Below are 72,089 nucleotides of genomic sequence, written 5' to 3' on the forward strand. Positions count from 1 at the left end.
TAATTCTATTTTTAGAACGGGAATTTGGAATCCTCTGAAAAGTACTTGTACGATTAGATGTACTTTTATGGTTTTCATAAAATTGAATGAAGATATTTCTACTAGTACTACAAGGGGATATCACCACCAGAACGTCACTTTTAGTGATTTTCTGGTGTCGATATCCCCTTAGCCTTAATGTGGCTTAACACTACCTTGTAAATAAGGCCCCTTTTCATGCTTCACTTATGGGTGTTACAGTGGGCATTCTGCCGCAACACCCACTGCTTTTTTGCACTGCTCCAGATTTACAATACAGCATAAAAAACTAATTTCTCCTCGTATTTTGGTATTTCCATGTGTGTTGCAATCACCTTTGAAGAGCAGGAAGGTGTCCCCTCCTGCACATAAACAATAGCCCACGCAGTGCAGGCACACCTGCAACATGGTACAAGGGTGCATGTGCTGAATCTAGGCAGCTTAATTAGCACCAGCGATGGGGGAAACACATGGGTGTGCCGTATTTTTGTAAATAGGGCGTATCCTGCATTTAAAACATGTTGGAGCGTGGCGTTACCAATTTTGGAGTAATACAGTGCTACAACATTTTTTGTAAATATGACCCTCAGTGCCTAGGATGGCGGAATGTATACAGGTAAAAGAATATTGGAGCACCATTTTCAGTGAATTTACATCAGCAATAAAAAACCTAAAGATAGTCAAATGAACAATAATACATATTAGCACCCGAAATTTAATGTTAGGAGCTTTTCAACTAATCAGATTGTTTTCTGTATGGCTATAGCTACCCTTGTAGGCCTGCACCAGGAATATTCCACCTCTGCTAACTTTCCACCTGCCAAGATTTTTCATAACCACACTCTGCTAAGTTACTTTTTAGAAATCTGCCTTAGTAGAGGGGGCACTTGGATCCTCTCCACCACTACAGCATACCAACTCTCGTTTTATCAGAGCTACTCTCTTTGTTGCCCTCTGCTGGCATATCACCACTACTTTTACATTAGTGGAATGTAGGCCCTTAAAACCATTGACAGTAGAAAAAAATTAACAGACTGATATGTTACTTTATATTTTTCCTACTAGCAGTGCTGTAACGTGCCCCCACAGCCCCTGTGGTGATGGGGGGCCCGTGTTCCAGAAGGCCCCTCCTCAGCAAAAGTGGTATGTGGCGAGCCAGCGAGGGGGGACCCCTCCGTGTACTTTGCAGGGGGCCCCCTCAAGTTTCATTACGCAGCTGACTACTAGGCATTTCAGCTTATATTCCACTTTAAAAATGTAAAGAACAAACCTGCACAGCAGAGTAGAGAGAGGAGTTTCTAATAAAGACAGCTAGGGCTGCACGGTTGCAGTGATGCAGGTCTGCTGTTGCAGTGGTACAGAGAAGCTGTTAAATCCCAGATCTAAGCTGACCTGAATTCACGCCTGCAGGGCAATAAGGTCTGTTAACTACCCTCCTCTCATTCTGGGCCCTTGCATGGGGTCCGAGCCCCTTATTGTGGGGAGTAACCGCTATAGCCATTCATGCAGCAAAATGCATTTATGTTAAGGAAGACTTAGTTGTGTAAACATGATTGACCAATGTCGCAAGAACATAGACAATTTTGGGTTTGCTGTGGAAATATATTCCTGAAACATGATAAAAGAGGAAGGGTACAATAGAGATATCATCATTAATTTAATATCAATTCTGCTTAGTTAAAGTAAAAAGAACCTTTTAAGAGTTGTCACATTTCTGGTTACATATTTTGGAAAGCCCACTTGGTAAAATCTGCAGGAAGATACTGGTGAGGGCAGGAGCTGCTAACAGTGGTACAGCCAGACCCCTTCATAATATCTCCAAGTATAAACTTTAATTAAGTGAGCCTCTGATCCGCCAATCCACACTTGTAGGACCTATGCATTTGCAGCAGTCAATAGCTCTATATATTTGGCTAGAACCCGCAGAAATAATTATAAGGCAATTCATGATAGCCTAAGACCAACAAGGCAAATTAAGCTAACCACTTTATTTGTAATTGATGTTTTTTTAATGGGTTATGACAACCATTATTTTATGTTATTGTTAGTCTTTTTTTGCCAAAAGATGTTCTCTTGTATTTAGGTCTGGTCTCAGTAAGATGATGTAACACTTTGGGACAAAAATACAAAGAACAATTCCTGCACTGGAAGAGATAATACTAAGGGCCTCCACAGCCACCATGTACTTCCCTTGTGTGCTCAGATAGCCTGGAACAAAGGACGTCCAGACACTAATAAACACAAGCATGCTGAATGTGATCCACTTGGCCTCGTTGAAACTGTCAGGCAACTTCCGGGCTAGGAAGGCAACCAGGAAGCTAACACCAGCCAAGAGCCCCATGTATCCCAGCATGCACCAGAGCGCAGTCTCTGAACATTCATTGCACACCAAAGAGATAGTCCCAGTCTTCAGTTTCATATCCCTTTCTGGGAATGGAGGGCAAGAAATGAGCCAGGCAGCACAAATGAGGACTTGAAGAAAGGTGGTGGTAAAGACTATAACCATAGGTACTCGTGGACCTAGCCATCGCCTCATATTACTGCCAGGCTTCGTGGCAGAGAAGGCGATGACCACCATGATGGTTTTGGCTAAAACACAAGAGATGCAGAGCACAAAGGTGATGCCAAAGGCAGGCTGGCGAAGTAGGCAGGGTACTTTCTGAGGTTCACCAATAAAGAGCAGAGGGCAGAGAAAGCTCAGTCCAAGAGCCCCTAAAAGAAGACAGGTGAGTTCACGGTTATTCGCCTTGACAATTGCAGAATCTCGGTACTTGTAGAATAAGTGTAAGATTAGTAGAGTCAAAAGGAAACAAAGCATTCCAGAAGCAGCCAGAAGCCCTCCCAAGACCTCTTGATAGGACAGAAATTCAATTCTCTTCGGAACACACTCATTTCTTCTCGCACTGGGCCACAAGTTGGGTAGACATGGCCAGCAATTGGAAGAATCTAAAAAAGAATTTAGAGTTTTATGCAAGGACAATAGTCTGTAAGTTTATACTGAATGTTTCCACAGTATGAAAGTTCTGCAGAAACAGTTCCTGATTACAAGTGGCCCAAGTCGGAGGCGATATTTATTTCATCCAATACAAATCTGACATCAAGGTGTTCCTAATTCATTGAATACAATAATGCTTGCATAGCCTCAGTTTTTGGGGAATAAGATGAGTATTTCGGTGCATACTGCACCAAAATCAGCTTGTTACAGTAAATATAGTACACTTCCACCTTTTTAAATGCTGGTGGGTTTGACCTGCTGGAAGGTCATTAAGTTATAAAGGTGAGGTCTTTATTGCACCCAGTAATTACAGCGGTGTCCTAAAAATTGCACAATTCAGAATTCTAACTGCTGCAGAAACAAGGATTTGCACACGATTTGGAAAACTCAAAACTGCTCATAATGAGGGTCATAGAGGAGAAAAATCTGAGATTGCCATATTGGAAAAGGCTTTTGACCTGTATTACAGTATTAGAGTTCAGAGTTTTGGCTATGTTATTAAGAGGAAAATCAAATCCATATTATGTTTTGTTATGTTATGTTATTTTATGTTATGTTTTGCTATTTTAGCTGTTTCTGTATAGAGCAACATTCTCCAATTCCATGCCCAATTGGTACTGTTAGTTTCTTGGAGCAAACTAATGTCTGCAATTTATATGTATATATATATATATATATATATATATATATATATATATATATATATATATATATATATATATATATATATGAACTCCAAACCGTTGCCGGCGGCAGCCGTCAGCCAGCATACACGTACACAGACTCCTTAAATGATCACCGCAAGCCAGGCTTCTTTGCAAAAAGATTTATTTCCAACAAATGGTGAAGGTGGCGCCAGTCATCAGACGCGTTTCGGACTTACGTCCTTGCTCACTGATGAGCGAGTGAAGTGGAGGTCACACATATATACAAAATAAGTGCACATTTGAATTTCGCGCCCAAACCAAGAACTAAACATCGATGGTGGACTCACATGGAAAGTCACATACCAAACCCGATATGTGGGCGTCATTTTGTAGTGGTGTAAGGTGGAATACAAATGTGTACTTTAACCAACTCACAAATAAATCAATTCTGTTGCATCAAGTGGAATCAAATCGAAACGTATCACAACACAAATAATATTGTTATGTTTGTAAAGAAAGAACGTTAAGGCACACTTGACAATCAAACATAAATATATCGTTTGAAACATTGTACATATACATACAAATTTTGGAAATGTTTGCACAATATATTGATTAAATGCGTAAATGCACAGCGCGCTAGTGTTGTATGTTTCATTGCGATATGAACACAAAAAATGGACATAATTTCATTTTCATGTTATCAATCGACTAGATGCAATCTATATATAAAGCAAGATGTTATTGCATATAAACGTATGGTGAGAGGGCAAATGTCTGTACAAATACGTTTGGAAACACAAAACAAAATACATTTTCATTCCTCAATAGAAAACCAATTGGGTAGAATAATTGGGGAATTTCAGAACAGAAAATATAATTAATCGTCATTCGAGTTATAATTCCATAGTTATACTGTACTCCTTGGTACCTAGTATGGGATGTTTGTAGAAAATAACTCCAACCCGATTATGTCACGTGGGATGGTTGTGGTAATGTGGCCAAGAGTATGGAAATTAGCCAACCATTTTGCTCCACAGTGATCTACCAATCGTGTGTTTTCCAAGTAAAAAGCCCAACTCAACATTTAAGAAAAACGTGGATGGTCAAGTATTAGTGATGGGACACTCCAATTAAAAAGTGAAGGCTTAAAAATGGAACTTCTCATATAAATGCCATGAGAGCCGTAAAACTGTGCGTTTAAAGACAATAAAGTGCTTAAATGTGAATGTGTAATATACATGTTTCAAAAAGATCTGTATGCCCAAGTTATTTCTTTTAACTCTTTACATTCTGATATTTATTGTACTCAGGCTACACTGGACAGTACTAAAACAACTGACAAAAAAGAAATAGGGAATTATGTGGACAAATCCATTTGAAAACCATGTACTCTAGTTTATACATATCGGTAGGTGTCAGCCTACCGTGCAGAATTCCAGTTAACCATATTGATTAACGTTCACCACTTACGCTGAAGCCCTAGATCAGATACATGTCAATGGGTAAGCTGAACATATAATGGCAACTATAAGAAATTGCGCAAGTCTTCCCCTATGTTCAAACCCCCGGGGTGCTTACTGTTAAGCATGACAATATATTTTGACTCCAGTTGACGTAGACGTTTTTCGTTATCTCCTCCCTTCTTATTGGGGATTATGGCATCAATCACAAAGTATTTTAGATGGTTTAGGTTTTGATTGTGAACAGATTGAAAATGCCTAGCAACTGGGTAGGCGGAATCCGCATTTACTATGGCCCGTAAATGCTGGAGAATTCGTAAATAAACCGCCCCTTTAGTACTCCCTACGTATATGAAGTTACAGCTGCATTGTAATATATAAACCGCTAACTCAGTGCGGCAAGTGTAATGGGATTTGAGCATGATGGGTTGGGTGTCAAACGGTGTTGGGAAAGATTTTGTATTAACACCGAATTTACATGCTCTACAGCTAATGCAGCGAAAGAATCCTTTACGTGGAGATAGCCAATTGTCAGCGGATGTTTCTGGGCTATTTTTAACTAAGTTGTTATGCATTGAGTATGCCCTTCTGAAGGTGACAGTAGGGGATTGTGGCATAATGTCTCTAAGAATGTTATCAGTCAGGACAATTGGCCATTCGCGCTTAATAAGTTTAGTTATTGCTTTGGCCTGGCGGCTGTACCCCGTTATATATATATATTTATTTTTTTCGAGAGCTTGAGTTGTCGAGTTTTTAATTTAGCTTGCATTGGTAAAATTGAGTTATATGATCTGTAGGGTAAGTTAAAAATATCAGGAGACAAAAATCCGAAAGTAAATATCATGAGACACATATATTGTGATGTACAAATATCTTTGAAAAGAATATCATTTGTTGACGTAAGGAATATAGTTTAAATAATACTAAATGCATTTAATATAATTTTTAATAATGTAGAGGTTAACCAAAAGATTGTTTAATTGTTTCAATGGGTTTTAGTTAATATATTAATTTTAAATGTTACTATTGTTTGTATAAATGCTATTACTTTTTAGAAATATATGCCCACATGCATCAAGGTAAATTGCATTCGCAAACAGTGCTAATCGCAAAATTCGGCGGTTTGCGAATGCAATTTCCTTTTTTGGGATGCATCATGGTTTTTTTTATTTCGCAATTTAAGGAATCGCAATTATGTTGCGATTTCTTAAATTGCGATTGCATTTAAGAAATGTTAATTGTGATTTCTTAAATGAAATGCATGAATATTTTTTTTTTTGCGAATTCGCAAATAGGAAGAGGTAATTTACCATGAAGTTGAACTTCATGGTAATTTTCTAAAACTTTCAAAAATGCACAAAAGTGCATTTTTGAAAGTTTCATTTTACACACACACATGCCCTTGTGGCAAGTGTGTGTGAAAAATGTTCTTAAAATTAAATTTCAGAGGTGCAGGGGGGTTCCTTGGGACCCCCCCTACACCCTTGAAATGGCATTCTCATTTTGCGATTCCTTAATTGCAAATCGCAAAATGAGAATGGCTTCCCATTCATTCCTATGGGCCTCTAGGCCCTTATGAATCAATGGGAAAGGATTTCTTAATTGCGATTCGCAAATTGTGAATCACAATTAAGGAAAATTAAGGAATTGCAAAAAATATTGCGATTTCTTAATGCATAGCATTTTGCGATTTCTTAATTGCGATTCCTTAATTTTCGCAATTAAGAAATCGCAAAATGTAACAATGATGCATGTGGGGGAAAGCTTCTAATTCTAAGTGATTTAAAAAAAAAATCAATGTTTAATAGTAATTTTAATGTTATAGCAGGTTGTTGGGTTTATGGGGGATAAGTTGGGAAGTCAATACGGTAACAAATATTTATGATGTTTTAATACAATTTATTTCATTATATGATTGATATTTAATATTTAAATTACGTAATACTGACTTATTTTGTTATGTGTTATTTGCATAATGTTCAGTTTGTATGGGTATACTTGGGAAGTTAATTCAATAAGAATTATATAACTAGTAAGTATATATTGTTTATCAATTATTTAATTGATTTTTAATTATGTAATTTTTAGAATATTTTTTTATTTTACTTATATTTCAGTTGCAGGCTGCAACTTTTTTAGCGGTGTAGGGTGGGAATTATGCAATAACTAATTAACAATGTATTACTTATTTTTATTTAATTATTTAATTGATTTTTTTTGTGTTGAATCTGCTGATTTGTTTTACTCAAATTTTTGTTATGGGATTCTAGGTATGTATGGGTGTAGGGTGGGAAGTTAACCACATGGCTGCTGGGCGTTTTCCCCCCCCTGTGCTGGAAAATGCCATTTTAGTGGCACCATGACGAGCTCAGCTCGTCATCAGCACACGACACCCGTGGGTGATGACGAGCTGAGCTCGTCATCAGCATTGAAAGGGTTAATTAATGAATTAATAATATTTGCAAATTAATTATTTACATTTATTTTAAATATGTAAATTATGTCACAGATTTTGTATTTTTATTATATTTTAGTTGCGAGCTGCTAGGTTTCCAGGGGTCTAGGCTGGTAAGTTAAGTAATAATTAGGTAACAAATAATTAGGAATTGGTAATTCATTTTTAGATTGATTTAATATATTTAAATTATGTTATACATATTTTTTTGTTACATTTGAGATGCAGGCTGCTAGGTTTGTAGGGGCATTGGGTGCAAGTTTAATTAATTATTAATTGAAATACAACTGTTCATTCATTGATAATTAATTATTTTATTGAATAGTAATTTTGTAAATTGGTTGTTTTTTGTTAATTTCATTACAAGGGAAGAAACTGTCATTGTAATTCATAATTGCTTATATTAAGAGTGAAAAAAATATATATTCGTGATGTTATTTATATATGTAAGGTGCTTGAAGTGAAGTACTTTCCCAACTTTTGTTTAGAATGCAGTAGGAATATAAAATTACCCTCTTTGAAGTTCGGCATTTTCCCAACTGTTGCGTTGTTTGGAGTGGGAATAATCAGTGTACCAGTGTACAGTAGAGTCACCTGCCTGACCCCAAGATGGCTTCCATAGTGGTCCCCTACACGTTGTTTTACTTCCCTGGGACAAAAATTGGACATTGACCAGACCTTGAACCTATCCCTTAACCTGCCTACACATCAGGACTTGGAACCTGCAGAACTTACCCCAGACTGTGGAGACCTAGCGATTTGGCTGATGCCCAGTGGAACTACCATATATCTAAAGAGGAGATGGGTTGTGGACTCCCACTTTCTGCCCTCAGCTACCCAGCCGGACCGTGGGCAGATTTTCCCCTCGTCTCTACGTCCTATCTTCCTCCTACCCCTTTACCCTATCCCCTTACCCTTCCTTGCTCCATTCACCTTGTCCCCTATGTTCTTTAAATGCCTTTCTTGATACTTATGTAACTTTTAACTGATGTAAATTGCAACATTGTTTTCCCTCATGTAAAGCGCACTGATTCCATAGGGTCTAGCCAGCGCTATATAATAATTCATTAATTACATTTGTTCCCATCTAGTACTCTTTCTCTCTTTGTCTACCTCCCTAGCTCCTAGCTCCTATCCACTCTCCCCTGAATCTCTCACCTTGCCTGCTCGTCTGCCTAGCCCCCTGTCCTTTATGCCTTTGACTAAGCACTCCTTCTTCCCTTGTAGGAGAAAGATCCAATAGTTATACTCTGGAGTCTCAGCATACCCTCTGAGAGAGTCCACTGCGCCCAGGGAGCCACTCACAGCTGAGGTACGGTATGGCACCCCTTGCCAAAACACTTCCTTTTTGGGGAAGGATTCAGTATGTAGGCCTTGGAGTCTCAGAGACCTCTCTGAGAGAGTCCACTGCATAAAGGGAGCCTCTCGCAACAGAGATAGGGAATTGATACCACTTCCCCTGGGATCACAGCTTTCTGGACTTTGGACGTTGCTTTGACTCGTCTACAGGTTTGTATCCCCGTCGCCCTTCCCCGCCTCTTTCCATGCGGTGTCCATCACCCTCCCCTCCTCTTTCCTGCCTTCATTACCTGTCTACTTACCCAGCTCCTTCCCCGTCCCCTGAATCTTTCCCCTTGCCTGCTTTTCCCCTTATGTATTTGTGCTTATTGTTTATCTTGACCTTACAAGTAAATATGTTGCCCTGCTCTAATAACTGTGTAACCTTTGTAAGGATGTAACCTGTAACTATGATCTGATGCTCATGTAAAGCACTCTGATACCTCTGGGTCTAGCCAGCGCTATATAAAACCTTTAAAATAAAATAAAATAAAATAAATAAATAAATAAAGTCCAACACTTTCCCTACTTTCGTGTTGTTCGGAGAGAGAATAATGAATGTTACCCCTCTAAAATCCAACGCTTTCCCTACTGTTGGGCTGTTTGGAGTAGGAATAGTAAATGTAACCCTATATATATATATATATGTATATATGTATATATATATATATATATATATATACGTATATATATATATATGACTACACTCCGTCTCACAATTCGACACGCTCTCAGACATCCAATAAACGCCAGAGATCAGCAGAGTCCAAGGGTGTTTATTGACACCTTACTACATGTTTCGGCTTGCGGGAAGCCTTGATCACGGCTTCCCGCAAGCCGAAACATGTAGTAAGGTGTCAATAAACACGTCCCCAAGTGCATAATGAGTTTGCACCCACCTTTCCTGGAACTCACTTAGAGTCACAAATGAACTTTTGAATTGAACCTATAGACTCGAACTACTCACTGCATGGCAGACTACATGCCCCACAACACCCCGCGATTTCCAGCAACCTCATGACAATGTAGGCGGGGTGAGGTGAATAAAAACAAGCAATTACCTCATGCAGGCTTGGAGTTCGTTTTGTTCACGCCCAAGATGAAGGGGCAGCAAGCCCCGAAACGCGTCGGCGAAAGAAAATAATGCCGGGGAAGATGGATGCGAAGGAGCACATCTAGCCTGGAAGGCGGGAGGTGACGTGTGCCTTCTCAATGCTTAGGGCAATTGGTATTGAGTTTAACGACACGGTGGCCCGGCCGTGGAGAAGAGCACTGCCGGCAGCAGAGGAAAACGCCCTCCATCTGCTGCAAGGAGCTGAGCTTGGAACTGGTCCGAACTACAAACAGCGTCACGTCCCCAAGTGCATAATGAGTTTGCACCCACCTTTCCTGGAACTCACTTAGAGTCACAAATGAACTTTTGAATTGAACCTATAGACTCGAACTACTCACTGCATGGCAGACTACATGCCCCACAACACCCCGCGATTTCCAGCAACCTCATGACAATGTAGGCGGGGTGAGGTGAATAAAAACAAGCAATTACCTCATGCAGGCTTGGAGTTCGTTTTGTTCACGCCCAAGATGAAGGGGCAGCAAGCCCCGAAACGCGTCGGCGAAAGAAAATAATGCCGGGGAAGATGGATGCGAAGGAGCACATCTAGCCTGGAAGGCGGGGTGTGACGTGTGCCTTCTCAATGCTTAGGGCAATTGGTATTGAGTTTAACGACACGGCGGCCCGGCCGTGGAGAAGAGCACCGCCGGCAGCAGAGGAAAACGCCCTCCATCTGCTGCAAGGAGCTGAGCTTGGAACTGGTCCGAACTACAAACAGCGTCACGTCCCCAAGTGCATAATGAGTTTGCACTCACCTTTCCTGGAACTCACTTAGAGTCACAAATGAACTTTTGAATTGAACCTATAGACTCGAACTACTCACTGCATGGCAGACTACATGCCCCACAATACCCCGCGATTTCCAGCAACCTCATGACAATGTAGGCGGGGTGAGGTGAATAAAAACAAGCAATTACCTCATGCAGGCTTGGAGTTCGTTTTGTTCACGCCCAAGATGAAGGGGCAGGAAGCCCCGAAACGCGTCGGCGAAAGAAAATAATGCCGGGGAAGATGGATGCGAAGGAGCACATCTAGCCTGGAAGGCGGGAGGTGACGTGTGCCTTCTCAATGCTTAGGGCAATTGGTATTGAGTTTAACGACACGGCGGCCCGGCCGTGGAGAAGAGCACCGCCGGCAGCAGAGGAAAACGCCCTCCATCTGCTGCAAGGAGCTGAGCTTGGAACTGGTCCGAACTACAAACAGCGTCACGTCCCCAAGTGCATAATGAGTTTGCACCCACCTTTCCTGGAACTCACTTAGAGTCACAAATGAACTTTTGAATTGAACCTATAGACTCGAACTACTCAGTGCATGGCAGACTACATGCCCCACAACACCCCGCGATTTCCAGCAACCTCATGACAATGTAGGCGGGGTGAGGTGAATAAAAACAAGCAATTACCTCATGCAGGCTTGGAGTTCGTTTTGTTCACGCCCAAGATGAAGGGGCAGCAAGCCCCGAAACGCGTCGGCGAAAGAAAATAATGCCGGGGAAGATGGATGCGAAGGAGCACATCTAGCCTGGAAGGCGGGAGGTGACGTGTGCCTTCTCAATGCTTAGGGCAATTGGTATTGAGTTTAACGACACGGCGGCCCGGCCGTGGAGAAGAGCACCGCCGGCAGCAGAGGAAAACGCCCTCCATCTGCTGCAAGGAGCTGAGCTTGGAACTGGTCCGAACTACAAACAGCGTCACGTCCCCAAGTGCATAATGAGTTTGCACCCACCTTTCCTGGAACTCACTTAGAGTCACAAATGAACTTTTGAATTGAACCTATAGACTCGAACTACTCACTGCATGGCAGACTACATGCCCCACAACACCCCGCGATTTCCAGCAACCTCATGACAATGTAGGCGGGGTGAGGTGAATAAAAACAAGCAATTACCTCATGCAGGCTTGGAGTTCGTTTTGTTCACGCCCAAGATTAAGGGGCAGCAAGCCCCGAAACGCGTCGGCGAAAGAAAATAATGCCGGGGAAGATGGATGCGAAGGAGCACATCTAGCCTGGAAGGCGGGAGGTGACGTGTGCCTTCTCAATGCTTAGGGCAATTGGTATTGAGTTTAACGACACGGCGGCCCGGCCGTGGAGAAGAGCACCGCCGGCAGCAGAGGAAAACGCCCTCCATCTGCTGCAAGGAGCTGAGCTTGGAACTGGTCCGAACTACAAACAGCGTCACGTCCCCAAGTGCATAATGAGTTTGCACCCACCTTTCCTGGAACTCACTTAGAGTCACAAATGAACTTTTGAATTGAACCTATAGACTCAAACTACTCACTGCATGGCAGACTACATGCCCCACATCACCCCGCGATTTCCAGCAATCTCATGACAATGTAGGCGGGGTGAGGTGAATAAAAACAAGCAATTACCTCATGCAGGCTTGGAGTTCGTTTTGTTCATGCCCAAGATGAAGGGGCAGCAAGCCCCGAAACGCGTCGGCGAAAGAAAATAATGCCGGGGAAGATGGATGCGAAGGAGCACATCTAGCCTGGAAGGCGGGAGGTGACGTGTGCCTTCTCAATGCTTAGGGCAATTGGTATTGAGTTTAACGACACGGCGGCCCGGCCGTGGAGAAGAGCACCGCTGGCAGCAGAGGAAAACGCCCTCCATCTGCTGCAAGGAGCTGAGCTTGGAACTGGTCCGAACTACAAACAGCGTCACGTCCCCAAGTGCAAAATGAGTTTGCACCCACCTTTCCTGGAACTCACTTAGAGTCACAAATGAACTTTTGAATTGAACCTATAGACTCGAACTACTCACTGCATGGCAGACTACATGCCCCACAACACCCCGCGATTTCCAGCAACCTCATGACAATGTAGGCGGGGTGAGGTGAATAAAAACAAGCAATTACCTCATGCAGGCTTGGAGTTCGTTTTGTTCACGCCCAAGATGAAGGGGCAGCAAGCCCCGAAACGCGTCGGCGAAAGAAAATAATGCCGGGGAAGATGGATGCGAAGGAGCACATCTAGCCTGGAAGGCGGGAGGTGACGTGTGCCTTCTCAATGCTTAGGGCAATTGGTATTGAGTTTAACGACACGGTGGCCCGGCCGTGAAGAAGAGCACTGCCGGCAGCAGAGGAAAACGCCCTCCATCTGCTGCAAGGAGCTGAGCTTGGAACTGGTCCGAACTACAAACAGCGTCACGTCCCCAAGTGCATAATGAGTTTGCACCCACCTTTCCTGGAACTCACTTAGAGTCACAAATGAACTTTTGAATTGAACCTATAGACTCGAACTACTCACTGCATGGCAGACTACATGCCCCACAACACCCCGCGATTTCCAGCAACCTCATGACAATGTAGGCGGGGTGAGGTGAATAAAAACAAGCAATTACCTCATGCAGGCTTGGAGTTCGTTTTGTTCACGCCCAAGATGAAGGGGCAGCAAGCCCCGAAACGCGTCGGCGAAAGAAAATAATGCCGGGGAAGATGGATGCGAAGGAGCACATCTAGCCTGGAAGGCGGGGTGTGACGTGTGCCTTCTCAATGCTTAGGGCAATTGGTATTGAGTTTAACGACACGGCGGCCCGGCCGTGGAGAAGAGCACCGCCGGCAGCAGAGGAAAACGCCCTCCATCTGCTGCAAGGAGCTGAGCTTGGAACTGGTCCGAACTACAAACAGCGTCACGTCCCCAAGTGCATAATGAGTTTGCACCCACCTTTCCTGGAACTCACTTAGAGTCACAAATGAACTTTTGAATTGAACCTATAGACTCGAACTACTCAGTGCATGGCAGACTACATGCCCCACAACACCCCGCGATTTCCAGCAACCTCATGACAATGTAGGCGGGGTGAGGTGAATAAAAACAAGCAATTACCTCATGCAGGCTTGGAGTTCGTTTTGTTCACGCCCAAGATGAAGGGGCAGCAAGCCCCGAAACGCGTCGGCGAAAGAAAATAATGCCGGGGAAGATGGATGCGAAGGAGCACATCTAGCCTGGAAGGCGGGAGGTGACGTGTGCCTTCTCAATGCTTAGGGCAATTGGTATTGAGTTTAACGACACGGCGGCCCGGCCGTGGAGAAGAGCACCGCCGGCAGCAGAGGAAAACGCCCTCCATCTGCTGCAAGGAGCTGAGCTTGGAACTGGTCCGAACTACAAACAGCGTCACGTCCCCAAGTGCATAATGAGTTTGCACCCACCTTTCCTGGAACTCACTTAGAGTCACAAATGAACTTTTGAATTGAACCTATAGACTCGAACTACTCACTGCATGGCAGACTACATGCCCCACAACACCCCGCGATTTCCAGCAACCTCATGACAATGTAGGCGGGGTGAGGTGAATAAAAACAAGCAATTACCTCATGCAGGCTTGGAGTTCGTTTTGTTCACGCCCAAGATGAAGGGGCAGCAAGCCCCGAAACGCATCGGCGAAAGAAAATAATGCTGGGGAAGACGGATGCGAAGGAGCACATCTAGCCTGGAAGGCGGGAGGTGACGTGTGCCTTCTCAATGCTTAGGGCAATTGGTATTGAGTTTAACGACACGGCGGCCCGGCCGTGGAGAAGAGCACCGCCGGCAGCAGAGGAAAACGCCCTCCATCTGCTGCAAGGAGCTGAGCTTGGAACTGGTCCGAACTACAAACAGCGTCACGTCCCCAAGTGCATAATGAGTTTGCACCCACCTTTCCTGGAACTCACTTAGAGTCACAAATGAACTTTTGAATTGAACCTATAGACTCAAACTACTCACTGCATGGCAGACTACATGCCCCACATCACCCCGCGATTTCCAGCAATCTCATGACAATGTAGGCGGGGTGAGGTGAATAAAAACAAGCAATTACCTCATGCAGGCTTGGAGTTCGTTTTGTTCACGCCCAAGATGAAGGGGCAGCAAGCCCCGAAACGCGTCGGCGAAAGAAAATAATGCCGGGGAAGATGGATGCGAAGGAGCACATCTAGCCTGGAAGGCGGGAGGTGACGTGTGCCTTCTCAATGCTTAGGGCAATTGGTATTGAGTTTAACGACACGGCGGCCCGGCCGTGGAGAAGAGCACCGCCGGCAGCAGAGGAAAACGCCCTCCATCTGCTGCAAGGAGCTGAGCTTGGAACTGGTCCGAACTACAAACAGCGTCACGTCCCCAAGTGCATAGTGAGTTTGCACCCACCTTTCCTGGAACTCACTTAGAGTCACAAATGAACTTTTGAATTGAACCTATAGACTCGGACTACTCAGTGCATGGCAGACTACATGCCCCACAACACCCCGCGATTTCCAGCAACCTCATGACAATGTAGGTGGGGTGAGGTGAATAAAAACAAGCAATTACCTCATGCAGGCTTGGAGTTCGTTTTGTTCACGCCCAAGATGAAGGGGCAGCAAGCCCCGAAACGCGTCGGCGAAAGAAAATAATGCCGGGGAAGATGGATGCGAAGGAGCACATCTAGCCTGGAAGGCGGGAGGTGACGTGTGCCTTCTCAATGCTTAGGGCAATTGGTATTGAATATATATATATATATATATATATATATATATATTCACTGAAAAAACCATAGGTTTCAGGTCTTATATAGTTAGGAATTAGCTTTAAAAAAACCTTTGAAATTCACTCTTAAAAAGTTTTAGGGGTGTTATAGTTTGCTGGACATTTCACTCATACAAAACCATTGAAATTGCTCCTATATAGTTAGTTGGACTAACTATATTTCACGCACCCGCAATGCACTGCTGATGATGTCACATATTAGATCATTCATGACATGGTCAGTGACATCACTGATTACATCTCAAATGACATCACTGATAACATCACTGATGACATTATCCAGTGAATTTGGTTTGCTTCTTTATTTAAATATGCATTATATATATAGCAATTTGCATTGAAGAATGAGTGGATATAAATAAATAAATATTTGGATGGAGGATTTAGTAGCAGTGTAATTGACTGTTTACTTGACCAATTTATAGTGTCTCACTAAATATAGTGGATAGGGACTAAACTGTGCGAATATCTGTATCACTTTGTCAGTTGTTGTGTAAACTGGTTCTCCAGTTACTTACTAGCTATGTGAAAGTCTATATTAGTTATTGATTAGATAACTGAGTATTTGTATGGGAGAGTGAAAGTGTGTGTGGTTCGTTGGGGGTGTGTGACTGTCCAAAGATGTGTGAATAGTTGATTTAGTAGATATATGAAGTTAAAATTACATGTTCTAACAGTTTGGGTGAGTGAATCCCTTTAAGGGTGTGGTGATGAGCAAATATATTTCTCAATGGTACATGTCCAAAAAACTAGAAAAATAAAAAGCAGTGTATGTGTCAGTTGTTGTATATAAATAAGTATCCATAAGACTCAATGATTGTGTGAGTGACTGTATGGATAACTATATACTTGTAATAATGATTTTATAATTCACTAAGTATGTATTTTTATTTTTATTTTGTGTTCTTATATAGCGCCGGAATCGACCCCAAGAGGTATCTCCGCGCTTTTAAGGTCTTCCAAGATGTCAGATCCGTATCATAGTCATAAAAAGCCCTAGATCTTACACAACCGGAAACAAATAGGTCTTCAAGGATTTCTTAAAGGCATGTAGATTAGTAGTTTGTCTTAAAGTAAGGGGCAGAGTGTTCCAGAGAGTGGGTCCCTTATAAGACAATGCACGGCCCCCTTGTTTTGCCTTCTTAATCCGCAGAATCTGCAGCAATAATAAGTTGCTAGATCGCAAAGAACGGGTGAGGATATATGGCTGAAATAATTCAGCCAGATATTTAGGGCCAGATCCATAAAGGCATCTGTGAATTACACAACACACTTTAAACTCAATTTTCTGGCGGATAGGCAGCCAGTGGAGCTTATGCAAAAGAGGGCGAGACGGGGACCTAGAAGGAGCGTCAAGGACTAATCTGGCCGCAGTATTCTGGACTACCTGCAAACGGCTCAGTTGCTCCTCGTTGGCTGAAAGGAGCAGTCCATTGCAGTAGTCCAATCTACTGACAACCAATGTCTGAACCAGTGTTTTCCTATAGCAATCATCCAGGAACGGGAACACACGCCTCAGGAGCCCATGGTCCTGAAACAGGTTCCCGCCACTAGACTCACGTGTTCCTTTAGTAATAACGCCTGGTCAAGCCGCACCCCCAAATTTTTCACTATCTGCTAAGTATGACTTACTATCTAAAGGAATAGATGAAGTGGTGTTTGTATAAGTTTGTAGCTAAGTAAATATGTAAGTATGATCCATTGTTTGCCTAAGTGAGTAGGATGACTTCATATGTGAATAAGATGTGTGCTGATGTGTAATGTTGATATAGGTGTATAAGTATTTTTGATAGTGTTCTATTGTTCATTGACAGCATGTATGAGTGAATCTACAGGTAAGTGATTAGATGTGTGCATACATCTATGAATCACTGAGTGGGTATTTAGATACTTGTATTGCTGTGACAATTGATTCAAATATAATACTCTGTATTTTACATAGAGTGATGAAAGATTTTACTAGTGTATGAAAAGGTGTATGTGATTGTCACGTGGATGATGTCATCAGTGATGTCATCACTGATGTCATTTGAGATGTCATCAGTGATGCCACTGATCATGTCATGAATGATCTAATATGTGACATCATCAGCAGTGCATTGCGGGTGCGCGAAATATAGTTAGTCCAACTAACTATATAGGAGCAATTTCAATGGTTTTGTATGAGTGAAATGTCCAGCAAACTATAACACCCCTAAAACTTTTTACGAGTGAATTTCAAAGGTTTTTTTAAGCTAATTCCTAACTATATAAGGCCTGCAACCTATGTTTTTTTCTGTGAATTTCAAAGGTTTTTTTTAATGCTAATTCCTAACTATATAAGGCCTGAAACCTATGGTTTTTATGTGAATTTGCAAGGTTTTTTAAATGCTAATTCCTAACTATATAAGGCCTGAAACCTAGTCAAGTCAAGTCAAGTCAGAGAATTTATATAGCGCACTACATACCCAGAGGGTCTCAAGGCGCTAAGGAGGGGGAGGAGGATTACTTGTCAAATATCCACGTTTTAAGTTGCTTTCTGAAAGCTAGGTGGTTCTGGGTAAGGCGAAGGTGAGTGGGGAGTGAGTTCCATGTTTTAGCAGCCAGGTAAGAGAAGGATCTGCCTCCCATGGTGGTCTTGTTGATGCGAGGTACAGTGGCGAGGGCTTGGCTGGAGGAGCGTAGTTGGCGGGAGGGGGTGTAGAAGGACAGTCTTGAGTTGAGGCATTCTGGTCCGATGTCGTAGAGTGATTTGTGTGCGTGGGTTAGCAGTCGGAAAGTGATTCTCTTATTGACGGGTAGCCAGTGGAGGTCTTTCAAGTGACCAGAGATGTGTTCGTTGCGTGGGTTGTCTAATATGATTCTGGCTGAGGCGTTTTGGATTCGTTGGAGTTTCTTTTGGAGTTTAGCGGTAGTGCCTGCGTAGAGGGTGTTTCCGTAGTCCAGTCGGCTCGTGACCAGAGCATGGGTGACTGTTTTCCTGGTTTCGGAGGGGATCCAGCGAAATGTTTTTTTGAGCATGCGAAGAATGTTGAAGCAGGATGAGGATACGGCGCTGACTTGTCTGTTCATTGAAAGTGAAGAATCCAGGATAACGCCTAGGTTCCGTGCGTGGTCTGTCGGGATGGGTGCTTTTTCAAGGGCTTCCGGCCACCAAGAGTCGTCCCATGCAGAGGGGGATGTACCTAGGATGAGGACTTCTGTTTTATCTGAGTTCAGTTTCAGACGGCTGTGTTTCATCCATTCAGCAACTTCTTTCATTCCTTCGTGTAGGTTAGTTTTGGCGGTGCTGGGGTCCTTGGTGAGAGAAAGTATCAGTTGAGTGTCATCCGCGTAAGAGATGATGTTGAGGTTGTGTTGGCGGGCGATGGTCGCGAGGGGGCTCATGTATACGTTGAAGAGGGTGGGGCTGAGAGAGGATCCTTGTGGTACGCCGCAGATGACTTCAGTGGCCTCTGACTTGAATGGTGGAAGGCGGACTCTCTGGGTTCTTCCGGTGAGGAACGAGGTGATCCATTCTAGTGCTTTTCCTTGGATTCCGATGTTATTGAGGCGTTGTAACAGGGTGCTATGACAGACTGTGTCGAAGGCTGCAGAGAGGTCGAGGAGGATGAGGGCGACTGTGTCTCCATTGTCCAGTAGAGTTCGAATGTCGTCTGTTGCTGCGATGAGGGCGTCTCAGTGCTGTGTTTTGCTCGGAAGCCAGATTGTGAGGAGTCGAGGGATTTGTTGGTTTCGAGGAAAGCGGCGAGCTGGTTGTTGACAGCTTTCTCGATTACTTTGGCCGGGAATGGAAGGAGCGAGATGGGTCGGTAATTTTTGAGTTCGGTGGGGTCCGCAGTGGGTTTTTTCAGAAGGGCGGTGAGTTCAGCGTGTTTCCAGTTTTCCGGAAAGGAGGCGGAGTTGAAGGAGCAGTTGATGACGTCTCGGAGGTGCGGTGCTATGACGGAGTCTGCTTTGTTGAAGATGTGGTGAGGGCATGGGTCTGTGGGGGATCCTGAGTGGATGGAGTTCATCAGGCGGATGGTGTCCTCAGTGGAGATTGGGTTCCAGTCGTTAAGGGTGTTCGCGGGGGGAGGGGGTTCAGCATGTGGTTGGGTGGGTTGGGCTCCGGGTTGGTTGTCGAAGCTGTTGTGGATGTCTGCAATCTTGTTGTGGAAGAATGAGGCTAGGGAGTCGCAGAGGGCTTGAGAGGGGGTGATGTCGTTGGAGTTGGCCGAGGGATTGGAAAACTCCTTGACGATGTTGAAAAGTTCCTTGCTGTTGTGGGCGTTGTTGTCAAGTCGATCCTTGAATGCTGTTTTCTTGGCCTTTCGGATTAGTTGGTGGTGAGTGCGGGTGGCGTTTTTGAAGGCGTCCTTGGTGCTGGTGGTTGGGTCTTTTTTCCACGCTTTTTCAAGGGTGCGGCAGAGTTTCTTGGACTTCTTAAGATCATCGTTGAACCATGAGTAAGTCAATTTACAAGGTTTTTTAAAGGCTAATTCCTAACTATATAAGGCCTGAAACCTATGGTTTTTAAGTGAATTTGCAAGGTTTTTTAAATGCTAATTCCTAACTATATAAGGCCTGAAACCTATGGTTTGTTCAGTGAATTTGCAAGGTTTTTTTAATGCTAATTCCGAACTATATCAGGCGTGAAACCTATATTTTTTTTCAATAAATTTCAACGGTTTTGTAAATGCTAATTCTATTAGCAGATACCGTTTATATATGTTATTATCCTTCTGGAACCACCTGAGCAGCCATCTTGTTTCTCAGGAGAAGTGAGGCACAAGAGAGCACAAAACAAGAGTGGAAAATGCGGAAAGGGGGGCAGGGTAGAGACCCCCTGACCCCCTAGCCCTTCTCAGGTTGTCCCAGAAGGACCCCCAAGGGCAAAATTATTATTTCTTTTTTTTAATAAAATTGCGTAAGGCCTGAAACCTATGGTTTTTTAAGTGAATTTGCAAGGTTTTTTAAATGCTAATTCCTGACTATATAAGGCCTGAAACCTATAGTTTTTTAAGTGAATTTGCAAGGTTTTTTAAGTGCTAATTCCTAACTATATATGGCCTGAAACCTTTTTTCAAAAAACTTCAAAGGTTTTGTAAATGCAAATTCTATTAGCGAATAACGTTTTTACATGTTAATATCCTTCTGGTACCACCTGAGCAACCATCTCATTTCTCAGTAGAACTGAGGCACAAGAGAGCACAAAACAAGAGTGGATAACGCAAAAAGGGGGCAGGATAGAGACCCCCTGACCCCTAGCCCTTCTCAGGCAAGGGCAAAAAAAAATATATATATATATATTTTTTTTTTTAATGAAATAATGGGGTGCGGGCACGATATGCGTACATACGCGGACCTGTCCGTGTACCGTGCGCGCACCCCGTGATTTTTTTTTGCCCTTGGGGGTCTTTCTGGGACCCCCTGAGAAGGGCTAGAGGGTTAGGGGGTCTCTACCCTGCCCCATTTTCGTGTTTCCACTCTTGTTTTGGGCTCTCTTGTGCCTCAGTTCTCCTGAGAAACAAGATGGTGACCAACTCTTCCTGGTTTGGACAGTTTGGAATGTTGACAGTCGACTGCCAGCCAATCAGGATCGCGCTCGTGCACGTAAGGGTACGCGCACGGTACTCGTACGGTACGCGTACGGTGCGCGGACCCGTAAGCGCATATAGATATATATGTGTCTTTGAACCTAATTTTCATAAAAACCACTGGAGCAATTTTCACCAAACATAGCAAAGGCACATCTGCGTACCAGTCCCTACAATTTTGCCAAGTTTGGCGTAATTCCATACAGCGGTTCGGGCTGTAAACTTGTCAGACCGTCCTATGGAAATTAACATGGGGAAAACACGTTTTGGGACCCCCCTTTTTTCTCAGCTCCCACTTCACGAATCCCCCCGAAACTTTCAGGGAAGGAGCGGAGCGCAGCAATACCATTTTAAGGAAAATTACAGGCAGATCCCTCAATCGGCGCCAAAGTTATTCCCAATAGAATGTTCGGATTTACCTATGGTAGCCAATCCCAACTATATATACCAACTGGCTATCGCCAGTAGGTAATATATATATATATATATATATATATATATATATATATATATATATATATATATATATATATATATATATATATATATATATATATATATATATATATATATATATATATATATATATTTTTTTTTTTCCGCAAAATTGAAACGCTGCACTCGGGAATTGTAAGTAGCTAGTGTTTATTCAGCAAACTCCACCATAAGTCTGTCACAGAAATCCAAACTACGCCAACTGGAATCAAAATATATCATCCGAATGAAAAGCAAGATCCTGAGGGGGATGAATTTGGATGAGGAACTCTTTGTACATATGTGAAAGAGGACAAACATACAAACATTCCTGGAACTGTACAATGAGCAGAACAAACATCATTGAATAAACTGTGGGTAAAAGAGGGTCAAGACTCAGTAACACAAAGGACACTCTTAGGTACTATACCTATAATCTCAGACTGTGATCTATACATGCTGAGTAATCAGAAACACATACTGTAAGCATAACTACCAAACAACTTAGGATACACAAATGGTACTATACCTAGAATGTAACCAAAAAGGTCCTCACCTGCCTTGGTTTTCTTAATTTTTATTTGGTTTGCCTAAGTATTGTGTTAATGTGTCATGTAAATATTTTGAAATAATCAAAACACTGTCACTTAAGGTGTTTTCCGTTGCTACCTTAAAAAACTACCAATCCCAGAATTCTATGGGGGAAGGTCAAAATGCATAGCCTTAAAAACTGTGGAAAGAGTAATGTCACCTACCGTGAGAAAGGGCGCATGCCCGAAACGCGTAAAAGGTGTGACAGACTTATGGTGGAGTTTGCTGAATAAACACTAGCTACTTACAATTCCCGAGTGCAGCGTTTCAATTTTGCAGAAAAAAGATTCCTGGACCTGTGGTTGGTCCCTCGCTTGCACCCGCTGCAGAGCGCTCCAGCTGTAACCACCCTTGCTTTGCCATATATATATATATATATATATTACCTACTGGCGGTCGCCAGTAGGTAGTTATAGTTAGGATAATTTTCAATGTTAAATCTCAACATTCTATTTTGAATAACTTTGGCGCCGGTTGACGAATCTGCCTGAAATTTTCAGGAAAATGGTCTCATGGCGGTCCGGTCCTTCCCTGAAAGTTTGGGGGGGATTCGTCAAGCGGGGGCCGAGATAAAAGGGGGGTCCCAAAACGCGTTTTCCCCATGTTAATTTCCATAGGGCGGTCGATTTCACTTTTAGCCCGAACGGCTGAATGGATTTCCACCAAACTTGGCAAAATTGTAGGGACTGGTAGCCCGATGTGCCTTTGCTATGTCTCAAGATATGTGCTCCAGTGGATTTTGAGTAATTAAGGTTCAAAAAAATATATATATCTATAGCAGCGCTCCGGTAAGCGCACCGGTACGCGCACCGGGCGCGTCACGCGACTTGCGCGGAGAAAGCTGATTGGCTCTGGGGTGTCTGTAAACATTCTAAACAGTCCGGAGCGGCCGCCATCTTGTGTCTCGGTAGGATCGAGACACAAGAGGTGGCCAAAACAAAGGGGGAAATGACCATAAGGGGGCAGAGTAGACCCCCCTTGACCCCCTAGGTTTGATGTGGGGGCCATAAAAGGGCCCCACGGGGCAAAAAAAAAAAAAAAAATTTTTTTTATTTTCGCGGGGTGAGCGCCCGGTACGCGCACCGGTAAGCGTACCGGGGAGTGTACCATGGGGAAAAAGAATGACAGTTTTAAAAGTAGCTGATTAGAAAAAAAAATGTTTAGTTGTTTTTTTATATATACACATACATATATATAAATGCATATGCACATATATATATGCATATATGTCTATATGTGTGCGTGTAGAGAGAGGTAGAGAGGTAGAGGTGTAGAGGTAGAGAGGAAGAGAGGTAGAGAGTAGAGAGTGAGTAATAGAGAGTAGAGAGTGAGTAGTAGAGAGTAGTAGAGAGCAGTAGAGAGAGTAGCAGAGTGAGTAGTAGAGAGTAGTAGAGTGAATAGTAGAGTGAGTAGTAGAGAGTAGTAGAGAGTGAGTAGTAGAGACTGAGTAGTAGAGAGTAGTAGAGAGTAAGTAGTAGAGTGAGTAGTAGAGAGCAGTAGAGAGTGAGTAGTAGAGAGTGGGAGAGAGTAAGTAGTAGAGAGTAGTGGAGAATATTCCAAAGTTTGGCACAGCACCACTTTCACAATGAGTCCAATCAAATCATATCACTTAGAGTACTTATTGAAGCGCTGAATCTTGGTGTATATTCAAATGCTTTTATTTTCCTTAAGTTTATGTACCACAGCCAGCCGAAACGTTTCGTTCTGTACAACAGAACTTCTTCAGGGCGTTCTTATTTCCTTCAAGTTATGTCGGTATCCCGTTGTCATATAACTAGATATTTCTTCCAAATGTTAGACGAGACATAAGTATATTCTTATTAAAAGTGACTAGGTATCAATTTTACCCACACAATTCGGGCAGACTTGAGTAATTTATAGCATCCTCAAAGTCAGTCTTTCAAAAATTCCAAAGTATAGGACATGATAATCCAAATCCAAATGTTTCTCAAGAAAAGTCATTTACAATCGTTCGGAATATCGGTGTTTGGGCAGATATGATCCAGGGACCCCCAGTATGCAAGGGGAATTAGTCCCCCCTCTGCAAAGGCGCCAGTGGCCTGCATTGCAGAGAGGTGTAACAAGGGTGTGGCCTCATTACACTTCTCTGCAATGCAGCTCCCTCGTGCATACTGGAGGCTCCTGGTGGACTAGTTGACCCCAGGGACCCCCAGTATGCAAGGGGAATTAGTTCCCCCTCTGCAAACGCGGCAGTGGGCTGCGTTGCAGAGAGGTGTAACAAGGGGCATAGTCTCATTACACCTCTGCAATGCAGCCCCAGGCGCATACTGGAGGTTCCAGGTGGGCTAATAGGCCCCCAGGGGCCCCCAGTATGCAAGGGGAATTAGTTTCCCCTCTTCAAACATGCACGGGGGCTGCGTTGCAGAGAGGTGTAAAAAGGGTTGTGGCTTCATTACACCTCTCTGCAATGCAGTCCCCTGGCGCATACTGGAGATTCCTGGTGGGCTTTCAGGTCTTATATAGTTAGGAATTAGCATTAAAAAAACCTTTGAAATTCACTGAAAAAACCACAGGTTTCACACCAGTTATAGTTAGGAATTAGCATTTAAAAAACCTTTGAAATTCACTGAAAAAACCATAGGTTTCACACCAGTTATAGTTAGGAATTAGCATTTAAAAAACCTATTAAATTCACTGACAAAACCAGTTATAGTTAGCTGGAAATTTTACTGATATAAAACCAATGAAATTCCACGTTATAGTTAGTTGGACTCACTATAACTTGCGCGTGCAATGCACTGCTGATGACGTCACATATTACATCACTCATGACATGGTCAGTGACATCACTCATGACATCACTGATGACACCATCCTTGTGACATAGTGACAGACCTCCTTTCACTGTAATGTAACCATTGAAACACATATTCAAAAATAGAAACTGAAATTTAAAAAAAAATGGAGATACCCATATCAGTTACAACAAGCAATTCAGTAATTCCACCATCTATATGCACATCCAGTCATTCACCAACAGTTCTATATAGTCACTCATACATATACTCACTTATCATATGAAGTGATACACCTATACATCCTGTTACACACCGACAGTCATCCAAAAGTTACTCACACACATACTCACACGTGCAAATAAACTATTGAACATCCATTTATTTGAATATAGAGTTATACACACACTTCCACCTTACTTGTATTGAAAATTACACATATTTATTCTCTTAAACAATCACTTATAGAAACACATACTTATTTAAACAGGAACTCTTACAATCTCTTACTCTCACATATACTCACTTATATACATCAATATTCACATATACTAGATTAAAACATATGTAGTTACTGATAAAGACACTAGTGAGACAGTCATTCACTCACTAACAAACACATATACACACTCATCCATCCATACAGTCCTGCACATATGCTGTCTTCAAAACACATACAAACAGCGAGTCAGTCACTCATGCATCTATGTGCTAAGTAATACCCCCACCAAACCATATAGACACTCATACTGATACTAAGAGAAACATCTAATAACCCATATACATACGCATGTAGCTACTTACCAACACATGTAGCCACTTATACACAAAGTGAAACAATAATATATATATTTAAATATTTAAACATTACTCACTAATATTTATTTTTCAGAAAGACACATATTCACTGGATGGTGTCATCAGTGATGTCATGAGTGATGTCACTGACCATGTCATGAGTGATGTAATATGTGACGTCATCAGCAGTGCATTGCACGCGCAAGTTATAGTGAGTCCAACTAACTATAACGTGGAATTTCATTGGTTTTATATCAGTAAAATTTCCAGCTAACTATAACTGGTTTTGTCAGTGAATTTAATAGGTTTTTTAAATGCTAATTCCTAACTATAACTGGTGTGAAACCTATGGTTTTTTCAGTGAATATATATATATATATATATATATATATATATATATATATATATATATATATATATATATATATATATATATATATATATATATTCACTGAAAGAAAACATAGGTTTCAGGGGCTTTATAGTTAGTTGGACATTTCACTCGTACAAAACCAATGAAATTCCCCCAATTAGTTAGTTCAGCTAACTATAACTTGCACCCCCGTAATGCACTGCTGATGATGTCTCATATTGCATCACTTATGACATGGTCAGTGACATCACTGATGACATCTCAAATGAACCAAACCAGAAAGTGTGGGCAGCCATTTTGTGCCACTGTAGAACCGAGGCACAAGAGATCACTCAAAAAAGTGTGCAAAACGCAAAAAGGGGCAGGGTAGAAATACCCTGACTCCTTAGGCCTGCTTAGGGGGTCCCACAAGGATGTACAAATATACAGGGCCAAAAAAAAGGTGGGCTAGGCCATGCCCCTTTTTACATCTCTCTGCAACGCATCTCTGTGGCGCTTACTGGAGGTACCTAGTGGGCTAGTTGGACCCTAGGGACCCTCAGGAATCAAGGGGACTTAATCTCCCAACTTAAAATGGCCACAGAGCGTGTTTGCACAGTGGTGAAGGAAGGGGAAGGAGCCTGAGGTGAAATGTGTGCAAACAAACCCTGTGGTGCATTTTAAGAGGTAGTTTTAATCCCCCTGCCCTATTATATACTAGGGGCTTACATAAGAGGTCATGCTAATCACAGGGAGACCCCAACGCATAGTGTTCCCTAGTGTATGTAGGTGTTTTCACTGTATTCTAAGTGTCTTTTAATATAGCACTGGCTCTAGGACTGGTTAGTCGGACTCAGTTACCACCAGTATCCGTCTGAAAAAGTTGAGGGTACAGGATGATTTTGCAACTAGGCTTCTTTCTGCTCCTCTGTTAGTTCTGTCTGCACGTTTTCCTTCTTCCTGCACTTCTCTTCGTCTTTGAGGACTTCTGTTGCTTCTTTCTGCAGTTCTTTTTTTACTTTCTGTGCGTTTTCTCTTCTTTCTTCACATGTCCTATCTCTGTAGGCATAGTTAGAAATTAGCATTTAAAAAACCTTTGAAATTCATGGAAAAAAGCATAGGTTTCAGGCACGTTATAGTTAGAAATTAGCATTTAAAAAACCTTAGAAATTCACTGAAAAAAACATAGGTTTCAGGGGCGTTATAGTTAGCTGGACATTTCACTTGTCCAAAACCATGGAAATTCCCCCATTATAGTTAGTTCAGCTAACTATAACTCGCGTGCGCTCAATGCACTGCTGATGACGTCACATAATACATCACTCATGACATGGTCAGTGACATCACTCATGACATCACTGATGACATCACAAATGATATCACTGATGACATGGAATGTCATCAGTGATATCAGGAATACCAGCTAGCTGTGTGAAAAGACTGAAATTTATGTTGAGGACTCACTGCAATGTTGTGAAATGGACGCTATATTGCAATGAGACTGAGCCTACTAAAAGTAATACTGAGAGCAAGACATATTAAAGGATTTTATTTCTCGAATTTCCAACGAAGGCCCAAAGCGCTCCATAAGTGGAGATTGGCGTATCCATTTGAAGTGTTGATGAACATCAAAAACATAACTTGTTGCAATAATTATTCTCAACAATGCAACTTGTGTGCATGAATAAACACAGACTGTGCCCTTGTCTTTAGAGTTATGAACTACGAGGCAACAATTAATAAAGTGGATTTAGGGTCAAGGGTTATTGCAGAAACTATTCAATATAAAACAATTGGTACATCAATAGTTAAATCAAAATTATATTATGGAACATGGTAGACCAGGACCCACCCATCATCCATGGCTGACAGGTTATGTGATGCAGTTGTGTAAAGGTTGATGGCATAGCCTTTCAAAAATGTTACCTTTGGATACTATTATAGTAAAAAACTGTTAGTGTGACAAGACTGAACGTTGTAGCCATGAGAAGGCTGGTGTAGATTAGATCTCTGTTGTTAAATTCTCCAAGTGAGGTAAGCAGCTAAAATGTGGTCGGGGAGGATGCATTATTTGGGACTTGGTGTCATGTCCCACTTCTCCTCCAGAGATATTTTTACAAAATGTTGTGTAGCCTCTTTCGTGAGGGTCACACTTTTTAGGGCAGGCTGCCCTGGCCCCAGTCCATAGATTCAATTGCAGGAAAGCTCCACACAGCTCCATCTCCAATGCAACTGCTTTTTGTATTTGCTGCAGTAAGCCAACACTCTATGGCTAAAGGGTCCTGAAACTCCTGAGGCACAAGGGAGGTATTTCGTAGTCACAGACTGAAGAACTGACCTCTCTCCTGTTTTCCTTCAAGGCTATCTATTCTTTCACTGTCACAGCACTCTCCAGCTTTAGAAGGGAAGCATGCTCTGCTGTTAGACCATGAACCACTATGTCTCCAGGGTTAACAAGATGTCATCTCTCCTAACACTTGGATTGTCTGGTATCCAAGACTGAGCCAAAGGCAAATATCTGAACACAAGCCTCAATTTAGCAGACATTCTACCAGCAGCAGTCATACATTCTTATATTGTTCTTATGAGCCATGTAGTTCTCTATCCTCAGAATGGGTGAGTCTGGAACCAGTGTGCTGTAACCTAGCAAACTCTGCAGGGTAACCCAAACATTTTGAATCTGCACATTTTACCACTGCTAACCAGATCTAAAGTGCATGCACTCTCTCCTTAAAACATGTTACATTGACTGTAACCAAGCGGCATATATAATTTACCTGTAATTTCCTTGTAGATTGATATAACATGTACCCAGGGCATGTACATTAAATGTTACCAGAGGGCTTGCAACACCCATTGTGCCACCCACTTAAGCAGCACCTTAAAACATATCCCAGGCCTACCACTGCAGCCTGAATGCTGTTCTAAACTGACATGTCCTCTTTGCATTTAAGCACTTTCAGCACTACCCTATAGGTCCAACTCACTGAGCCTTTCTAATAAAAAAAACATTTGAACTGGTTAGCAGGAGTAAAGTGTGCCGAGTCCTAAAAGCCAACCGAAAAAGGTTCAGCAAAGTTAAAATCTGGTATGACCCAGCAGAAAGGTCCAGGAACAACAGTCATGGTAGACTGTGTTGTAGGCAGCTGAGAAATTGAGCAATGTGAAGGCTGATATATTTTCCTCTTCCAAGGAGAGCAGGAGTACTTTCCTGCTGTTAGCCATGATGAGTTCAATACCTGATATAGGCCTTAAACCAGATTGAGCTTTTCTTTATAGAATCCCCATGTGGAACTGGGAGTTTTAAATGATCCCAATGGCCATGTGGGATTCGAAGTCTCTTCACTATGAAATCATATTTTTGAAAGACAAAACATGGCTCTTTTTACGATAAGTCTCAGATATATTTGAGGTTGGAAAGGAGTGCAATTTAATCCCAAAATATGAATGAGACTTGAAGTGTAGAAAGTGAATATTTAGCAAAAAGAACATTATGTTTCTGGCAACAAGTCACAAATAAAAATGTCATGTACCTGTGTAAATGTTCTGTGGTCATATGGCTAAAGTTTCAAATATTTACCTGTTTGATTGGAAATCTCTCCTTCAGAACAAAGAATGCAATCAAAGCAGCAGAAGGGCTGTCCTTTTCTAGGGGCTTTTCTGTACCCAGGGGCACAGCTCTCACTGCACACTGAATGGGGTACCTGAAAAGGCCAAGCAAGTGAGAACATTTCAAATGTGGGTTGGGGACATTAGGTACAGATTTGACTAGATGTGCATTTAGTTTACTGAGCAATAAGACCTTAGGCTGCAACAAAGAAAGAGACCTTAGGTCAGTTCTGTTTCCCCTAAAGGCACAGTGACCTAGTCGTTTAGTCTGGACTCATTCTTTTAGAGTATGATCAATATTAATTTGCATGTGGTTGGTCCTTTCCTGAAAAGTTACAGGCAAGCAAAACATTATAGATGGAATGATACCCAGAAAAAATACTCTGGCTAAAATGAATTCATGGATTTTCACCCATCAATTTTTATTTGGTCTTGGAGTAGCTGAATTTAAGCTCCACCCTTTCTTTGTCACAAATTGCAATTAAATACTCACAGCTGACATTGTATTCACTGCATGTCTTAACCTCTTTAACATGTGTGAAGCATTTACATGAGTTAATGAAATGTAATCCTTGTAGGGAATAGAGGTTTATACTTGAGTGCACTAATGTTCAGCTGAATCATGTTAATCATGCCTTCTTTTATTCATGTTTTGCACTTATTATTAAAGTTATACTTACATATGTGTAACCATGTATTTGAAGTTCATATTGACTGCTGAGCTAATATAGACTGACTGCATGCCTTAACTGAAATGCATTGAGCTTTGCCAGTATATTTTTTCTTCTTTTGGAAGGTGCATTATCATACTTCTTGTTAGTTAGAGAAAGGTGAATTATTTGCATTAGACTGCCCGAAGAGGCACAAAGGGAGTAAATTGACAGTGAACATGGAGAACTAATGGTTAGAAGATGCCTTCTGTTCGTCATGTATGGCTGCATGTTCAATGTTGCTATTTACAGTCGATGTTGTGATGCAATAGGAATCTTAAGGGAGGTTGCAGATGATCCTCTTGAGTAACAATTTTGTTGGTTCCTTGTGGTGTGAAAAGAGATAAGGATGTTTCTAAATCTCCTGTTAGTTAAATTGGTGTTTCCACAGGTGGAGAGCCAGTCTCCTTTTAGACTTTGAGAAGGATGAATTTCTCTGCTTACCTTTTCCTGTAAGTGTGACGCATTAGGCTAAACACGTATTTCCTTCTCTAAGACTTCTACTGAAGTCTATATCATGCCCACACCTTCTAATCTCTCTAAATAGAAATACTGGATAGATGGCCTTGTAGACGATCTATATTGAGAAGAGAGAAGGGAAGTTTCTTTATGAAACACCTGTTTACTCTAAATTGCTTCATTATTGTTGTGGGGTTCACTCTTCTGTGTCTCATTTTATTAGGGCTCAATCTACTGAGATTTGTCAGCTGACCTGCTTGTTGTATCTCTTGAACTTATTTTTCTCCTGCTTTTGTACTGGATTGATTGGTATCCTAAAATAAAATCTATTTACCCATATTTGGCAATTCCTGGTTCTTAATATGGAGTCACAGTGGCTTCCCAAGCCAGAAATGTATTGTTGATGTCTTCTCCCTTACAGTGCTTCAAATCAACCAACAAAGGCCCATATGACCAACTGGGAAAAATCTACAACAATCTTACAAAAAGTTTGCAGTGTAAGTACCAGTGCGCTTTAGTTTCACCTCTATTAAGAAGAAATTGTATGTAAACCTTAAAATAGTTTCTTTAAAGCAGCCATCAAAGTTAGCATCCAACAGGCAATACATGTTTTAAACAATACATTCAATAGGCCCTGATTACTTACATAAAAATTCTGTAGCCCATTCGCAGAGTTTAGATTTTCTGAATGATGCTGAAAACTATTTTGGAATACATTTTCAGTACTCGTTGCAGGTCAGCTACAGGCAATTCTGAGGATGAGTCACATGCAGAAGGTTAGGACAGAGTGTTCAATCAAATTGTTCATGTCCCACATTTTTGTCTGGCTCAAAACGTAGTGTATTATAAAGCAGTACTGCCTTAAACCATATGAATATCTAGGAGAGATTCTCAACATCTTTCATTGGTGCCTGATGTGGGAAAATATTTCCTCTATTAAGTGGCACATAGTTTATTGACTGATGGCGCTCACATACCTGCCTTGCGTTGCTCTTTAAATTATGCCCATTTATTATGGACTGCATGATATATTTCCTACTTTTTGTGCTCCATTTGATACTAACTAGTAAGTACTATAGTTATATGTAAACAAAATATATTTTTTTGCATCTTTTGATATATCGTGACCTTCTATTTCATTCCAATATGCCTCACCTTAAGAATATTCATAAGGGTAATCTCATGTTTTCATCTTCCCCCAACAATACTGTGAATAGTTTTGCAAGATCCCGCTGATGTTGGCTGTTGACCTTGTAGCAGGCTCATCGGTCTTGTAACAGAACTATTCACCTGACTGAAGGGGGAAGAAATCCACACAAGGACATTTTTAAACTCAACAGAGAATATCAATTAGGGTCAAAGTTACGAAGAGGTCATTTGATCAATTTAACCTAAATAGCTGGGCAAGGGATCAACACCCGGATCCCTAATTTTCCTTAGTCTAGAGCTAAGCTCAATAGGTATGTTGTTTCTATTGTCTATTCCTCAGTCAGTACCTTGTTCTCCTGCAGGTTCCATTGCATGGCACTACTATTGATATACAGCTGTTTCCCTGGGGATTCTCTGGAATCAAAGCTTCCAACCTTGACATAGATGATCTCTCCATTTGTTTGCAGTTGCCAGTTGACAATGTCATACACAGCTGGGGGGTTGCCATTATGGTCAAAGAACATCTCCTCTCCAGCCTTGTTCTTAAAATGCACGTTCTTCATGTAATGCAGAAGCTGCGAAAGCAAAGAAAAGAAGAGTACCATTAGATCACTGGGTTAATGCGCATATGTTGAAGGTGTCCAACAGTACCTACAAGGAAGTAATACAGTACTTCCAGGTTTAATCTGAGACACTGAGACTTGGAGAGACACTCTGTTTCTCAAATAACATGGTATCTGTGCAAATAGATATCAGAGGACAAACAGTAAATAATTAGGTCATGGAGGAACCCCAGTGGATCATATGTGTGTTTGGCATGATGCTGAATGATTTACGATTTTCATCATTTAGATTAACTACTAAATATAAAACATAAGTGGCCTTTACTAAGGTAGCTAATTCAACATCTGGACACTCAGATAGAATCCCTCTACAGATGGGATGGAAAGCAAAATTGATCAGGCATGTCCATGTCCCCTTTTTTATGAGATAGTACATTATTTTATAACCCAGCACCCAAAATCCTGACTCTGGATATTTTGCATGCCTTACATCATGCTCGTTCTTCAGTAGGAGTGGGCGAAATGTTGATTATGCTGGAGTGATTGGAGTAATTTTAGAAAACACCCATTACTCTTGTGATGCAAAAGTGCCGAAATTAGACGATTACACGAGCATGAATATTTAAGAGAAATTTGAGGTACAAATCCTACTGCAGGCACACAGGGTCAACGAGCAAGCGACTACAGGCCCCTGCTGTTCTTGTCCTGTAGCATTTAGTGTTCTTAGTTCAAAATGCATCCTCTGGCCCTTGGACACGAGGAGGAATTTTGCACTAAGAAAAATAGTGCTACATGCTGAGTTGTGCTTCTCATGTAATTAAGTATAATTACAAATAATACCAAGAGAGAATTACAACAGTTATGCCCACCCAAATTTTTCAGTCACACAGTTGATGGGGCAATCAATTGCAGGCAAAGAAGGGAGAGTAAGAATGGAAATCAACTCACAAGAGAGCCTGAATATTGGAAACAAGTGGAACACTAAAGATCAGTTTCAGCAGTTATTCAACACAATGACTCCCTTCAGAAAGGTTGCTTGAAAGAGCAATCTACCCAATTCAGGTAAGGAAATGTACTCTCTTTAGAAATTATGTATGGAATTGTGGAAAGAAAACAACGTTGCTTCTTACACAGCAGGTGTGAAGAAAAGAGAACCTAGGGCCGAATTCACAGAATTAACTTAAGACAAAATCCTAAACTTACTACTTTTGGTATTCACAGAAGTTGGATTTTGTCTTAAGACAGACTTAAGTTAGGATTATGTCTTAAGTCTGCCTTAAGTTTGTCTTAAGACAAAATCCTAACTTCTGTGAATACCAAAAGTAGTAAGTTTAGGATTTTGTCTTAGGTTAGTTCTGTGAATCGGGCCCCGTAACTCTATCCAGTACTTAAGTGAGTCAGCCCACATAATTAAAACTAAACAATCTACAGGTAAAATTACAAGTTCAATAGGAAGACCAGAAATTCTAAAATAAGACAGCAGAAGCACAGTAGAGCAATGTATAATGTATGCCTTGGATGTGACATAGGCATAGCTGGTTAATTCACCCTTTCTCTTGCACAATTAGATGGTTTAGACTTCTTCTTGGCCTATCTAACAGTGAATGGCCAAAGACTTGTAGAAATGTTGCACCTGGTGCAAACTCACCATGAATATTCTTATTCTTTTATACCGCCAGGGAGACAGCGCACTGCACAGCACCTTCTTCAGAGTTTCCAGTTGCTTCCAAATTCCTGCATCAGGCTTGCAATTACCTGAAATAATTGGTAATCATTCCATTATCATTAAAACCTGCATGCAATTCAATGAAATCCTGGGAAATTACCTGCCATGGTCTGATGTTTGTGATGTTCCCACATGCCTTACTGATGAATGGTCCATTCCCAGGCAAGCAAGATCGCAGGTCTTGTAAGGCATGTGCCACTGCATAAACAGCATTGTATATGTTATAGCTTATTCTCGGGTCATATTCATCAGAATTCTGACTTTTGAACTGTTGAAGTTTTTCTAATCCAGTGCAGATGTTTGTAGATTCGTTAAGTTCCATATGGCCCAGGGTCAGGCTGTCTTTTGTGGGGGCCCATTGGCAACCAAAGGCCTGCTCCCAAAAAGGTTTTACAAAATGGTCACCAGGAGATGTAGAAGGATTAAGCCCAAAAAGGAACTCTTTAAGACCAGGCATAGTTCCCTCCTTAACAGTCAAGCCAATGGTGCCCCTCAACATCTGTTGAAGTTCCTTTTTGTTTGAAATACTAGGGGAGGTGGACCAGGCCTCAGTAGCAATCCACACTTTACCGGTGACATTCTGTCTTGAGAGCTCTTCCATTACTGGTAGTAGAAAATGATCAGGGGAGAGGACAAGAATGATGCTGGCAGAGGAACTCTTGACCACATCTAGGCTGAAACCCATTTTCATGGTCAGAGGGACGATGGGGAAGGCTTTGTGGAAAGCAATGCAAACTCCAAGCTTAAGAAGCTCCTCTTTCAACAGCTGGGATCCCAGTGTTCCATAGTCATCCTCGCTGGACACTATCCCTACCCAGGTCCAGCCAAAGTGCGCTACCAGCTGAGCAAGTCCAAGGGCCTGGACTATATCACTCGGAATGGTTCGGAAGAAGGATGGGAACTGGAGCTTGTCACTTAGCAGAGGACTCGATGAAAAGTAACTCACCTAATAGAAAAGAGTACTTTGGTGAGATGAAATATGAAAACCTATAAAACACATGGCAACCAAAGATGGTTTACCTTACCTCATCATGGAAATGTAAGGCAATATCAAAACACTTCATACTATGCTACCTGATGTTTGGGGCTAAGATTTGAAAATCTTCAGAGAAGCATGCCATCACTTGCAAATCAGTCATCCACACCCCAAAATAAAAATTCTTGCCAAAAGCAGGTATACATTGCCAGGCAAAGGCCACTAAGTAAATGATGACTCTAGACATAGCCAAATAAGGGGTCTCTATATGCACACATTCTTGGGGCTTCAGGGAAAGTAACAGAGAAATGTGATGGGAATGTTCTTCTTTCTCTCCTTCACCTACTAGAAGTAGAATTCTTTCTTTTTATAGCCCGTGCATGCATTTTAAAAAAGAGGATGCAGCTCTATTCAAATTCATCTGAATACTCCCCATTAGAAATAATTAGCTCCAAACTTCTACTCTGAAACTCAACAGTTCTCATAATATCAAACAGAGTGGGAAGATCGTTTGAACACCCCTATTGTTACGTGATTCAGCCTCAAGAAGTAAGCACCCTTCTGATTGTACTTTAGGTACACAATATAGGAAGAGCCGATTAACTCAGGTCACTACTGTCTGTTGAGTGTGGACAGTTTTGAAGAAGATTGAAACAGTACTGGTGATTTATTGCCATTGTTTACTTCAATTCCCCACCTTTGTTTAATAGCTTAATGTAATTCTATCTTGTCAGATGTATGTAACATACAATCTTTTATAATGAGTACATTGGTAAAGATATTAAAAGCATAATTGGCTGAAAGAATGTGTGCAGTTCTTTGATGCCTTTCCACACAGTCCACTTTCAGCCATATATTACCTGAGGATATCGGTATAGCCCCAGGAGTCTAGCTATCGACAAAGATGCAGTGGAACGTGATTCTCCAATGATCCCTGTCAGGGGCGATTGTTTCCCACACTGGTAGTTAAGGATTGGCTTCTCCTTGCCTGTCAGCATCCGGATGGTGCCCTGCAGAGTTCTCATCAGCGACTGACATGTGTCATAGATGAGGAAGCCCAGGGTGATATTGGGGAGAAGCCTTTGCTCTTGATTGATTTCGTTGATAGTGAACATCAGGGCAAGGACCCAACCATAGGCTCGGACACTTAATCTGAATGGAATAGAAAGATAGGATGTTTCAGAAAACACTTTTATCAAGATTAATAAATGGTGCTGTTAAATACAAGAAACAACCACAACCTAATAGGTATAGTATAACTTGTAGCAAGAGCGTTGTTGAAAATCAAACATCCAGGAAGTAATTCCCCATATCTTTGCCTTTACCTCCACTTTTTGCTGAATTTGTTTTTGTTGACCTTAGGGCTGTATGCACTTTATAGCTGCTAACCAGTGCTAGGGTGCTTGTGCTCTCCTTAAAACATGGAAGAATTGGCTTACTCCCAATTGGCATATTTGATTTACTTTCAAGTCCGTAGTAAAGTGCACTACATTTGCCCAGGGCCTGTAAATTGAATGCTACAAGTGGACCTGCTGCACACATTGTGCCAATTGTTTAAAGTAGTCAGTTAAACTTATTTCAGGCCAGCCACTGCAGAGCCTGTGTGTGGAGTTTGAACTACAATTTCGACCTGGCAAGATAAATATTTTTCCAGGCCCAATCCTTCTTTTTTGATAGATATATGTCAACCTTAGGTTAGACCATAGGTTAGACCTTAGGTTAGGAAAGCCCAGGGGCCAGGGGGCAATATATCTAAAAAGCGGTACATGTACATTTAACGTTTAAGTGTCCTGATAGTGGAAAAATCTTAAAATCGTTTTCACTACTGCAAGGCCCATCTCTCCCATAGACAACATTGGAATTGTTTTCTTTTATTTTTAAGTATAATTTCCAAATGGAAAGAGATGACCCCTTCAAGTTTGGTGTCTTTGGAATTACTATTTAATCCTAACTTATGCCGAAGTTGGATTTTGAATTGCAATTCTGAAAATGACACTTTTAGGTGGTTGCCATTTGCTTGCTTTAGCAATTTGGAGCCTGCAGCCTGTCTCTTGTCATATGACTGGGTGTAGTTGGCAGGTGGGCTTTGTATATTGCCTCTGCACAGCCACCCACAATGGGAGCTTAGGTGTGACTAAATGGGCCATCACTGACAGGATGGGAGGGAGGTAGGAGCTAAACCCAGCCTCACTTACACCTGAATGAGCTGTGTTATGTCCCCAGACAAACGGTGGCATACCCCTCATCCCCAAAAACCAGATGTTTCACAAGGAGCGGGATCAGCCTCCTCGCTTTGCCCAGCCTGGCTCATTTGAGTACGAGTATGCCATGCGGTGGAAAGCACTAATTGAAATGGAAAAGCTGCAGCAAGAGCAGGTGGACAGGAACATCAAGGAAGCACGAGAGAAGATGGAGATAGAAATGGAGGCTCCGCGTCACGAACACCAAGTCATGCTGATCCGTCAAGATCTGATGAGGCGTGAGGAGAAACTACGGCGAATGGAAGAGCATCACAATGCAGAAATGCAGAAGCGCAAACAGTATGAGCTTAGAATTGAGGAAGAGCGCAGACGACGCAAAGACGAAGCTAGGAGACAGCAAGAGGAAATGATCAGGTGTCAGCAAGAAGGTTTCAAGGCTAGTTTCGCTAACTCGGAGTCTGGCTATGCGCCCTAGTAGGTGGCAGCATGCATTCAATGCAAGGCCATGCACTTGGCCCAGATATCCCTAGAAGCAGTTCAGGATGGGAGAGGGAGCAAGAGATGAGAATGGGACAGATGGCAATGGGAGGTGCAATGGGGATGAACAACCATGGCTCGATGGGAAGTGCTCCAAGTGTTCCACCGAGTGCAGCAGCAGGGACAGTGACACCCACTGCAGCCGCAACTCAAGCACTAATGCCCGAGGGATCTGCTATGGGAATGACGCCACCCCCTGCAGAACGCTTTAGCCAGGACAGTGCAATGGAGGACTTGCAGGTGCTCTGGCAGCAGGCCAGCAGCCGCCTGGTTTCAGCAGAGGAGCTCCTGGTAGCATCGTAGATATTAGACTCCTCGCGTTCTCCCCAGTTTTTCGGAGGGCCCTTACTATTAGAGTGATATTTCACGTCTATTTTGTGGACAAAGCTGGTGCTGTCCTGAACAGCTTTCAGATTTCACTCAATGTGTTTTTTTTAATTTAAATAGAATGGCTTATTGCATTGTGGTCATCTGTGCAAAGCTGATATTCTGATATTGCCTGGAACAAGTCCTCTCGCAATGCCTGTATCATTCCAAGCAGTGGCTTCTGTTCTTTTCTGAAGCAGTGCTGTTTTTTGTTTGATGCCATGCCCCTCAAATAACTGCCCCTGAAAAGGGGCTTTTGGTTTAGTTTGCCTTTGCCTTTGTCTGGAGCGAGGGCTGGCAGGACAGGACATCTGTGCACTTCAAAAGCTTACCTCAAGAAGTTTGTCCACACTTCAAGGCACAACTGTGAATAAAAGAAGGACCTCATCTACCACCACTTCAATGTAGGTCTGGTTCTGTGGATTCTCTGCCAGGAAGAACGACTGCTATGCTGCTGATGGACTGCCATTCTTCTTCACGTCCCTCTGCTTGACTCCTGCTTTGCTGTGCTGGCCTACTGCCTGTTGCCTATTGCCTGAGTGAGAGGGACTGGAACTGCATCTCTTGAACCCAGATCCTAGAGTGACTCCAAGGAATAATTAGCTGGCCTCCTTATCTGAAGCCTCATGGACATAACAGGCTTCCAACAAACTTGCACCTGCACCTGGACTTTGAATCTACACTGCCACTAGCCGTGTCAGTCCAGTCATAGACCAGTCATTGACCTTTGGAAGTGGGCCTAGGTTGCCTGCCAGCTGAACTGATGCATCTTCTCTGCTGGGTGATGCATCACCAAACAGAAACAATGCATCTCCTCAGCTGAGTGGCACAACCCGGAGCAGAACCGACACGTAGCCGCTGCTGTGTGAACTGGGAACATCGCAATGACCAGCGTTACCCACTGCAGTCTTGGAACCGGTGCATCGCACCAGTGGTGCATTCCTATCCCAGGTCCTTGCATATCTCATTGATGGAAGCCTCAATAACTATGCCAGATTCTACTTCACAGTTTTTCAGCTTGTCGGTACTGACGCCTTGCCTCCTGCGCGCCACCTCCCCTACACCAGACTTCGCTTTGCAAGCCCTGTTAGCTGGACCCTTGCAGATGATGTAACAGGACCTCGCAACGCAGCCTCCTCGCATCTCAGACCCGAGGCATCACTTCATCTGTACGGTGCATTTTTACCTGTAACCATGCAATGCTCCGGAACCTGGATTTCAGGCTAACTGGATACCTGCAGCTCCATTGCAGTCAGTCGGCACTTGTGACATTGTCCCGGTATGGTGCGACTAGACACCCCCAATTGGCGCTTTGTGCTTTTTGGTGCTATTTTCATTAAAAACTCTCAAATTCAAAATCTCTGGTTCTAGTGATGGATTTTTGTCCTTTTGATCTTGCTTTATGTATTTGAAATCACTCTAGTTTGCTAAAACAGTTGTGGCCTCTATTTGTGGTTTGTGTTCACTGTTTTACAATTTGAAGTGTTTCAGAAATACTTTACACATTGTCTCTAAGTTAACCCTGACTGCTCTGGGCCAAACTACCAAGGGGGGGAGCACAGGTTAATTTGGAGTTTGCTTGTGCCTTACCCTGACAAGGATTGTGGTTGCTGCTGGACCCGGGATTACATCCCAGTCATCCAACAACCCAATTTCTCACAGGCAAGAAGGACAAGTGGGATGTATTTTGCCATCTGTGTTTTTCTTTTGTTCAATAAATGGAATATTGTTATTTGATTGTGCAACATTTTTTATAGGACAGCCGTAAAACTCAATCTATCTGAGCTGAAACTGTGACATGCATGTATAGTTCGTATCCAGAAATGAGGAGACAGCCAAGGTAGCTCGCACTCATTCATCCATATACATGTTGCCTACCTCCATATGTTCGCTGCCTAAGACTCAAATACCCCATGATGTATTGCAAAACCAAGGGAGATGCAACAAATCAATCAACATGAAATAGATCAATTCGCTCACCCCATGATGAATGAATGAATGAAGTTGGATTTCTATAGCGCGTAACTACCCTGAGGCCTCGTAGCGCTTATGGCCAACCAGACAGAAAGCACAGCAAGTTAGTGAGTGACACTAAATAGATAAGTTTTAAGCAGTTTACGGAAAATCTGTAAATTGGATTCCTACGAATAATGGGGGGAAGAGAATTCCAGAGGTTAGAGGTATTCAGAGAGAAGGAACGTTAACCCCATCTGGATCTTCGTACTTTCCTTGTGGTGACAAGGATGGCATCGCTGGAGCGAAGACTCCTGGAAGGTAGGTAGGCGGTCACTGGAGGATGGGTAATGGCAGGTCCCATTTTCCGAATGGATCTATGGGCCAGGCACAAGGCCTTAAATCGCATTCTAGACTGGATTGGAAGCCAGTGAAGTTTCCTCAGTGCAGAACTTGCAGACTGCCTCCGAGGAATCTGGAGGAGTAAGCGGGCTGCGCAATTCTGGATCACTTGAAGTTTTTTGATAGCGGCCTGAGGGGTGCTCAGGTACAGGGCATTCCCGTATTCCAGGCAGGACAAGATAAAGGCTTGCATCATAATCCTACGTGCCTGAAATGGGATTAGAGGTAGAATTTTCATTAGCATCCTCAGCAGGCTGAAACAGGTAGCTGGGAGCTTGGTGGCTTGATAATTAAAACAGAGGGAACTGTCAAGCCATATGCCAAGCCTCTTAATCTGGTGCTATTGGGGCAGGCATGGTGCCAAGATAGGTCGGCCAGGATGGTGACTGTGATTAGCCCGGAAACAATAGTTCGGTCTTGTCCCCGTTTACCTTGAGGTGAGATAGTTCCATCCATTTGGCTACCGCCCCCAGGCAAGTGCCCAGAGTGCAGGATGAACCCTCAGGGTAGTTCAGTGCCACCACCAGTTGGGTATCCTCGGCATACGTAATGATTTTTATGCCAAATGGAAGTACTATCTCTGCCAATGGAGCCATATAGATATTAAAGAGTGTGGGGCTCATGGAAGAGCCCTGGGGGACCCCACAGCTAAGAGGCCATTGGTTAGAGGTGACAGTTTTTTCGCCTAGATTTTACCAATGCTCTGTACCCTGGGGCGCCGGAGTACACCCTACAAAAACTACAACGTACTCAGAATTGTGCAGCTCGCACCTTACTTGGCACCCCACGAAGAACTTCAATACAACCTGGCATAAGAGTATTGCATTGGCTCTCCATTAGGGAGAGAGTTAAGTTTAAATCTCTGTGCATTGCACATCAGGCCTACTGGAAATCAGGCCCAGAGATCAACCGCTCCTTGGTATTGCCATACGAACCCACCAAAGCTCTCCGATCTTCACACGCCTTCCTAGCCCAAATCCCAAGGATTCATAGAGCGAGGGCCGGAGGTCGATCTTTCGCATATAAAGCCCCAAAAATACACCTTACCATTTCATCTTAGAGCAGACTCTAATCTTTTGAGCTTTCGCAAGAAGCTTAAAACCTTTCTTTTCAATCAATAGTGTTTCCTCACCCCTCTTCTTTTTCTGAGCACTGATGGTAGTTTTTAGTGCCTGGACGCCTCAGGGCAGCTGCTAGCGCTCAATAAAAACGATTTTCATTTCATTCATTTCATTTCAGTACCCTCAGTGACCTGAAAGAATAGGTCCTTTAGAAAGGACTGGAGCCATGTGAGAGCCATGTGCGTCACTCCAAGGTTTTTTAATCAGTCAAGCAGGATGTTATGATCAACAGTGTCAAAAGCGGCACTGAGGTCAAGCAAGATGATATACTCCATAGGTTTCGAACTTGTTGGAAAAACAAATATCTTTCCCCAAGTTTAAGTTCAAGTTTATTATTATCCATGCAGAGTCAGTAAAGACTGTTACAATCAATCAATCAATCAATCAATCAATCAGAGTACTTGTAAAGCGTGCTACTTACCTGTGAGGGTCCCAAGGCGTTGAGGCGAGGGGGGGGGGGGTGCTGCTACTGCTTAAGAGCCAGGTCTTGAGGAGTCTTCTGAAGGCGAGTAGGTCTTGGGTCTGCCGTATGTGGGTAGGGAGGGTGTTCCAGGTCTTGGCGGCGAGGAAGGATAAGGATCTGCCGCCGGAGGTTGTTCGTTGGATGCGGGGGACAGCGGAAAGGGAGAGGCTGGCGGAGCGGAGCTGGAGGGTGGGGGTGTTGAAGCTGAGTCTGTTGTTCAGGTAGGCTGGTCCGGCGTTGTGGAGTACTTTGTGTGCGTGGGTGAGGAGCTTGAAGGTGATTTGGCTGCGGCAGGGGACGTTGACGATCAGTCGGGCGGAGGCATTTTAGATGCGTTATAGTCGTCGTAGATGTTTGGCTGGGATTCCTGCATAGATTGCGTTGCCGTAGTCCAGTCTGCTGCTGACGAGGGCCTGTGTCACCGTTTCGGTCGCGATTACATGCATTAAGAAAAAGATAACAAAACAAAGTGTCACTGATATATAATTAATGGAATAACTGATTTGAAAAAAAGAAGTGCTTGGTTCTGGGACATATTTTTGCAAGGAGTCTGTCACAGCGCTTAAGTTGAGCCAGTGGTTCGCGGTAATCAACATTAGCAATTAATTGTAAACACTGCCACTTGTGACACATGGTGATGCTGTTTGTCTAATTTAGAGGTAAGCAATAGAACAGTAGTTTATTAATTCAATATACATTAAAAACGACTAATACATGCCGCCCAAGCCATTCTTATAGCTTTGGGGCCTGAAATAGTCAAAATGTTCACACTTGTAAGAGAGTGAGGGTTAGTTGGCAGCGCTGTCAGGGGCAATGGGTGGTGCAAGCTGCAGTGGCCGCCTGACGAGGGCCCTTGAACGTATATATTTTAATAAATTAAGCACTGGTCTGTCAGTGCCAAGAAGTCATGGAATGCTAAAGTTGCTCAAGTACGGAAGATCATGTGGACTTTCTCTATTGTGTTTTTAAAAATGCTTATATCAAAATGCTGATATTGAAAGTGTTTACATGTGGAAAATCATATGATTCTTTTCTCTTTATCGCTTTAAGTACTTAAATCTAGGACATATTTGGTTAAGAGTCTGTAAGTAACAAAGGATCTCAAATGTTAAAGCGACAGAGGATCCTGTAAACTTTTTCGCTTGAGTTTTTAAAGCGTGTTTGTGAAGAGAGCCTGTCTGAGATCATGTTTTTCTTTAAAGTGCTTTGTGCAGGTACATGATTTTGCAGAGAGTCTTTCAATAGCTGGGTCAGTGAGTGTTAACAATGCTAAAGTACTGAACATCCCATAAACGTTCACTCTTGTGTTTTTTAAATGAAAAGGACATAGATATGTTAAAAACTGATACAAAAACATAATGTAACAATATGAATAAAATATGATCAATCAGAGTCTGAATTGCAAATGTTCTTTTTTTGGGTAGAGTGAGCTTACTTTTCCCTGTTGGCACTTAACCAATCTGAATGAAATTTGTGAAGCTGGATTACAGCCTAACATTAGCTAGATGTTAATTACATTTCACTGCAGCAGCAGGAACAAAGGTTGCCCCCCAAAAAGGGAGCAATTAACAATGCTTCACTCAGCTCCTGAGGAGGAAAGGGGTGGGGTGTAAGAATCAGCAACAATCAATCAGCTGTCACACCGTGCCAGGGATAGGCCTGCCCAGGTCCACTGAACAAGCTCTCCTTTGAAATCTAGTGAGAAAAGCCTTGGCTCTGATGCCATCAGTGCCTGACTTCTTTAAAAAAAACCTGTATAAGGGGGACATTCTCTCTTGCCTGGGGTTTTTCCGCTCTTTACTCCTAGACGTTGACAGCCTTCATTCCTCTGTGGAGGTTGGTTTTGGCAGTGTGGGAGTCTGTGGTGAGGGATATGATCAGCTGGGGCCAGTGCTATGATTATAAGGTGTATGGTAATTAGGTTTAATTACAATTGGTACTGACAGTAAGTCCCTAGTATATAGTAGAACATCTAAGTTTAGGTGCCCAGTAGACTTAATGCACCTAACTGCAGATTTCTGTGTTGTCTGCTGTCATTTTAAAGGCAGGACTCCATTTAAGGCTAAGTTTAGCCAACCTGTCTTAATGAGATGTGAAATGTCTTGTTAGAGAAACAAAGAATTTCCTGTGGGTGGAGAGTGCAGCTGCAAAAGCAAAAGTTAGGAAGGGGTGGAGAGGTCAAACTGATCTTGAAAGACAGAATGACAGTTTGGACAGGACACAGTCACACCGCGCACATCCTGCACCCCCTGACAAACAGGAGCCCCAGTATTTAATTAGTGGGCGGGCTGGAAGGTGAGTATTAGGGAAACTTAGCCACACCCGTGGGTTGGCTTAGCCAGAGCTAACCCTCCAAGAGAGAGTTTCTGCATTTTGGATTTTGGAAGAATAGTGGTTTCTGGATCGTGCATATGCCACACTTTGGAAGAAGTGTTCAGACAACTGAGTGGCACCCTGCATTCCATCGGTCAGGGGTGCCCCCTGCTTCACACCCAGGACCTGTGAATAAATATGGGAGTGTTCTACAGCAACTAATATGTGTTGCCTGAAACAAGAAGAACACACAGAAGGACTGCCCTGCTGGAACCATGGTCTGCACACAAAGGATTGCACTCTGAAGGACTAAATTAGCTGCACAACCTGGTACTATAGCCCTTGGTACTATTCTGCCTTCACAAGGATTAGGGAGCATATTCCCTGAAAGCTACAGGTTAACAGACCCCACCTGCTTCATCTCCACCAGGAATTCCTCATCCTGGAGTGTGTTCAGTGGACTTTTAAGGATGTGACTGGTGCACTGTGAGAATTGTCACCTCAACATCACAAGGACCATCTCAGAGCTTCTATACCCTTGGATTTGTGTTTTGCACACTTTTAACCCACAAGAGAAACTTCTGGAACACCTTTCAGAATTTTGAAGAAGTTTGGAGCAACTTTCGTAAAAAGCTTCATAAGTTGACCAGGTGCATTCTGTGAGATGTTATTCCAGACCCCAAGACACACATCAGAGCATTTTGCGCTGTGGGCCACTTTTCTGCATCAAGAACCACTTTTGGGAGTAAGTGTAAAAGTGTTAAATTGTGGGTGGCCTGAACTTTGGAACTTTAAAAATTCATATATCTGGTTCCCTACATTGGATTTATGTTGTTTTGGTGTCTATTTGTTCATAAAAATATGATCTATTTTTTTAATTTGCCAATGGATTTTAATTGTGTGTTGTTTCTTGCTTATTTAATGTATTGGTGTTTTTAAATGCTCTCCTAAGTTAAGCCTGTGTCCTCACAGCCAGCTATCAATAGTTGAGCGAATAATTTATTGAGACCTTGAGGTCTGTATGCATAGTGCAGAGAATATTGTAGCTGTACTAGTTTTACTGGCTAGGCCATTCCTTAGGTACATGACTAGCCACTAGAATAATTTCAGTGCTGCAAAGAGAGTACATGTTGAATTTATAAGAGCAAGCATATAGGGCCCGATGTAGGTAGCCCTTTACCGATCCGAATCGGCCGAAAATACCGATTTTCGGCCGTTTCCGATCGGTAAAGGGCTACTGAGATGTAGGGGCACATTTTCGGTAATTTTACCGAATCGGTATCATTACCGAATCGGTATATTTACCGATTCGGTAATATGTACCGAATCGGTAAAATAATTACCGATTTGGCAATATTTACCGATTCGTTAAAATTACCGAAAAAGCAATGTAGGTAGAAATATTACCTTTGGCACATGGCTTACAGAATCGGTATTTTACCATGGAATACAAATCCATGGTAAAATACCGATTCCTGTGTACATGCACATCTGTGCATGTACACATGTGCCATGAGACAGACAGACGTGCCCTTAGGGCATGTCTGTGTGCCACATTGCACACATGCCCGTTTTGGGGGTGCTAGAGGGTGTCAAAGTGACACCCCCTGCACCCTTGTGAATTCTTTAATTACCGATTCGAAGCCCATAGGAATGAATGGGCATTACCGATTCGGTATTTACCGAATCGGTAATTAAAGAATTGTTAAGGATTCGGTAACGAATCCAGATGTTGGGACCTACATCCCATTTACCGATTTTGAAATACCGATTTGGTAAGATTCGGTATTTCTAAATCGGTAAATGGGATTTACCTACATCGGGCCCATAATGTATTAAGACCTTGACTGAACTCTTTATTATGTTTGTGGCCTTATCACTAGTGGTAAGTACCTACTTATCACTAATAATAAACCACTTTCCACCAACCACTCTTTACCAGTACCTCAAAGAAGATGCAGGCCATTCATTTTAACCTCTTTAGATCATCTGTTTGTGCATCTCCTATCATTAAGTTAGCTGCTTTGCAAGTCTTTGTGATTGTGCCAAATTTTTTAGGGTAAGTGGTCACTCTCCATTAGATGTTCCATTCTGTCGATGACAATATATTTGAATAGGGAGATACTTCCTAATGTATAGCCAGTAAGTGAGTTTGACATTGAAGTAAGATTTGGCCATGCTGGAGGCTGGTCTTTCTCGAGGCATTCATTTAGCACTCTTAAACCAAGTGAAATGCATGTTACAGTCAGTTTTCACCTGTACCATTCCTGTGCCTTCTCCTCAGAATTGCCCATAGGGGAATGTTCCACCTTGCGTGTTGCAGCAAAATATTTTCATTATGATTTCCCTGTGGTAGAAGATTTAAAATGAAATTTGCTGGGATTATCAGATGAACAGCATAATGGTCCATCTTTAATTTAGTTATTATATCCTCCAGTTTGGAAACGTGTGATCTCTTTTCTCGATTGCTTGGGTGCATGCAAATATTCACAATTAATATTGGACTGTTTTGTGAGTGAGACCATCCAACTCATTTTCTTGCCTTTATCCACTTTTCAGTAATGTTCACTGATCAAATGATCAAGAGTTACATCAAGTTTCACACCTACATAATTTGCTAAGCCTCCTCTCGTCAACCTTTTTGGGTTAGCTCTGTCCGCAGGGCTATAAAGTTCCAAAAACACTGGCATACACAACGAGGTCAGTGTCCAGGCTTCCTGGAGGGCGATCACTTCAGAGTGTTACTAAAAGATAGAGATGTTATCATCATTTAGTTTAGACTTTAATCCTCCCAGGTTCCACAAGCAAATGTTCAAGAAAGCTAAGGAATCAGATGAAGCATTGGATACATTCATGGTTTTGGTTCCATAGACAGAGCTTCAAGAAGTAAAGTATTATCTATCTTGTAAAATGCATGTTTTTTGTTTGTCATTCTGTGTATAGTGGCTGGGTGAGGTGTTTATTTACAGCTTGCTGTTTGCACAAATTTGTACTAGTTATTTCCTTCTCTATGGGTGTTAGACCTGGCCCTTTTTGCTGGTTTATACGCAAAAGTTTTGCCTTTTGCCTCCTATTTTCCTAAACCTGTTTTTGTTGGCTATAGCACTGCTGATAAGCGCTAAAGTGCATACGCTCCCTGTGTAAATTGTGTTCATGCCTGATTAGCTATGATTGGTATATTTGATGATTAACTGGTAAGCCCCTAGTAAAGTGCACTAAGGGTGTTAGGACCTGTAAATCAAACACTACTAGTGGGCTTGCAGCACTAGTTATGCCAACCACATGACTAGCCCTGTAAATGTATCTTAGACCTGCCAATGCATTGTCTGTGCATGCAGTTTTAAATGGACATGTCAACCTGGCAAGTGCACCCACTTTCACAAAAACAGGAGCCAAGGGGGAAACAGAGACAGGCCGCCCCCCACTCAAAAATCTCTATTACAATAATGGCCTGCTCCTCATTAGCTCAGAGGCTAAACAAGTGGAAAAAAGGTTTATTCTTGTGGTAGAGAGATTATTTGGCTTCTATCCACAGTTTTACACAACGTTGTGATGTTCAATCTGGCAATGTTGCCAGCATGTGTGTGTGTATGTCAGTGTCACCACCTTACTACATGTGTGTCCTCCCATCCAAGCGTGAAAAAAGGGGGAGGGAAGGTTGACAGTGTCTCACGGAAGCAACACCAAGGAGAGGATTATATCAGACTGGTACTCGCCTAATTCCTCACTTCTCATCATCGACTACTGTCAACCTATTAAAGAAAATTGGGAGAAAAATAAACATAAAGAAAGTGCACCCACTTGCCAGACCCTAACATTTCCTTTTCTTACAGATAAGGCACCCCATAGGTAGGGCCAAGGTGCTCCCATGGGCGGGGTCCAGTGCATGTGAAATGTAGGGCATGTACTGATGTGTGTTTTATGTCCTGGTAGTGAAAAACTGTGCATTTTGTTTTTCACGTTTGAGAGGATGTCTGTTCTGTAGGTTAATTTGGGAGCTGCCTTGTAACATCTTACTAGTGTAACTTTCCATTAGAACAAGATAGAGAAATGGAACTAAGGCTCTCTGAACTCAGAATTTAATAAGACACCTTTTAGGTAAAGGTGATTTTTAAATTGTGTTTGAAATGCCAATTTTAGAAAATGGGCATTTTCTTGTTTTACCATTCTGTGTGCCTCTGCCTGTTTGCGTATTCGCCTTCTGGTTTTGAAGTGACAGGATCTGGGGATGGCCATTCACTCTAGACAATCATAAGGGGTGGGGGGTCAAGGCATGTATTGTCCTGGGTGACACATAGACAGGCTGAATAGACTTTTTTACATTTAGAGTGGTTGCAGGAGTTTTCACTAGCACCTTAATAGGGTGTGTCTCCTTTGCACAATGCTATCTCCATCCCTTGTAGTCAAGCTGGTCCAGGGAGGACAGAACTAGTTTGCACTAAGCTCAGGTACTCTGAAACAAGGGTTACAATGAGAAAACATGGTATTAGTAATGGAACTAAAACCTCAGAACTTTAGATATCTTCTGGTAACAAGAGGACCTTGCTAAGAAGAAGAGCTGAAGAGCTGCATGAGGAGCACTGCCTTTTCTGTGTGAGGGGTGGATTAGCCTGCAGTTGCTGCATCTATCTGTAGCAGAGGAAAAGAACAGCCCTGCTGTGGTATCCTGCTTGAGAAGATCTCCAAGGGCTGTTATGTACTTGCCTCCTGTTGGAAGTCTCAAGAAGATAAAAGACTTCAACAGATCCTTGCTGGATCAAAGGGGACCTGCCTGGAAGAAGAACTGGAAGAGTTGGGTGAGGTGGACTGACCCTGATGTGTGTGGGGGTAGATCTGCCAGCAGGGACTGCTCCTGCCTGAAGCAGGTAAGTGTGTGTTGAGTGCTTCAATTTTAGCACAAATGTGTGGAGAGTGCTTCCCCTTTCAAGAGGAAGCACTCTAAAGGAGCATGTGTGAGCGCAACTTAACTTTCCAAAAAAGAATACACCGGTGTTTGCAACTACAGCTGGTGGTGATTACCTTTCTGCAAGGAAGGCAGAACAAGCAATGCAGACAGGACCCCTTGCCGATTATAGGCTCCATAGGGTCCTGTGTCATTTCTGCTTTTGCCCCTGAGGAAATCCTTCACCAATACCCCCCTTCCAATAACATGGGGTTGCCAAGTGAAGCCCATGATGTCAGCGGCTTGGCTGCAAGAGAGAGGAGTGCCACAACTCAGCCTTCCTGTTAGGAGATCTGGCAGGAAGAGCATGGAGAGGCACCCTTCCAAACATTAGCTGAACTTGCCGGGAGTGCAGCATTGTCCCCCCAAGCAAGGGTGAAGTGACGGACTGGGTCGGCAGGCGCGAGGGGCCATTCCACGACACCTCTTCAAGCCAGTATTTATAGTGGTCCTCTGGAGCCCCCCTCAGTGCAGCCCCCACCAGGAAGGGAGAGGAGGAGATATGCGCTTTGAAGGGGCCATGCTTTTTGACCCAGCTGGGGGTCTGAGGTGATCCAGTGGACTTCAGACTCACCCGGGTGTAGGGTGAGTCACACTACCGCGGGCAGCTGGATGGGGGACCCAGCAAGATCTCTCCTTGATTGTCCGGATTTATGCCATTCGCTCAGTAGGTTGGAGGTCAGACCTGGGTACCCTGTTGTTGTGAACTGAACCTGACCCGAGTGGTCTCAACAGGGCATGTTTCATTCCTCTCTGGTGGGGGGAAATCCTCTCCGGCAGCTGCACTACACAAGCAAGAGCAGAAGACCTTGAGGATTCCACTGCAGGAGGGCGGGAGGGAAAAGAGGTCCATCCGCTTAGTTTTTAGTGTATGTGTGCCCCCCATGTTGGTACATGCCTGGGGGGTGCCGAGTGGCTGCATTTCTCACTGTCTGCCCGGTCCTGAGGGGCCATATTTAAAACTTACATGAGTGCTACCTAAGTGAAAGGAATTACTGTAATCCCCCCTTAAAGGCAAGCAGGAGTTGCAGGGCCCTAGGTGTCCATGTGGAATTACCATATTAAGGGCCAGATGTAGGTAAATGTAATTTACCGATTGTAAAGTACCGAGTCATACCGAATCGGTATTTCAGAATTGGAAAATGAGATGTAGATAAAAAATCGGTTAAAATTAACGATTCGGAATCACTCAGTATCCGAAATCGGAATTTACCGAATCGGTATATACCGACTCGGTAAAATGCAGCCACTCGGTAAATCCGATTCGGTAAAACCCATACATTCCAACGGGCCCATGGCCCATAGGAATGAATGGGTATTACCGAATCGGTAGTTACCGAATCGGTAAATACCGAATCGGTAAATACCGAATCGGAAATTTGAAACTGACAAACATGTGAGCCTGTGAACCAATCAGGAACTCCAACCACACCCAATCCCAAAGGCACTGGCGAATCAACCAATCAGAATCAAGCACTCTCCCCAGTACCTGGGACTGGCCACGCCCATGCAGGTGCAGAAACCAACAGTCAGGAGAGCGGGAGGACAGACTGAGGAGCAGGCTTCCCTGAGCTAACCAGCACAGCACCATGGAGAGTCAGGATGCACAGAGGGATGCTGCTGAGCGCAAAAGGAAGATGAAGTTTAGCCCTGAAGAACTGCAGGTGCTTGTTGCAGAGGTCGTCAGACATTACAGCAAGATCTTTGGGAAGCAATCACTGCATGTAGCTGAGTCCATCAAGCGCACCACCTGGATTGACATACAAGGCAAGGTAAATGCCATTGGTGTCACCCACCGTGAAATTGACGGTTTGAAAAAACGGTGGTATGATATCCGCATCATCACCAAGAAGAAACTAGCTGCCCACCGCAAGGAATGTGCTGCAACAGGGGGAGGAAGAAACCGAGCCCCACTACTCACCGACATAGAGGAGCTGGTGGAATCCACCCTTGAGCCTGAATCCATCCACGGCATCGGTGACGCTGACAGCTCTGCAAGAGCTGCAAAGAAACAAGGTAAGGTGCAAGTACATTGTCATTAACCCATTTACCTATTCCCCTCACACACTCTGTGTGCCTACATCATACTCCAGAACAGGTTTTACCAATGTCCTGCAATGCATCATGGGAAATGTAGTCATGGGTAGATACCTCTAAGCAGTCAGCATGCCATGCAGCAACAGACTACTAGCATAGGCAAATGAGAGACAGGCAAATGTGCTATTGTAGTGTGTTTAATCAGGAGACACAGGTGAACCACTCCACTGACACAATGTCCATGTCTGTCCACAGGAGAGTCAATGCGCAGCACAGCAAAGGATAGGGAGAAGAGGAGGGAAGAAGCTGGACCCAGCACATTACACAGAGGTAAGGACCAAGAGCAGGCAGCCAAGTCACCTGAGGAGCCAACACCACCACAGCCACAGTCCCCTCTGTTATTTGTGAGTCAGGAGTCAGGAGCGGCTGCACAGTCCCCCACCCCCACAACTCCATCCCCAGTGCTGGAAAGGGCAAGGCGCCTTGATGTGCCCCCTCGCCGCATACTGGAAACATCTGATGAGGAGGAGGATGAGGGTGACATGCCCAACAACCCACAGGATTCAGCCAACACTGAGCAGCTGCCCTCTCCCAGAGCTTTGCGGGCCAGTGTCCGAGGACAAAGGGCACGGGAGGCAGATGATGTGCGTCAGGATCAGGGGGTCTTCTGTGGACTGGAGGCCACCATGGTCAAAGTACAGCACCTGCAGGCGAGAGCAATGATGGGGGTTCAGAGGCAGGCACGCACAACCAACAACAAGCTTGATGAAATAGGCAAGGGCATTGGAGACATATCCGAGAGCATGCAGTCAATGGCATCTGGCATTTCCGACATTACACAGTGCATGACTGTCCTGTGCGACAAGTTGGACAGGGACCATTTGGAGAGACGCAAGGCTTGTGTCGATGTGCGGCAGCAGACGAAAGCCCTGAACAGATTTGCTACTGCTACCACTGTGCTGTGCAGACGGTCAGTGGCGATGAAGGATGCCATTGTGCAGTGCTGCACCAATTTATCAGTGGGAATGGCCAGAGGGACCTCTGCAATGGAGCTCATGCTCGCACAACAGACTGCCACTCGAGGCGACACATGTGTGGGGGAAAGTGAGGAGTCTACCAGCAGGAGTGGCGCAAGCACTCCTGTACAAGAAGTACGTAGGAGCAGCAGGCGTCATGCAACTGAGACAGGCCACACCGAGAACATTGACACACAGCCACAGCAGTCCCGCCCGGTGGTCCGTGGCCGTAAACATTGACTATGCCCTCCACCCAAGGAACAGGTCCCGATGGTGTTAACCGTGACAACACAGTCATGGACATTTATATATCGTGTAACCAATGTGTGCTATCATTGCACTTGCGTAGTGAAAATTAAACTACGTACGTCATGAACTTTGCCTGTCTGTGTCTCATTACTCACTCAGAAATATTGCTTTGTGACCTCCGCCCGTCTCAGTCTCCCATCTGTAGCTGCTGCTGCTACTGTACCATGGGGCTCTGCCAGTTCTGTGTCATCATCAATGTCCTCATGATGTGTGATCTCCACCTCTGTGCCTTCCTTGGTGGCGAGATTGTGTAACATTGCACAGGTTGCAATGATTTTGCAGCACAGGATTGGGGTGTACTGGCGTGCCCCTCCACTCTTGTTGAGGCAGCGAAACCTGCTCTTTAGGAGTCCAAATGTGCGCTCCACAACGTTGCGTGTAGATCTATGAGCCACATTGTACCGCCTTTCACTCCTGGTGGATGGCTTGAGGTACGGGGTGAGCACAAAGGACCGCAGGGCATATGCACTGTTGCCTAGGGGGGAGAAAGAATGACATTAATTGCATGTACTTGATACATTGATCTGCTGTGAGTACCATAGTGTGTCAATGTCATTTACCTAGCAGGTATCCATTTCCAAATTCTCCGGCAAGTAGGCGTGTGTATATTCCACTATTCTGGAATATGTACGAATCATGGGTACTTCCAGGGAACTTTGCAACGATGTCTCTGATGATGTTCCCTGCGTTGCATATGACCGGTATGTTGATGGAGTGCGTTGACCTGCGGTTTCTGTATATGTGTTCTGTGGCTGCAGGTGGACAGAGTGGTACGTGGGTGCCATTAATGCAGCCTATCACGTGAGGGAAGTGTGCCAGTTGATAGAAGTCAGTCTTGGTTTTTGCTAGTTCCGCTGGTGTATCAGGGAATGAAATGTAATGCTCCAGCCTCCGCATCATGGCGCCAAGGAACCTCCTGAAGAAGCAGGACAGGCAGCTCTGGGACACACCACCCACTGCAGCTATCACACTCTGGTAGCTCCCGGAGGCAAGCAGGTGTAAGCTACTCAGCACCTGTACATGGGGTGGGATGGCGTGGGCCCTGGGTGTTGGATGTTCCAGGAGTGGGTGCAGGTCCCTGATCAAGTCCTGGATGGTTTGGGGATGTAGCCTGTACCTCTGGAGTATTTCAGGCTCTGTCAGTTGGAACAGTGTTATCCTCTGCCTGTACACTTGTTCCTCCCTTTGCCATTCTCTCTCTTCTGCTGCCTGTAGTCTTTGCCGCCTTGCAATGACGTAGAAAACCGCCATTATGGTTCCACAGGTGTATTTTGGGACTCTTTTTATGGCCTTCACCTGGTTACCACCTGCATTCAATCCATGGTAAATACCGACTCATAAATACCGAATTTCTGTGAATTCGGTATTTTTGAGCTTTCCTACATCTCCATGGCCATTTATTACCGTTTCTTATTTACCGATTCGGAAAATAAGAAATCGGTAAATATGAATTCGGTATATTCCGTCTCGGTAAAAATACCGACTCATATTTACCGAGTCGGAATTTTACCGACTCATGTTTTCCGAATCGGTAAATAATATGCTCCTACATCTCATTTCATGGATACCGATTGGTAACGGCCGAAATTACCGATTTTCGGCCATTACCGACCGGTATTAGGCTACCTACATCTGGCCCAAAGTGTTGTAGTAGTGCAGGGAAGCTGCACCCTATATGTTCATGGTGATAGTTGATCATTTATGTATGACCTAGTTGCTGCATTTCATGCCATGATGTAATGACTATGTCGCTTTATGCCTTGTGATAACAGGATACCAAGTACCATGTCAGGGGTTGCATTTGCATGTACAGTGATGGCAGTTTTATGAGATGTGCAACCTATAAGTACTTACTGTAATGCTCCAACTGTGATGATTATTACAAATGCCAAGTTGGCAAAGCAATTTCTGATTTCTGTTATTGTGGTCCATGTATTTATATACAATTTAAGAGATATTTTCATATAACCTGGTTTGGAGTCTCTTTTGTGGTAAATGTATTGTGTCACTGGGGTGTGTGTGTTTTGTGAAAATGCTTTACACATTGCCTCTGGGATAAGCCTTACTGCTCTGCCAAGTTACCAAGGAGGTTGGCAGGGTCCATCTTGGATGTGTAACTCCCTTACCCTGACTAGAGTAGTGGGTTCTGCCTGGCTTAGCAACATACCCTTGCCAACCAGAAACCCAATTTCTAGCAACTGGATAGTATAAAATTGAATATGGTTCTTCATGCCTAAACTATTTTTCCTGTGAAACTGCTTAAATATAAGGTCTCCCCATCGTTCAGCTTCTGCTTTTCCTCATGCCGTATTTTACTCTTTTGAGGAATACAATTATTTCTAGTTGACTCACTATGTTGGCTCCACTTAACATCATATTTATGCTCCAGAGCAGGAAAGTACCTTGAATAGTTATTGTCCCTGGGCTGTGTTGGCTACTGTTAGGCTATCTGGTTTTAGGTTTAAACCTATGACACCTGAAAAAAAAACTAAAGCCTACTTGTATGGTTAGTTTAGAGGAATGATAAGTCAAGGCCTTGACTGTCGCTTGTATTCTGCCAAGCAAAGTGATGCAGCACCTGGTGGGGATTATTTACTATTGGATGAGTTGTTTTTCTGCTCCTGGTCAAAAGAAAACATTGTTAGATGCTACATTAGAGGGTGCAGTGGTACCATGATGCCCCAACTGATCCTTATGGGGTTTAATACGTTTAGCCTATGTTTTTACTTGAATTCTCAGTCATAGTCTTGAACACATATCTAGACTCACCAAGGAGGCCTTGACATGGATTTTTACTTTTTGAAATGGCATCACTTGCCGGAGGGTTGAGATGTGCTTTTTCATTAACGTGGCTCTCAAATGAGCCTACTTCCATTGCCTGGGATGGGTTATGGGGGAAATTGGTCTGCTGAAGATGTTAATGACAGAGTGAAACATTACACATTATAGGCAGCTGAGTGATTAGATCTTGTTTAAACTGGAAAAAGTAGAATGGTGGCTGGTGCGATATGCTGAATTGGATTAACACAGAAGTTTGCACAGGGAACTGATTGAGTGTGACCTTATTTAAAATTGTCATACTTTCCGCTAATTGCAAGTTCAGGGGATCTATTAGTTATGGGGATCATGCTCCATGTTTATGCCCCTGTAGTTGTGTTACAATCCATGATTCCCCCTGTAGGGGGTAGGGCGGTGTCAACTGAAGTGTTTGCCCAGTTACCATTGGACTCCTTGAAAAAGTCAGTTATCATATGCAGGCAGAGCCAGCATCCCCAGATCCTGTGTTCAGGACATCCTGGAAGTGTGCTGACCAACTTGCACCAGCCCAGCCACTCCTTGTGATTTTCTATTCCTGCTCTCTACTGGCTCTGCAGCCCTTATTTTTCCATATCACATCAGGATGATTACAATGCTAAGGGTGCCCGGTTACTATGCAGGTCTCATGCAGCTACAGCACTTGGTGCATGATGCATGATACAGCAATACTGCAATGATGCAATGCCATTCCTAAGCTGCTTTGTTGGCTGAACTGCCCCTCCACACACCTGCTATGTAGCTACTTTGAGACTAGGGCCTGATGACTTGCAGGATGACTGTGAAATGCACTGCACATGAATTCCATGCAACAGTTTAGGATAAGTGAGGACTGTACTTAAATTTTTATTTGGATGCCATTTGTATTAAGCTCTATTTGTCTAGGAGTGGAACTAGTTGGCTGTTCATCATTGTGTTATAACAAGAAAGTAAGAAATAATAAAGAGATAGGGGGCATATTACCAAGCAATAGCGATAATTACCGCAGAGCAGCAGCGAATTTTATCGCAAATAAACCTTGGTATTACCAAGGTTTATCGCAAATGCGATAAAAATCGGCCGCAATGCATGAATATCGCTGAGAAGTCAGCGATATTCATGCATTACCGAGCTAATGCTCTTAGCCATGTTATCCACCTCCCATTGGATAACATGGCTAAGAACTGCTCAGGGCAGGTGTTAGCTTTTGGAGATATTCGCGCTTAGCACGAATATCTCCAAAAGTTGGTAATAGGAGATAGCGATGTTAGCGACTGTTTCCAGTCGCTAACATCTTGGCACGCCCACTTTGCATGTCATTAGTGATAAATATCACTGACATGCAAAGTGGGGGCCAAGATGGTCGCTATCTCCTACTAGCTGTCGCTAACTGGTGTTAGCGATAGCTAGGTAATAGGGAGATAATTTTATCTCCGCTTTCTTGGCTTTTAAAGCCAAAAAAGCGGAGATAAACCCCCTTGATAATATGCCCCTGTATCTTTTATAACAAGTTCAAAACCATTTGAGCATTTCTTGGACTGATTGAATTGTTCTACTTCATGTTGATTCGTTTCTTTCCTCTCCCCTGTGTGTTGCAATGCAGAGTTCTTTATTTGAAATTGGTTCAGTGTCAGATCATATACCGAACAAAAGATAATAGAAAACAGATCAAATGAAACTTTGATCAGACCGTGTTTCAAGTAGTATGGACATTCTGGCAAAGGTTTTATGAACATTGTAGTTTAATGAGTAACTGCATAGTTTGAAGCTAACAGAAGGGTATTAAACACATATTTCATCTACACTTTCCTTTGCATTGTCAACCTCATGATTTTAGAAATCCACTGTAATGCTTAGAGTGTAGGTTACACATCCCAGTCAGAAATTACATTGACAGCAGGTCATTTACCGCCACGATTAAGGAATGGTTGAATCTTGTTTGAGGTTAGTATGTCTTTGAAGTTCCATGAAAAGGTGCAACTCATTGTCCCTGGCAGACATATCCTCAACCTTAAAGTGTTGAGCCTATTGAGTTGGCTTTCGTCGGTTGTTCCTGGTGACTCCAAAGTAATGATATTGGGCTCAGTTAAAAGTCAATGTTAGGACTATGAATCTTAATATTGTAAAGGAGGAATATTAATTACCATTTACAGGCTCAAATAATATCAAATCATAGGTACATAATTTTACTACATAACAATAAGTATATGGTCATCTTAATCACTCAAGAGCATACCTAGATTAGCACCGGCCTCGTTAACACTATTAGACAATTCATGCCAAAAGAAGTAAAAAATTAAGCCTCATCTAGGCTCCCTTAGGCAACACTTAGCACCAAAGGCCTCTTCAGTCAATTCTCTTTTCCTTCCTCACTTTATCAAAATTTGCAAATTTTCATGAAAGTATCGCTAAATAAGGTTTCTTAGATTGTGACTGACGTTGGGAAGCAGCTAGAGCTCATAAAGATAATGGAACGCCCACAGTCTATACTGAGATGAATATGGGTTATAAATAGTTGGGGACTCACGTGCTGCAGGAGATAGGCTGGTCCTGCTCATGGAATGGAGAAGTGGGTTCCTGCCACTGAATGTTGACTGGAAATATCCCTCCAATCAGGAGGTCTCCTTCTTTTCTGTAGGTACTTTCTTCCTGGCTCCTCAGAGTGCAGCCAAAGGCATCCACATGGGCAACAATGGAAGGAGTCATCAAGAGGATTGCAAAGAACAGCATTATAGTAGGGAAAAACACTAGGAAGTGTTTTTTAGTTCAACAAGAGACCATCAGCGAGAACAGTAGAAACGATCTATACATTGGAGAAACACCACAATCAGCTATAAAGGCACATAACATAACTGCATAAGTCTATCAACATTAGAAGAGATCATAGGCAAGAGTGTTTCGACATAACATATTTGGACCATCGGTGTATAATTTCAATATTATTGTCGTCTAAAGAAAAATGTAAGTATTTAAATTACTTTGGCATGTCCTAGGGTGACATTGTAACTGAATTGGTTACACTCTTAGAGGTAATAGGATGTTGAATGAATCACAAAAGCAGGTGTACATTGTGAGAAAGTCCTCCTTTTTATCCTGATCACCCCCATATTATGCTTGGTACTGGTGGTAACTGACTCTGACTGTGCCCTGGGCTCTACTTACCAGACCCAGGGCCAGTGCTATGCTTTAAAAATATATGGTCTAATTACAATTGGCAATGGCAGACCCCTGTAAGTCCCCTAAAAGATAATAAGGCAAGGAGGAAACAAACACCTATAAGTCCCTGGTATAAATAGAGCGGGAGGTTTAGAGCACAGTAGATTTCTTGCACTCGCGTGTGCACTCCTGTGTTACTTCCTGTCATTTTAAAGACAGCCCTGCTTTGCAGAGTGGAATTAAAGGCACTTCCACAGTATTAATCTACCTTATTTTTTACATATAATTCACATCTAATGTCTCCCCTGTGAACCCCATGGATAGGGTGTCTTGTAACTATAAGCAGCAGGGAAAAGGGATATTTTACATGCGCTGATGAGGGAAAAACTGTCAATTCCGTTTTTTCCTATTGTAGTGAATGGCTCCATAGTGTAACATTACAGTATTTAATTTAAATATAAATATTGATAGGAGCTTTGTGAAAAATATACTGCAAGGTATCAAAGTAATAGTTTAGATAAATCCAAAAACTTGCTACTGATTTTTATTAACTATGCCAAAAAAAAGTATTACATTTTCTTTCATATGAGCCAAAATCCAGCCTTCCAGCTGTTCTTACCCAGGCTGGCCAGTCTGCTCTAATCAGGTGTGAAAAGCTCTGCTGGAGAGAGAAAGGGTTTCATGTGAACACATAAGTACAAGCGGCAAAGTAGATTACAGGATGGGGGTAAGGGGTAGCCAAACTGATCTTCAAAGGGAGAATGACAATTTAGAACAGCACAGGTTGACCCCCATATCCTGCCACCTCCAAACAGCACAGGTTGCTGTTGATGAGAGATACAAGGACCTGGGCAGGAAATGTGCTGTGCCGTCAGCGATGCTTTGGTTCTGAGGACTGCAAGTGGGTGATGCAGGCCTTCTGCGCCGGATCCAATCCATGCAGCAGTGGTGGTGCATCGGTTCTGCTTGAGGATGCACTGCTCACCCAATGAGATATATAAGTTCTGGTCAGGAATGCGCTGCTCAGCAGAGAAGATGTATCGGTTCTGCTGGTAAGTACCTTAGTCCACTTCCAAGGGTTCAGGACTGGGGGGTCACCAATTAGCAGAGTAGACTCACAAATGGCAGAGCCCAGGTGCAGATGCAAGATTGTTGGAAGCCCATAATGTCCCTGAGGATTCAGATCAGGAGGCCAGCCAACTAGTCCTAGGATTAAGTTTGGGTTCTGGGTTCAAGAGGAGAAGGTCCACTCCTTCTCACCCAGGAAAGAGGGCAGCAGGCAGCAGGTCAGCACAGAAAAGCAGGAATCTATTGGAGGTGCAGTTAAGCAGAGAGGCAGTCCTTTTCAGCAGCACAGCAGTCCTTCTTTCTGGCATAGTCTCCTTAGGTCCAGATTTGTATTGAAGTGGTGGTGTCTGAGGTCCTTCTTTTATACAGACTGGTACCTTTGAAGTGTGGAGAAACGTCTACAGACAAACCTATTGAAGTGTCCAGATGCCCTGCCAGCCATGGCTCCAGATGTCTACAGGGGTGATCAGTCCTTTGTGTGGGGACAGGGCTCAGCCTATTCAGGTGAAAGTGAGGCTTGTTCTAGCTCCTCCCTCCCATCCTGTCAGTGATGGCCTATTCAGTAACACCTAAGCTCACATTATGTGTGCCTGCCCAGGTGGGATACACTAAGCCCAACCGTCAACTACAACCAATCTTGTGACGAAAGACAAGCTGCAGGCACCAAATGACTAAGGCAAGAAAATGCCAACTTTATTAAAGTGCCACGTTCAGAATTGTAATTTAAAATCTGCTTTCGCCATTAGTTAGGATTTTTTTATTAAATTTCCTAAAACTTCAATTATGACCCAACCAAATGGTCCCATTAAGAAATGAAACTTAAAAATGTAATAGGGTAATCCCAATGTTATCCTTGGGGAGATATAGGCCTTGCAGTAGTGAAAAATAAATGTAAGAATTTTCCACTACCAGGACATGTACAGCCCCTGCAATACACCTAATAACGTATTAAAAACACACTTCAGTAAATTATATTTTTTAAATGTATATTATTAAGAAACACAAAAAAGTTACTTGCCTTCGATATTATGCTCCACAATGTTTTTTGCAGTCACATATGTAATGTAGTCACAAATTCCAGGTGCAATAAGGGTTACTCTTCTGCTACTCCAAGTGGACATTTCGTCTCACCGATCATGGCAGCCTGTATGCAGTGAATGTCTGAGGTTACCCCCAATCACCTCTAAGTGGGCTTGTAATAACATTTGGTATAGCTGCATTTCTCATGTGCATGCTTGTGGGTTACTCCTTCATGACCAATTGGTGGACTATATAGATCTCTCGCAATGGCTGCCAGGTATCTAGTGTGTGGCTGTGAGTTGCTCCTCTGTCACTCTTAAGTGGACTCCTGAGGTCATTTGTCATGGCTGCATTCATCCAGTCCGTACCTGGAGGTGGTACACTTTCTCTTCTTTGAGAACTACGAAGATCATTTACGCTAGCTTTCTGTAATCCAGTGCATGTCTGTGGGCTGCTCCCTTGTGGCTCAGAACACCACAAAGAACCACCACCCTTGCCAGTCTAGGATGACAGGGAAGTCCTCTTGCCCGGTTTTCTCTCACACTACTTTATGCTCTTCAGGAATCAGCCCATGTCACTCAACTGAGGCAGCACAATATGTGCTTTGAAAACTCATCATGCAAAACACCATATTCTTCCCACATAGTCCACACTCTTTTACTGAGACACAGCTATAAATGAATGCAAAGAAAATGTTTTCCATGCAATGTTGGTCTTCTTTCTAGTACATGCTTAGGCATAGCAACCTAAATCAGTTTAAGAGCCTCTTGTCTGGGCACTCATGCATGACATCACAGCTTCCAAATAAGCCGCACAGTGATGTAGCAGGGTCCGGGTTCAAAGCCATGAAGGCTCTCTTGTCATTGAGCCAGGTATTTGTGTATTTTGTTTATTATTCTTGGCAAATAACAGGAATTCTGTCTTAGTTGGGTTGATGTTGGCTGTATGAAGCAGAGGAGACTTTGGGTATCATCGGCATTCTGGTAACTCTTGATGCTGCTCTCTGTGAGTAGAGCACCAAATGTTCGATGTAAAGGTTGAAAAAAACAGGAGAACTCTGGGTTGTGCAGAATTTAGTGCACCAACAGCCAGATGCATCAAGCATCCATTTTGCGATTCCTTATTAGCGAAAAATAAGGAATCGCTAATAAGGAATTGCAAAATGCTATGCATGAAGAAATCGCATAAAAAATTAGCGATTTCTTAGAATTCCTTAATTGCGACTCGCATATTGCGAGTCGCAATTAAGGAATACCTCCCCATTCATTCCTATGGGCCTAGAGGCCCATAGGAATGAATGGGAAGACAATCTCAATTTGCGAATCGCAATTAGCGATTCGCAAATGGAGATTGCGATTTCAAGGGTGCAGGGGTGTCCAAAGGACACCCTGTTGCACCCCTGAAATTGTTCTGTGCACATATGTTGCGCACACACATGCCCTTAGGGCATGTGTGTGCGCAACATGAAACCTTGAAAACTGCACTTTAGTGTATTTTTCAAAGTTTTTGCAAATTACCATGCAGTTGTACTTCGTGGTAATTTGCGTGCCCTATTAGCGAATTCGCTATTTTTGAAACTTTCATGCATTGCATTTAAGGAATCTCAATTTGAGATTCCTTAAATGCAAACAATCGCAATTTAGCGTGTTCTCAATTTGCGATTTTGGCATTTGGGATGATGCATCCCAAATGCAAAAATACCGGTCTTTAGCATGATGCATCTGGCTGCAAGTAATTACCGGGGGTGGAAAAGTCCACACTATTGGTTACATTTCTACAGCACCAAAACCTGCATGTTATCCTTAAAAACCCAGAGTTGGTGCCTGTTTATAGCTCTGGATACATTTCAAACATCAATAAGTGCTATATAATGTAATTTCAAACTCTGATTTATTGGGTTTAATAAATGACACCTATCCATCCCCGGAACTCGTAATTATGAACTTCGGGCCTTATATTGATATTTCAGCAGAAGGGATACTATGGCCAAAACAATTACTGACTACTTTATCTGTCCCTTTCATAGATCAGTGTCCTGTCACGTTCCACTTTTTTGGTGTTACATTTTAAATATTGTGCGAGGCTGGATTACATACAGGCAACGTGCCCCTGACTTGAGTATTGCCATCAGTAGATATGGGGCACACATGGTCTCCATTTCAGAGTGAGCCAGCCCCATCCCACAGGATATGATGCAATGGCCCAATGATAGTCGATTGTGCACTGTTAAGGAGACTAAGTACACTAACAGTAACAATAGAAATAGGACTAACCTGGACATCGATGTACTTATTTATTGATTTACCTGGTAAATATAGATTGCTTTATTTAAAAATTATTTTATTGCATGAAACTTGCCCTAGTCAGAGCTACTTTTGAGGAAAGCAAAAATAACATGACAGAAAGAAGTTACTTAACCAGACGAAAGAAAAGCAAGAAAAGGAGGTTGCCTCGGTGAGGTCCTGCGAGATAACTTTGAACAACATAATGACAGACTACACCAGCCAGCCCACAGTCCTCCCCAGGTTACATACACAAAAAGTTTATGCTCAATTATCGATATAAAATCATTGCCTAAGACTGCCTGGTAATGTCGAATTAACTAGTGCAAACACCTCGACTGAAAACAGCACCCCCTCACCTGAAGCCGTGTCCGTACAGTGGCTTCAAGCCAGTTTCTAACAGCGCCTGTGCACGGTGCTCACTGTGCCCGCCGCTTCCAGCTCAGGGCAGCATTTATACCCTCCTTGGCACCTGCAGGGATTACCTACAAGACACACCTCCGGTGGTGAATGTGAATGTGGCAGGTAATTGTTCCTTGTGGGTATTTTAATTCTAATTGTAATTTGTGTTGAGACCTGGGACGGATAGGGTGATGGGGGACTCTGGAGGTGCTGTCACAGCTCCGCCAGCTCGTGCCTGTCCTACCGGAAGCAGCGTGTGATCTTACAGTACCAAGTCCCAAATTTGGTATTTCAGATGCATCTGCATTCTAGCCTGCAGCCCCCCTCCCCCCCCGTGTTCCAGTAGTAGTACCCCCCACACAGCTCTAACAATGGGCATTAGTGCAGTCCTTGCTGGACCAGTCATGAAAGATGCACTCATTTCTACCAATGACATCACTCCTGGCCCACAAACCTCCCTTGCTTTCCCATTTATAAGACCTAAACATGTCCAAAGCACTTTGTTGATGCTCCTCAAACGTACCCTGCACCACTTGCGTCCTGCCGGTCACTGCGCTCGAAGCTGGGCTAATACAACTCAGTTTCGGATCTGCAATTGGGTCTGTTACTCACAAACTGCATTGTGCATGCAAATTATTTCTGCCCTCTCACAAAACCAGGTGTACACAGAGCTCCACGAATTCACACACTCCCCGCATCCATCAAAGCCGCAGTGGTGGCTGCTCCTTCTCCTACATCATGACCAAGACCTGGAACGACCCCTCGCTGGCAGACTTCAGGAAGAGTCTCAAGACCTGGTTCTTCAAAGGAGACACAGCGCCCAGATACCCCCAAGGGTGACAATGCAGCGCTTTACAAATGCTGATTGATTGATTGATTGAAGGCACCTCAAGTCCAATCCGACTCACTCCTGTCCTTGTCACTACTGAGAAAGACACACAACGTTTGCCGTCAAACATCTTCAATTCTCTTGTCAATAGATCTCATTCCTGTGGTTCTGTGACTCAAACACTGATCTGCTGATGTACCAGGGCCTGGTCCAGCTGCACAGCTCTACCGGCTCTTCATATGCTGGGGAACAAACACCAGTTTAAAAAGGAAACACATCTCTCCCAACAAGCAACCTGCCAGACTACGCTTGTGGGGGCCCTCCTGGGCCACAGTCTGGTGGGCTGGCAGCCACTCAGTTGCTCATTACAGATTGATAACTGCCTCTAAGTAGCAGCTTCACCTCCAGCAGTGTAGCCCACAGACGGGACATGACTGGCAAATGCTGTGGCTACCCATAATATCAGTCCATTCTGCCACACTTGCGGCAAGTGTAAGGGATTCACAGATGTTTTCTTCATGCAAGAGCTGAGTCTGTGACAGAAGTGTCGATGAAAAGATCCAATTGGGAACACTTTGGCACTGGCAGTGCTACAGAACTGCTTGGACAATGTGAGCCAGGCACAGGCCAGTCACACTCCTCAAGAGTCTATTGGATGAACCACAGCCCGGCAGGGTCAACTGCTCTTATCCACACCAGTAGTCAGCTCATCACGCAGAGAAATTTGCTCAGTCCCTATGTTCTGAGCCAGGACTCTCCTGACATTCCAGGACAAAGTAACAGCTCTTTCTGCTTGTCATTGTCCAGGCTATATCCCCATAGCTCTGGGAAGCTGTCTCTCAGGCAGACAGGAAAGCTGATTGTGAGGTAGTCTTGTTGGTACTCTGAAGAGACCACCTTGTTGGTCAAAGAAAACTTGGAACTGGAACAAGTGGGTCAAAATCTCCAACTTTTAGACAGGGATGGCAGACTGGGAAGCATATTCTCTGTCTGACCTTTCAGAACTGGTAGGAGTTGCTTCTCCTGTCCTTTTCAAGCTGTCTCCAAGGCTCTGCATTTGTCTAGAGGGATTCTCCTGACAGTAGGGATGTATCCAGGCTGGAAAAAGCACAAGAGAGATACAAGGTGATGTGAGAATTATGCATCTGACCATCAACAGGCACACCCGACAGTGATCAGGAATACAGACAAAAGACTGGCTCTCTTCTAAAGAACCCTTCACAGCCAATAGCCTTCTGAATCATAAGGACCTAATTGAATTTCTAAAGAGAATTCTGTATTCTCTTTCTTCATTTCAGTATTTAGATTCCCCCTCTATTCTCTGAAAGGTGCACACTATACTTCAATTGCTTGGTAAAGGAATATCATCTTCAGCATGTGCTCATAAATGGGGCAATTGGCTTCTAAAATGGAATCTGCAGCTCTGTGTCACACTGATTCGCTCAAAAGCCCACATATGTAACACATAGCATACATGCACCCAATTGCTTGAGATTTTATTATAAGGTTTCTGTCTCAATTTTAGCAGCAGGACTTTAAACAAGTGGGACAATAGACAGCCACTCTTGTGAAATGGGTAAACAGTCTGGTCACACTAGGATTTCCAGAAAACTGTTTACTGCCACCCCTGTGCTACATGCATAAACCTGCATAAAAGAGAGCAGTCCTTTGCCACTAAGGACAGACACTTAGAACACCCCTTGAATTCCAGTATGGGTCCAAGACTGGATTCTTGTCAAAGGGCAGGCAAAGACCTTAACTTACATGCTAGATTAGAGTGAAGCTGAGACCCACTTTTAAAAACTGGGATACCATCGTGTTAGAGCTGTCAGCCTTAAGGTGGTCTTCCCCCAACCGTTATGCCTGCTTTCCTCCAATTTTGCAGGATGTTTGTTTCTGTTGGCCCTAGGGCTCTGTGCACATTAACACTGCTAAGCAGTGCTAAAATGTTTGTGCTCACTCCCCTAAACAGGGATTTACAGACATCTACTTAATTGGCATCTTTACCTTACTTGTAAGTCCCTTGTAGGGTGGTATACATATTCCAAGGGCCTGTAAATTAAATACTATCAGAGGGTCTACAGCACTTATTGTGCTACGTACCTAGGTAGCACTCTAAAACATGTACGAGGCCTGCCATTGAAGCCTGAATGAAGTATCACACTTCCATGTTGACTAGGCATTTAAAGATTTAAACCCCTTTTGGCAATCCTTAAACTCTACTTTTATTAAACATAAGTCACCCCTAAGATAGGCCCTAGGTAGCCCTTAAGGCAGGGAGCTGTGTAATTATAAGGTAGGGCATGTACCCTTATGTTTTACATGTCTTAGTAGTGAACAAACTCCCAGATTTGTTTTTCAGTCCTTTGAGGCCTAACCCTTCCTTAGGTAAACATTGGAAATTACTTATTACATTTAATAAGCTATAATTCCTAATTGAGAGGAGGTGGATCTGTCTTGTTTGGTACTTATAGAATTGTAATGATAACCCCTCCTTAAAGGGAAGGTGTTAGAGCTGGGGGTCTCTAGTTGGCAGAGGTAGGTACCAATGTCCAAATAGGGACCCTTGCTTCTAGTCAGGGTAAGGGGGATACACTCTTTAGATAACCCCTGATCACCCCCTTAGTAGCTTGGCACTAGCAGACAGGCTTATCAAAGGCAATGTGTAAAGTATTTGTACCAACCCTCACAGTAACACAGTGAAAGCACCACAAATGGACTCCACCCCAGTTTAGAAAAATAAAGTATCTTTATCTAAACTACACAAGACCAAAACAACAAAAATCCAACATACGCAGTTCAAGAATATGATTTTCAAAGAGTTCTAGGGTTTGCGTCAAAATAATCCTCAGTTGTGTCACTTTTAGCCCAAAGTACCTGTAGATGCGACAAAAGTTCCAAGAGGAAGCTGCAGCGTTGAAAAACAAGGCATGCGTCACTCCTGAGACCCTGGGGAGGCGATGCTACAACCTTCGCTTTCTGGTCACAACATTGCTACATAAGAACATGGCTGGCCTGAAGGTTTTGCTTCACCTGACTCGTGTATTGTGTTGTAAATTTCCTAGGGGCAAACGCATAGTCTACCATATCTATCTGAGGGGACTCAGGAGTTCTCACCCACCCTTTGCTGGCCAAAGTGAGTGGTGCCTGCACTTGGTATCTAAACAGAAGTTCACATTGGCTTTACCCCACTCCCTTAGCAAATACAAGACATGGAAAAGCGAGTCCACTTTCTCCTGAGATTCTCAGGTTAGGTTTAGATCATGGTCTTAAATGTTTCGTTAAGCCTCTAAACGAGATTGTGGCTAGTGCACTTTGGAGAAGTGGTATGTCACACCAGGTTTCTCCCAAATCTCTTACATTTAAGATGAGATTAAATCAATTTCATTCACTGTCTTTGGAAATTCTCCCGTAGAAAAGATCCCTAGGAGATCCTTAGCTATCACTTTTCAAATTGTGCTCCTCAGAAGTGCTGACTCGGGATACCTGGTGGCATGGTCCACAGCAAACATATACAAGTTGCCTGATACATAGATGAGTTGAATGGACTATCATGTCTATGTCATTGCACTCCAATGCATCACCTACAACTGGTTGAGGATCTAATGGTACATTGTTCTTACCTCTAGACCTACCATTCTACTGGCAAGTTGTAGAGGTCTTACATAATCTCTGTCTGTCTCTGTATATCCCTGGCCAGTAGCACAGAGGGCCTATCCTGTCTGGGGTTTTTCTAATGCCCAAGGCTACTACCAAGGACATCTTATGGGCCAGTGACAACAGGACGTTCCTGTGCACCAGTGGAACTGCTATCCTCTTGCTAGCACCTGGTCTAGACACCACCAGCTCACTATTCAGCTGGCCATTCTCCCAGCCAGTATAGTGTCTTTAAACCACTCCTTTCGTAAACTGCGCCTGCGCTTCCTCCCGAAGACCCACAAGTATAGGGCACTCAAACTGCACCTTGTATTTTTACTTCCGGGTAGGGCTTCCAGCATCTAATTGCTCTTGCAACTCTGGTAGAGGCCCAGACTCCAACACCAAATCTGCTCAGGTATCTCATTTTCCTCTCCATTTGGAGCAGTGGCAGTCGATACTAAGGTCAGTGCCTTCTCATATTTACTGACTTCTTTGTACTGGCCTCTTTAAATCAGAGGTGACTCCAGTCTCATCCTGAGATTGTTATGCAGCCTGTGGCCTTGTCAGCAGAGCTGATGTTTTCCGAGTCATACTTGGTTCACTAGGGACCAGCAGATCATTGGCGAAAAGCCTTAAAGCACCTTGCTTCTTTCTCACCCCTATAACAACCATGGTTGTCTTGCACTTGATTTCCACCTCAACTCAGGCAAATGGATCTTCCATGTCCTCTTCCCTGGTGACTAAGCCTGTGCCACTAGACCAGGGACAATTTCCTTGGTTTTCAGATCCTTCCTCAGAACCATAGTTCTATGAGCTTCTGTAACCTTCAAAGCAGGAAACTTCTTCTGTAGTAGTATGTGCTTGTTTTGGAATGTCCTTGGTTCAGAACCTCACTGCGTGAGGATTCTTCACCTGGAGTTCCAGCTGTGTCAGTTGGAGCAGGTTGTAACCTCTGATGCTGCTCTGCTTCTTGGCTCAGCTGTATATAGTTGAATAAATGCTACTACGACTTACCTGGCATTTCCTGGCTCATTATGACATCTTTGTTGGCGACGAGCGCTGGGCCTTCAACACCGACCCAAGTGTGTCTGCATAAGAATCTTCGTCTAATCCTGGCACGCCGAAGAGAAGAGTCTTCTGCAGTTGGTAGGAAGTTGTCATCGCTTTACAATTTTGACGGTTCATGTAAGCAATGTATTGCGAGGAAACCAGGTGGAATTGGGGCAGAGCGGAGAAGGAAAAAAGAGCTTAGTGGAGAGTTGCAACGCATCGGGAGACTTGCGTTCCAGCAATGTCTGCACACGATTAAGAGTGACGTCAAGACGTGCAGAAACGTCACCACGCTAGTGCATTCCCACGGTGAAACGCAGGACGTATTTCCTAGCATTTGCGTCACAGTGCTCCCTTTGTTGACTGAGGGGAGGAAGAGAACAGAGCTTGCCATCTGTTTGCCGGTTACGTCATACTGGTACGAGAAGTACAGCCAGCAGTCCATTCTTTATGATAAAAGGTACTGTGGTTTATTTATTTAAAAAAAAATGGGGACAGAACCTTTCCCAGTGCAGATTTCGCTCAGAGTATTCAATTTCCAGTGTAGCATTTTCTTGATTACTTTTTTCTTTGAGCCCTCTACAATCCGGTGTTTGATCTGAGTTTCCGCTTACAGTGCGACATTAATTTGTAAACACTCTTTTCAGTGTTTTCATCAGCACCCTGTAATCGGCGTTATTGAGCTAATTTAATTCTAGTGAAAGTTCACTCTCCTATCTAGTCAAACATGCAGGCTGTCACATCCCCACCATCGTTTTTCGAAACACCTGGTGAACCACCCATCAAGTGGAAGCAGTGGTTTGGTGGGTTTCAGACTTACCTTGGTGCAATTGGTGCGATGAGATACAGACCTGAGCGCAGAAAATACCTTTTGTTACACTCATTAGGTTTTGAAGGAAGGGATATTTTAAACCATCTTCCCCCACCTGTCGTTGATGGTGAGGACTTCCTCGATGATTACCGGGACACTGTTCAGATGCTCAAGACTAGGTTTGATGTTCAACCAAGCATAGTTGTCCTTCGGCACAAATTTACGTACTCAAAACACAAATGAAGATGTATACAACTACATTATGGCTCTGAGGAGGCTTGTCGCTGAATTTCAGTTTGAAAACTTTGCGGACCAGTTAGTGCTCGATCAATTTATCTGTCATTGTACAGCTAAAACCATCAAACAAAAACTTCTTTCCATCAGGAATTCAACTCTGGATGAAACTATTAGAGTAGCAAAGAGCATCGATACCTCACAATTGTCAGCAAAGAAGTTGGATGCCAAAAACAGTGAAGCGGTTTCTGCTGTTAAAGTCAAGGCAAACAAGGATAGAGACAATAACTCTGTAGACAGAGCACGTTCTAGTTTGGGGGAAAAGCAGATCGAAAGACAGAATGCCTTCTTTTCCCAGAGCAACTTTGTTTTAGATGCGGATATAAGAGCCATATGAGGGGTAGTAAGTGCCCGGCCAAGTTTGTGACTTGTAGAATTGCAACAAAACATGCCACTTTGCTAAGGTGTGTCAGGTTGCAAGAACAGGATATTCTCACAAGTCACAACCCTCTTCTGTCAAGTGAGTTGTTGATGGTGGCACATTTGGAGATGACGAAGAGTTACTCACTAAAGACCTCAGTGACATGGTAGTGGTTGTATGAGATGACAGGGTTGTGGTGGGTAATCCTGAAATGTGTGTTGATCCTTACGTGGAGATCATGGTTGGGGATTGAGTGCTGAGTTGACGCTCCTAGTTGACTCTGTTGCTAAAATCTTGATGACTACGCAAGATCTCTTCAACACAACTTGGCCAAACAGGCCCCTGTTGCCCCCTGATCATAAGGCGGTCTCATATGAGGGGTTTGAGATCGATTTGTCAGGGTATATTGAAGTTATTATGGAGTTCAGGGGAAGGAAGATTGCTGGGAAGTTGTATGTGGCAAACAAAGGCTTGAATTTATTTTGCTGGTTCCACCAGGGGTTTGTTTGGTATGGTGCTTAGGCCTGGGACCACAGAACAGGTCCTTGTTGTTAGAGACAGATCCAGATCATGAAGATTTGGTCAACAAATTTCCCCATGTGTTCTCTGGTTAATAAGGAAAGATTAGGAATTTCCAGCACATGTATTAATGTTCCCTTTAGTGTCAGACAGGACCTTGAAAAAGAACTCGATTCCCTGTGTGCAAAAGTTATAATAGAACCAGTTGATTCCTCCCCATGGTTATCTCCACTAGTGATCGCATGCAAACAGAACAGCAAGTTAAGGGTCTGTGTTGACCTCCGCTGCTTGAACAATGAAATCTGGGTAGATTCCCATCCGCTTCCAAACATCAATGAGTTGTTGGCAGGCTTGAAGGATGCGAACATTTTCACAACATTAGATTTTCCATCTGCCTACCATCAGGTAGAGTTAGCCCCTCAGGCAAGACACTTCACTGCATTCGTCTCCTCTTTTGTCACCTACCAGAATGACCGCATGCCGTTTGGCTTGTGTCGGCTGCATCAGTTTTTCAGCGTCTGATGAGCAACTTGCTTAAGGGGATTGAAGGGCTGTCTGTTTTTCAGTATGATGTTGTAGTCTTTGCACCTGACAGAGCTACCCATGATGCTATTCTTCAAGAAGTACTGTCTAGATTCCAGTCTAATGGTCTGATGCTACGTAGGGCAAATGTGTTTTCATGACCAGAGAGGTCGAGTACTTAGGTCATCTGGTCAATGAAAGTGGGATTCTTCATAAGACTAGTTTTGTAGATTCTATTGTTAAATCAAAGGCTCCATATGACAAGACTAGTCTCAAGTTCTTCCTTTTTTTATTCACGGTTTGTGCCAGACTTTGCGAGCAAGTTGAGACCTTTGTCACAAATGCTAATGAAGGGAGTCGTGTTTGAGTGGAATGCTGAATGCCAAGTTGTTTTTAAGTGGGTGAAACAGCAGCTAGTCTCACCTAGGATTTTG

At 43.3% G+C, this 72,089-nt stretch overlaps 1 protein-coding gene and 1 pseudogene across 1 annotated transcript; one reads left to right on the plus strand and one right to left on the minus strand.

The window, feature by feature from the left end:
- Positions 1-2,062: 2,062 nt before the first annotated feature.
- Positions 2,063-36,322, minus strand: LOC147678449 (extracellular calcium-sensing receptor-like). The gene is made up of 5 exons (XM_086945634.1): positions 36,110-36,322; positions 34,374-35,219; positions 32,332-32,559; positions 29,638-29,761; positions 2,063-2,964 (listed from the first exon to the last, which is right to left on the minus strand). The coding sequence occupies exons 1-5, from the start codon at positions 36,272-36,274 to the stop codon at positions 2,063-2,065; spliced, it is 2,265 nt and encodes a 754-aa protein (XP_086801760.1). The 5' UTR covers positions 36,275-36,322.
- Positions 36,323-37,307: 985 nt separating this feature from the next.
- Positions 37,308-38,430, plus strand: LOC147678450 (non-POU domain-containing octamer-binding protein pseudogene; annotated as a pseudogene).
- The last annotated feature ends 33,659 nt before the right edge of the window (positions 38,431-72,089 follow it).

Source organism: Lissotriton vulgaris, chromosome 12 (assembly GCF_964263255.1).
Source record: "Lissotriton vulgaris chromosome 12, aLisVul1.2, whole genome shotgun sequence".
Lineage (NCBI taxonomy): Eukaryota > Metazoa > Chordata > Amphibia > Caudata > Salamandridae > Lissotriton > Lissotriton vulgaris.

Excerpts from the sequence above, each read along its gene's own strand:
- LOC147678449 (XM_086945634.1), bottom strand. The coding sequence starts at position 36,274 with ATGAGAACTCTGCAGGGCACCATCCGGATGCTGACAGGCAAGGAGAAG. Across the intron at positions 35,220-36,109 it reads GGCTATACCGATATCCTCAG|GTGAGTTACTTTTCATCGAG; the intron begins GTAATATATGGC and ends CTTTTCTATTAG. Across the intron at positions 32,560-34,373 it reads CAAACATCAGACCATGGCAG|CTTCTGCATTACATGAAGAA; the intron begins GTAATTTCCCAG and ends TTGCTTTCGCAG.